The sequence below is a fragment of the Piliocolobus tephrosceles genome, chromosome 10 (assembly GCF_002776525.5).
Source record: "Piliocolobus tephrosceles isolate RC106 chromosome 10, ASM277652v3, whole genome shotgun sequence".
Classification (NCBI taxonomy): domain Eukaryota; kingdom Metazoa; phylum Chordata; class Mammalia; order Primates; family Cercopithecidae; genus Piliocolobus; species Piliocolobus tephrosceles.
This window is the reverse complement of record NC_045443.1, coordinates 74,698,406-74,770,494: the sequence shown is the minus strand read 5'-3', so window position 1 is coordinate 74,770,494 and position 72,089 is coordinate 74,698,406. Positions and strand designations below refer to the sequence as shown.

Below are 72,089 nucleotides of genomic sequence, written 5' to 3'. Positions count from 1 at the left end.
AGAAAAACCAAATACTTCCACATATGGACTGTCCCTACTTTTCATCTTAGAATACAACGATGAGCCGGGCGCGGTGGCTCGTGCATGTAATCCCAGCACTTTGGGAGGCCAAGGCGGGTGGATCACGAGGCAAAGAGATTGAGACCATCCTGACCAACATGGTGAAACCCCCGTCTCTACTAAAAATATAAAAATTAGCTGGGCGTGGTGGCACGTGCCTGCAGTCCCAACGACTTGGGAGGCTGAGGCAGGAGAATCACTTGAACCCGGGAGGCGGAGGTTGCAGTGAGCCGAGATCGCACCACTGCACTCTAGCCTGGTGACAGAGCGAGACTCTATCTAACAACAACAACAAAAAAGAATACAATGATCAAGAAGGCATTTGGTGTAATCAACCATTGCAACAGGGAAACTCCCCTAAAACAGAGCACAATCTTACATTTTTGCGATAGATGTCATTCTGCTGTGAATATACTGCCCACACCCAGAAGTACTGGTGTAGTCATCCTTTGGCATTTTGTAGACAAGTGCGAAAATATGAAACATATTGACATTTATTTTTATAATGGCAATGTTCCAAGACAGAATACACTGTCTTTCATTTTAATGAATAAGAATTGGACTGGAACAAATACACATGATATAGCTTCACTTTTTAATCTCATTTACATATGCTAAATACATTATTAAACAATCTTTCTAGTGTTGTCTTAGCTATACAATGACAGGTTTATGTCTTGTTTGTAAATGTTTATAATCGAGGGAGAAGCAATGATTATTGAGTCTTTATAAAGATCATAATATTAGGTACAGAGACCTAGTGATCATTTTCAAACACTATAAATTGAACAGAAGTGGTTGGCTTTATTTGTTAAGAAAAAAATTTTACTTCATAATGCATAAAACTTCACTTATTTTTTAAAAAAGCCTCTATAAGTACATCCAAGATTATAATCATATTCTTCTTAAAGTTTTAAAAATAGCATGTAACAAAAGAGATATAGCTAATCTAAAGATATCAGGATGGTAAGGCCATGGCATGTGAAAAGCCATTGAAGGTGATTATCTAGCCCAGGGAGGTCAGCTCAACTCAAGAAGAGATAGGTATGTGTGAGGGGAAATAGACATGCTCTTGATGGCACCAGATATCAAAGTAGTAACAATGGTTAGGAGGTTTAGGGAAATAGATATCAACTTGAAATGAAAATTTTTATTTTGAAAAATTACCATGACTTAAAGATAGGAAGAGCTTCATAAATTAGTGTATAAGGATTGTCTAGAAAGAATACCTAGAAGGATGGTTATAGTCTGACTTAAGCCTCCATAATACTTCAGGGTCTTTTGGACCAGATAGACTATGATATGAGATCACTGGAAATGTTAACCACATATAGAATAATGACATGCACTACTCGGAAACACTCTAAGGACTAATTAGCAACTGAGTTGCTTGCTGCCAATGCCAAATGGTCATCCAAAATGTAAGTTACTAACATTTGTTTCTTTTTTCTCAAAATATGGTTTTAATCAAAACAGGACTAAGCAAATGAACCGAGAAAATACTCAAAACCTTCAATATGGCACCAACACAGCTCAAATACTTTATTCCTCTTTCCTTCTAATCCCTAGGCCATTTTCCACTGGCAGAGAAGATAGAACAGACTGAATAAACACAATAGAAAAATTGGTTTTGATCTCTCAAATCAACAAGCCACTTCTGTGCCCTTTCAGCTGACATCACAAATCACTTTAATATAATTTTCTCTAGTTCCTTTATAAACAATGCCTTAAGTGGTGGGCTGAGTGGGGGGAAGTGCTTAAGGAATCAGCGTTTTTCCACTGGTGTTTCACAGCCATGTGACTGCTCGTTTCTACATACTGATGTGTATATGATACCTATTCATTAGCTGTTCTGTTGTAGGGAAGCTGGACTAGACAGCTTTAAGCTCTCTTTCAAACCTAAGAGCTGATAAACTTATGCAACTTGGAAATCAAAGCTGAATCAAACTGCAAACAATATACCAAATCTAAAGATTTTTGAAATACTGATATTTTTCCTCTCCCCAGGAAGACGGAGTGTGTTACAATTTCTAAGTCATTCAATACCTGAATACCTACTATGTGCTAGACACTGTTCTAGGAAATAGGCATACAGCAGTAAACTAAAGAAATCCATGGCAATAAACTAAAGAAATAGTGACACATTTGAACAGCTCTAAAATACTTGAACTATAAAAAACCCAAGCTATTATAAACATTCATTCATAAAAACTGTATAATGTATATATGTATATATACTTGATGTATAAGTCATATAGTAAAATATGATCTAAGAATTTGCAGAGACAGCACAATTCTATGAAAACTGAACAGATTAAGCCCTAGATGGATCCAGAAGGTATGTAATAACTATTCAAAAGCTGAAGAGTACTATTCCAATGCCTAGATGCATGGACTCATCATCAGGCACAGATGATGTGATCAAAAACTACTTCCTTTAAGTGATTTTCTATTTATTACGAGCCTGTAATCAACAAGCAAGCATTGGGTGTCTAATAGCTTAAATTCTACTATTCATTCTACCTTTAAGTGCTTACTATATGCAAGTTTCATGGTGGAATATAAAGATAAAAGACATAGTCCCATGTTTCAAGTAGTTCAGAGTATACTAGCCAAAATTAGACACATATAAATATAGAAATCATAATATAGTTTAAGAACTATCATAAGTCAGGAATTTTGAGTGTAAGGTACAGTACCGTATTAATTGACTATTCACTGCCACCAATTGTAAAATATACTATCATGTTATAACAAGAAAATAGGAAACAATAGACAAAAAATGATAAAGGAATAACATACTATACTAGGGAGGAAAAGAGAAGTGTGCCAATCAACCAAGATGCATTATTAATTGTAAAGATTTGAGAGATTTTAAAATGTGGAAAAATTTGTTTATTAGCATCAAAGAGAAATGATACTAACCAAAAGTAATTAAATTAACAGCTTTCTATAAATATAGGACTATACCAGAAGGAAAATTATCTATGCTTGCAGTGAAGATTAACTCAATCACCAGACAGAAATATACCATGATGCAATGTCAATTTTGGCAGCACATAAAGTACCACACTGACCTTGAAAGTGTTCTTGGAAAGAATCCTTACTCAGTCGCTTATTTTGTACCATCCCCAATTTTGCCATCCCCTAAGAGACAATTATTCCCACAAAAATCTGTACATGTGTTTGTTTTTTCTTTCAGTTTGGAAACCACAGTTGTGCTTTATACGCTTTTAAGGGCAAAAACTATCTTATTGATTTCTGAATCCTAGCTCAGTGCTTCTTTAATGAATCAGCAATGACTCTTCAACATATCTGAAACAACAGACATGACCAGCATAAGACAACTAAGACTGGTTTATAAATAGTAGAGCATAAGGCAGGGCATCAAATCAACAGACTCTCAAACTTCTCAGCCCCAGTTTTACTATCCTATCAAAGAACTGTTTGCTGGTGTTACTGGAGAGTTATGAATAGCTTCATTTCATAACTTACTAAATTAGAAGAAAACTGTGTCTGAAACAAGGATTAAAATACAGCTCTAAAGACACAAAGAGAAAGGAAATACTTGCAGAATAATACCCTAGGCAAATACTCAAATTTGAATTGGAGGCTGGGACTTTCTCTCTTAATGATAGCATAGAGATAAACAGATGTGGTCCACATCTGAATGCATTTTTAAAATGTAGCAGGTCACTGGGTAAGGGCATGTAAAAATTAAGATATTAGCACTATAAAGTATTTCAATATTATTGTCAGGCCATCATATAAAGAAAAGTCTCCACAGAAAGAAAAATGCAAGAGTATGAAATCTGTAAGGTAGCATGTGTATTTAGAGATGGGGTTGCACAGAGGTGAAGTCCTGAGTTGCATTTATTAGAAACAGGAATCTCCAAGATGTTTCTTATTGCCATTATGGGTAACAACAGAATTACATGTTCCATTTCTTTTGTGCTTACTATGTGCCAGGTGCCATATACTGTGTTAAGCACTTAAGATATAATGTCTCACTTAATTCTCATTACCCTTCTTCACTCCCCATTTCTAATGTTACCAACTCTTGGTCATTATAGCACCTAAATTTCTCTCCAGCCATCTTCACCTCTCCAAACCCACTACCACTACACTAAACTGGTTCCTCCTGCCCTTTAATATAAACCAATGAATGTATTTCCTTACTAAACTCCTGTTCTCAAGTCTCAGCCCTCTTCCACCTCTTCCCCCATATTGCTGGTGGGCTTATCTTTATAAATGTAAGCTATCACTCTTTCTAGTGCCACTGGTTCTAAACCCTTAGCAGAGCATGTGAGTTCTGCATAATATAGATTCTAGTTGCCCTTCAAGACTTTACTGCCCCTTCCAACCTTTAGTTCTAGGCTCCAGCCAGGTAGCACTTTCATCATATTTTTAGTACCCGACACATGCCATGCCACTTTACCTCTCCATGCCCCCTGCAAACTGTTATAGACCCTATAAGACTCAGCTCAAACATCACTTCTGTGAAGATTTCCATGACACAAACCCTCACCTCCCAGCAACCACCACCTGTCAAGAGATGGCAGCCTAAAAGCAGACATGTATTCTTCACACTTCCAAAGTACAAGGCTCATTCTGTGGAAGTCCATTGGTGAGAGTGTGGGGGACTGAACAGAAAAGGCTGGACACCCACCCCAAGGGCATGCTTTAAACTCAGTTAATTTCACCACAGTCTAGTGTAGCTCAGTTCCATCAGTGACAGAGTTGACCAGAATGGAGAAGCCAACTCATACTAACCAAATAGTAAATGACTTACACAGTCTTTAGTTCAGCAGCTAATCGGGGCAGTAAAAAGAAGCATGGGAAACGACAGTATCAACACATTTCTTTTTGTCTTTATTATATCTGGTTCTCATTAGGTTCTGATCCTACTTATGCCTGAGGCATGCTTCATTTTTAGTTTCAGTGAGGCAAGATAGTCATTTCTTTCTTTGTCTACCCTGCCTTGGGAGATGATTTTCAAAAAGTCAAATCCTTATATCTCTTTTCCTTTTCATTTTAATCTTCATAAAGACATGCTTTCACCACATCATGCCAGAAAATGAGTAACTGTGCTAACAGCACCTAAGAAAATATGCAAACTACTAACATTTCTGAAGCCAAGAAGGATTTAACACATTGTCTTTATCTGATTTCCTTCCTAAAAATAAAAATTGAGTGAGTGTGTACCAGGAAGTGTATTTGCAGTAGGTAAATATGTCTTATGTACGTTCCACTTTACTCCAACTCTTTCTAATTTCTTCCTAGAAATTATGTACTCACATGAAACTAGTTATTATGTTTACAGAAAATAAACATAAAGTTAGCATTTTAGCAGTAATATACATGAGCAGCTATTTCTTTTGCCTGCGGTGTGTATAAGACCAAAATATTTTTTTTTTTGCATGATCTTACTTACATGTGGAAAATGTAAGTATATATATTTTTTTAAAGACCATTTACACAGACAGAATGAAACAGTGGTTACCATGGAGTGGGAGGAGCATTTGGGAAGAAATGCAAAAATATTGGGTAAAGAATAACAAAAGGAAGATACGTAGAATGAACAAGTTTGCAAACCTAATGTACAACACAAGGACTAAAGTATTGTATTAGGGATTTTGTTAAATAAGTAGAATTTAGTTGCTCTTAATACAAAAAAAGATAACTATGTGAGATGACAGATGTTTATCTGCTTCACTATAATAACCGTTTGACTATTTATAAGTATCCCGTAACATCACATTTGTAAAACCCAAGACCAAAATATTTTAAAACATGTTATACCACTTTGAGGTATTATCTGTTGTTGATTGCCACTAACTAATTTTATATCAGCAGGAAAGAATATTGCTTGAAAATATTAAATGAACCTATACATTTGGGTCCTCTATTGTCAAGTTTTCCTAGCATACAATTCTTTTGGGTAATAATATAGACAGTGCTGGATGAATAAAACTCCTTTGCTTAGGACATACATTTTTCTAATCAAAACGTAAATGCAAAAATCAGTTATGTCAAAATTTCATACAACGTTCTTGTAGAATTTTGTTGTTGTTGTTGTTGTTGTTGTTGTTGTTGTTGTTGAGACAGAGTCTCACTCTGTTGCCAGGCTGGAGTGCAGTGGAGAGATCTCGGCTCAGTGCAAGCTCCGACTCCCTGGTTCAAGCAATTCTCCTGCCTCAGTCTCCCAAGTAGCTGGGATTACAGGCACGCGCCACCATGCCCAGCTAATTTTTGTATTTGTGGTAGAGATGGGGTTTCACCATGTTGGCCAGAATGGTCTCTATCTCCTGACCTCGTGATCCACCCGCCTCAGCCTCCCAAAGTGCTGGGATTACAGGAGTGAGCCCCTGTGTCCAGCCAAAATTTTTTAAAGAGAAGAGAAGGGGGAAAAGAGAAAGACATCAAATTCTAACAAATGGGACCTGAGGAAGCTTCAGACAGTAATTAACAATTGCCTTAAAATCATCAAGTGGCATTGTTATTTGAATAATATTAACCACGGACAGACACCACAGTACACAAAGGCTGTTCAGAATTAGAAAAGCTACTGACTCTGCTAAATCGCACACAATATGTTGGTGACTAGCACACAAAGGATTAAGTATCCAGCAAGCTAGCTGGGCCAGAAATGAATGTCAGAACATATATGTAGTGAACAGTAGTCAATGACCTGGTTCCTGCCCACCCCATTACTCAAATATGCTGTCTTCCAGCTCTTTTGGATTGGAAGAAAATAATTTAACACTGGATAACATCATGGATAGGGATATATGAAGAAAATAATCCTAAAAATTCCATCCTTAAAAAGAGTTCTGTATCTTAAACAACAGGCAAAGTATTAGAGAGCCATAACTCTTAAAGGAGGGATACTCTCAAGAGGAGTTTAATATTCCTTTTCTAAATATTTTTGCTTAATTCCGCTTCTTAAGATTACCAATAACAAAACAAGGAAATGCATTCTTGGGGAGTCAGAGATTCAGTTTCTACATCCAGTTTTCTCACTTGGTGACACTGGGTTTCTTACTTCTTTAGATGTGACTTTTTTCATTGTTAAAAAAACAAAGGTGTACCTAGCTTATCCTAAATTATATCGAGTGTACAAAAACAGCCTGGAGTTTGTTATTACGTACTGGACTTTTTAAATGAACAAATTATAATAAAAATAATACAGATTTCAGTGAACAGTTTTTATCCACTAGAAGGCTGAAGTCTAGCTATCCTATAAAAATGGTGGTCACTGTTTTCCTTTAGAATTCTCCAAAGGTGACTTTACAATGTCCCTTAGCAATATACTCTCATATTTAGATAAGGAGAAAAAGCAGAACAAAATGTTATACAAATTGCTCAAATCAGTGCATAGATGGAGTCTTGGCTAACACAAACCACAAGAAATGGCCTTTTTAACATTTGGGGAGGGAAGTAGAGAAAATGTATCAGTTCTTAATAAAGAATAAAAGTACTGAATCTGTTCCATAGCCAAATCACTAGAGAGAGGGTTAGGAATAGAAGGTGAAATCCTGACTTTGGTTTCCTCTTTATTATTACACCTCTAAAGCACGGTTTCCCAAACATTATTCTATGAGATGTTCACAGATGCCTATCTGAAAAAGGGGCTCTGTGACCAAATGCAGAAAGAAACAGTTAAATAGGTTTCTCCACTGCTGACCTTTTCATAGTCATGCAGTACAAATATAGATCTGCATCTCCCAAGGAGGAATACATAAGGCATCAACACCCTACCTTTGCCTCCCCACAACTGAAATACCTATTAACCCTTCCTGAAACAGAACAGGACACTCTTCTACCTACTAGAATATATTTAAAAAAAAACAAAGCTAATCTAGGTTTTCCCTCAAATTCCCACCAGCCCCCTCACTATTTTCCCATACACAAAATTTAAACTCTACTTCAAGTTACTTATCAAGGAAGTTACTACAATTAAATAGTTTAGTGAATAACAAAATGCTTGAATGAAAGAAAGAAATCCCCTCTTCAATTGTATTGCCCACAACTTTTTCAGAGTATGTCAAATTCACTGAACAAGATTAAATTACTATTATTTCAAAAGGTCTTTTTTCTCTTTTGCAGATGACAGAAATATACTACTATGACACTCCGCTCCACGAACATGAATTCATTCATCTACCTATTTCCCTCCTCACTACCCCTTTCTCTCAACACACACACAGGCAGGAACAGAAAAGCAGCACAATCACAGCATCACTCCTGCAGTTTCTCCTTATACAACCTGCAGTTTAAAGGAAGGTCAGTAGCATAAAAAAAGGTGATGACTTTGAAATGTGTGTCATGAAACTGAGCTATTTATCAACAAGCCTGACAAGAATAAGGTGAGAGCCCATTTCAGCTGGCCAGAATGACTGCTGTACATCACACTCAGAGGCAGTAAGCCAAGACAGAAAGAGGGTTACCAAGTTGTTACGGTAACTAAATTGTAGCTGGTTCCATAAAACATTAGCTTTTCTATCCCAGGGCCCGTGTTTAAAATTCAATGCAAGTCAAGGTCTTTAGTTCAAATGAGGCAGCTAGTGGTCCCCTCAACCTACAATAAACCACGCCAAGAACGAACTCCATTTGTGCAGAGCGCAGCAGCAGCCACAAACCAGCAAGTTCAGCTGCTCCAAGCCAAAGGGATTCTCCCATTAACCCTCAGCCCTATGACATCATGACCAAAGCTGCAACCTACTCCAGCTGACTTCACCGATAGACCAGCACTATCCACAAAGGGAAACAAAACAAAGATGCAAAACAAAGGTCACAGAAACCACAGCTGAAAGCAAAATCAGAGGTGGAACAATCCTCTGATATCCTCAGCACACGTGGATCAGTGTTTAAGGCAGAGGCTTCAGAGTCCAAAGGATTCAACTTGAATATCAATTCCCTTACTGAGCGCCTGTGTGACCTGGAGAAAGAGCCTTCTTTTCACTTAAGCCTATCTGTAGTATAGAAGTAATAATTGTAGGGTTGCATAGTGGTGACAAGTGTGAGCATTTGCATCAAACAGCTTGGATTTGAACCCTTTTTCTGCAGCTGACTAGCTGCATGACTTTAGGCAAGTTACTTAACCTCTCCCAAGTTGGTTGCCTCTCAGTGCCTTCAACTGTAAAATAAGGATACTGCCACCTATTCCTTACAGTTGTTGTGAAGATTACAATAAGATATTACAATAAGATTACAAAGCAATAATGTTTTGCCTGCATTATATGAACGTAATACATGTTGGCTATTGCTATCATTCTGGTGGTGACAATTATTACCATCAATGGTAGACAGAATGGCCCCCATCCCGAAAGAGGTCCATATCATAATCTCTGGAACCTATGACTGTTACCTTATGTGTCAAAAGAGACTTTGGAGATGTCATTAAGTATCTTGAGATAGGATTATTATCCTGGATTATTCCAGATGGACTCAATGTAATTGCAAGGATCTTCATAGGGTAAAGAAAGAGAGGAGGATGCAATGACAAATGTAGACGTCAGACAGAGAGATCTGAAGATGACACACTGCTGCTTTTAAAGATGGAAGAAGAAGACACATGCCAAAGAGTGCAAGGTAGTCTCTGGAACCTGAGGCCTTTGGAAAGAATGCATCCCTGCTTACACCTCACCTTGACTTTAGAACTTTTGACCTCCAGAACTGTAAGATAATAAATGTGTCTTGTTCTAAGCTACTACATTGGTAGGATTTGTTACAGCAGCAATAGGATACAAACATACTACTTTATTAATACATAAAATAGGCAAGTGTGGGGAAAACACATGGCAGATAGTAGGCACTGAATAAATGATGGCTGGTGAGCTATATTTGAGGGATGGCAGTAACTCAGGGAGACTCCATGCCTCTCCAAGCAACCATAGGTGACAAAGTTTGGAACTATGTCCCTGCCCAAACCTCAAGTCGAATTGTAATTTCTAGTTTTGAAGGTGAGGCCTGGTGGGAGGTGACTGGATCGTGGAGGTGGATCCTTCATGAATGATTTAGCACCGTCCCCTTGGTGCCGTTCTCATGATGGTGAGCAAGTTCTCACAAGATCTGGTTGTCTGAAAGTGTGTAGCATCTCTCCGCGCCCCCCCCCCCCCCCCCGCACACAGCCCCTTCCTTCTGCTCCAGCCATGTGAAGTGCTGGCTCTCCCTTTGCCTTCCACCATGATGTAAGTTTCCTGAGACCTCCCCAGAAGCCAAGCAGATGCCAGAATCACGCTTTCTGCACAGACTGTAGAATCGTGAGCCAAGTAAATCTCTTTCTTCTTAAATTACCCAGCCTCAGGTATTCTTTATAGCAGTGCCACAAAGAACTAATACAGCAGCCCTCTAGTATGCCATGGCAGCTAATGCTTGTTACCTGCTGCAACCTGTATGCTTCCTACTGCATATCAAACAGTTGGAGATAGACACTGTGTTCTGACCACTCATTCTTAGATAATTGTGCCTGAAATAGTCCAAGTAACTAAATAAACCAGAAGGGGAAGTACCATCAGCCAAGAAGCAGCTGAATTCTGAAGATGTGCAGAATGTCATTAGGCCCACGGCTGTCTTGTAACTAAACAGAAGAAAGCCACAGAACATAACTTCCATAGCCCTTGTTACAGTCTTTTGTTATAATGGTGGATGTGTTAAGCCTCAGAGGCAGCCTCAGGAAACAGAGCCGCTCTGACTTTCTCCTGCCTTCCTTTCACCCATCCCAAGGCAGGGCTCTAATCTTCCTTACCTCTCGGATTGTGGGTCATAAGACCCTCATTCCAGAGAGGGTCTGGCTCCATACCCTAGAGGAAGGAATGCTGGTCATGAAATTTCTGTAAAACCCAAGAGAATGGGGTTCAGGGAGCTTCCAGATAGCTGAGAACATGGTAGTTCCTGGAGGGTGACACACCCATGGAGGGCCTTGTCCTATGTATTTCTTCTATATCCTTCATAATATCCCTTATAATAAACCAGTAAATGTTATTTAAAAAGAAGAAGCATTTCTACTTGCCTTGGGTCAGGTCTAAAACCACCAACCCTACAAATTTGATAGCATCCATAATAAAGGGCCTCCAGATAATCCCCAGTGAGGTGTGAGACACAAAATTTCAAGAGCCTGCACCAGCCAACATTGAGGAAAAGCACTAACACAGGAGCGATCATAAAAGCTGTTTCCCCTTCCTCCTATCCCAGCTGATGTCCAGTGTGGATGGAATATTACAATCTCTCTTGGCAGCGTGTCTGCAAGTACATCAGTGGCACAGGAAGGGGCAGCAAGTTCATTCCACTCCTTCTGCAAGGGACTTGGCTTCCCGCTGCCTGTATGTTACACGTGTAGAGGAGAGGCAGCTTAATTGAGAGTACTATACAGACACAGTGGTTAGAGTGGTTTTAGGAACAACACTCCGAAATCAGGTGCAGGGAGATGGATGAGATATCTGCAATAAAGAGACTAGGAAGCGGGAAGAATACAGCAGAGAAACAAGTGGACAAAATAAATGGCAGAATGAACTGATTATTCACACTGGAAAAATGCCAGTTAGGGCTGCTTCTTGAGGACCTGCATATACCTTCTTTAATATAGCCTTATTTTTCCACTGCATTTGGCTTAAGGTTTCAGCCCTGGAATAGACACCTTGGTGATTATGGAGGGTAAGGTAACAACACAGTTGCTTTCTTGGGCACCCAGAAGAATGTCTGACGTGATATTTGTCTGGAAATGCTCTCTCTATATGGGCCCACCCTTAAAATTATATTCTTCAAGTTCAAGTCTTCCAAATAAAAGGCATTAAAAAGGATAGAAGAAATAAAGTGTGGCTCAAACTCATCCTCCAAATTGACAAAATATGTATTAAGAAAGGAAAGGCATAAACAAGCAAAGCTGAATAAGAAGATGCTGTTATCTTAGATGAGATTGCAACCTTCTTTCTTCTCTTAGGATTTGCATTTACCTAAACAGCATCTGTACACAAAGATGTGGCATGCGATTCCAATTGAAGGCTAATAATGGGTGGAATAAACCATGGAATGTCATAATTTTCAAACTGCGTGCCAAGGATCCCTCAGAGTCCTTGGGTGGGGTGTGCACGGAAGAGAGGGTGGGGAACTGGAATCCTGCCCCCATCCATGCTTCACATTGAACTTTGTTGTAATTTTGAGTTTGCTGACAAAAGAATGCTTAAAAGCATCTAACCTAATATAAACTTCTCATTCTCCAACAAATAAAAAGAACGGAAGACAGGGTGCCCAATTTGCCCAGGACACCAGGACACTGCAGGTTTATGCTGGATGACCCCTGGTAAGTTAGAATAGCACCTCCACAAAGAGACAATAAATTACACAGTCACCAAGCTAGAGACATTACAGGTCAACCTAGGGTCCCACATTCATATGAAGTTTAGCCAGTACCAGAACGTGCCTCCTAAGATTCTTCCTACTACACAGTATTTTTCTCTTGTCAACAGAAAATGTTTCAATTATTTGCTTTTTGTTTTTATTTGTTTCACCAGCAGGGGAAAAATTCCATTAGAACCTAATAGCAGGCTTGGAAAAAAATTTAAATTGTCACTGGATATGTTTCCTGTTTTATACCACGCTGATTCTTTGCCTTGGATATGAACCAAACACTGTAGAGTTTGTTTTGTATGATCCTTTTGAAAAGTTAGATTTAGGTTTTTTCTTCTTCAGTAGAGTTATGACTAAAATTGAGATGTGAAAACTCTCTGGAAGTGATCCAGAGAGGTATACCAGAGAACACAAGAATAATATCCCAGTATAAACAAGGTCCTGGTTTCTAGATGTTTTTGTTTTGTGTTATTTATGTTTGGATAATATAGTGAAAATTATGGAGTACAGAATCTACATTCATTTCTAATATGAAATCTGAGATTTCAGCGCAATTTCCTACTTGTGTCTGTAGACTGCCGCATGAACCTTAGGGCATATATTTATAGTCTTATTCCATTTTTAGGAGCACTGCAAGTTGATAAGCTTTACTGTGGTGTTCCATGTTAACACTTTAGGATTTGTGGCTGACATCCCTGACCTGCCATGGTAATCACTATCATTGCTTTTCAGAACAAGATCTTGTCTGTGCCTCCTTGAAACAAGCTCTGCGTTTTCCCCTAACTCTTAGGGCCAAGCCCCATTTGGGCTATCAACATCCAAATAGGCTTCTTGCTAGCTAGTGAAAAAAAGACTTCTGAAACTCCCTGAAGATGAGACTATGCATTGAAACTCACTGAAGATTGAGACTATCCCACAAATGCTGACCCAGCCACATTAACTTCAGCATAGCCATGTGGCCTCCACATCCAGAGGCCTGCCTACAAAATGCAGATACAGAGAGAAAATAACAAGCATTATACCAAGCCTCTTATCAATATATGATATGCCCCAATATTGTATGTTCCCAGGTTCCCAGCAATATGCTAGGTTGTTGACATGAGAAAATCTTATCAACCTCTGCTATTTTCCTAATGCTCAGATAAAAACTACTGGTGTTAGAAAAAAAAAAAAAAAAAAAAAAAACAACTAAATATTAGAAGTAGGCAATAAACAACGGAAAGTGATGGAAAAAAGCTGTAGCATATCTCCCAGTAGTACCTGGATTGGAACAGTATGTTATTTTCTCAACTCTTGAAGCTTAAAATATTTATTGTGTGTGCTCAGTGTAATAGATGCCTAACTGAGATACGACTTCCTATTGTAACTGAGACTGCACCGTAAGTAGGAAGATGAATAGATTATTTCACCTTGGCAACTGCATTACTTTCGAATTTCCTAGTTTAAATCCAAAGATCTGGCAGGAAAAAAGACCTGCATTCCTGTCTCTGCTCCAACACTAACCTGCTTGTGCAAATCTTTTGCCTCCCTGGGCCTCCATGAGATGAACATATGTATTATTAACTTTGTAGGATTACAAGTTAAAATCTTTTGGAAATATCTAAAGCCATATACAAGTACATGGCTTTAGAGAAAGACCACAGGAAAGTTGAACACTCTTGTCTAAGAAGGCCAGGAAATTATCCCTATGACAAACTGATGATGTCCAACAGGAGACTGTTCTTGGCTTCCTGAGCCTCAGTATATCTGGATGATGGAGAGAAAAGGTTAATGCAGAAAGAGAAACATGAAGATTCATGAATTCATTGACAGGGACAGGGGAAGTAATGAGGAACTAATTTTCTTTCCCAAACACACTCAAATGTTCCCATATTCTTCCTAAAATAATGATAAACTATTACAAAATTAAAACAAAACCAACAAGCCTGTACCCACAAGATGTAATTCCAACTGAAGTTTAAGAGCAAACCTAGAAATTGGCCAAGGTGTACATCACTCTAACCTTGTGAGCATGGCTTCCTGACAGGACTATTTTGTTGGGGAAAAAAATATTCAAGGATGTGCACTTAGAGAATTATTCCTCCCCAGTCATTTGTTTGGCAGGAAAACCTATTCTGCTTCATGTAATTGGCTGATTAAAAAGTGGTATTTGATTGAACCCTGGCTATACAAAATGATCTTGAGTTGATTGAAGGACACATTCAAACCCTTCGATTGGGAATGTTTGTGTTTGGAATAATAAATCTTTACTCAAGGAGAGGATGAACATTCCTATTTATACAATTTCAACATCTATAATAAGGTATTTATTTATTCCAGAGGTAGGTTTTATTAGTCCATTTTGAGAATGAAAAAACATGATGACACTTTAAATCATACACTCTTGAGAAAAATGGGCAAATTATTCACAATGATCATGGATAATAAGAATGGAAACAAAAATCATCATACTTGACCCATTTATGATATATAGAAAACACTGCATCACCCACTTATGATATACAGAAAACACTACTAATTCACCATCACTATTGACTTTGCTGAAGCTCATTTCAGAGATGAGACACAGTATCCCCGAAACAAGAGGGATAGATGTGTTTTCTGTAAAATAATCCCTTCCATTCATGCCTCCCTAAGAAAACAAGTAGATTATGTTTTTTCCCTTCAACTGCTGTTACTGCTTTTTAAGTATGTATCTCTCCTCCCAACATTGTAGAGGTATGACTAAAGTCCTATCATAGTTGAGAATGCCCCAGAAGTAATGAGTAACACAGTCCCTGTCCCATTGCCTAAGCAACTACATGCCTTTCTGAATCATAGATGTCAATTCAAAAGTATAGAAATTAGTGCTGGCTTCTAATTCCATTCTACCACAAATCATTTTTGGGAACTCAAACTTCTGAACTTTGCTACAAGCCTCAGTTTAGTTACATGTAAATTAGTGACACATACATGTACTATGTACCTTCCAAAATTGAAGCTATCATACGCTAAAGGCTTTCCAAAAAATATCAAAAGAATTATATAAATATAACAACACAATATATACCAAATAAGTATTTCCTATTAATATTACACTGCCATAGAAGCAGTAAAATATCCTTTTGTAGTCCTAGAGATTTTCTCTAAACCAATTTGCAGAAAGAGGAAATGATTTATTGCTTCTCATGTACTTTAAATGCTACCTTTTTAAAGATTGTTTTTAACTAGAGTACAAAATAGAATTTGAGCACTTTCATTCACCAGGCCTTAGGGATTCTTCTATTATCTCTCAGAGATGGTCTGACCCTGGCCATAGGCTATTTTAATTTACCCCCTATTGTCACAGCTGGCTGTCATGGCCTAGGTCTTTGGTCAAATGAATCAGGCCCTCGTAGGGAAGCGGGGGCGGGGTGGGGGTGGGTGCGGATATTTTGAACAGACAGGGAATTGATCTGGTTTAAAAGTCAGACAAACTTTAAAAAGAAAAAGAGTTGGCTGGAATAGCATATAATTGCACCTCCTTATACATAAAGCTAATCAATTGGCAGTAAACTGTTAGAACTTTACCATTTGGCTTGATCATTTTGAGGCTTCCAAAGCCTCCCTAGCATACAGCAGCAGTGGGCTGTGTTTCCACCAGAAACAGAAACTGACAGTTAAATTCTTTCATCCCCCCTCTATTTTATCTTCTCTCAGTCTAACAAAGCTTTAATACCTGCACAAAATACCAGACTTTACACTAGTTGGCTACATACAAGAAATAAAAATCCACATAACTAGGATTCTGACCATAAAGCTACATGCCCACGTGGTATTCCCATCATGCCCAAAGATGCAAGCGTGTTTTGGAGGCTGAAACGTAAACAGGATTATTTATTTGCTGAGCATGACAGGAGGGAAAATAAAATGTAGTGCTATAATCCTCACAATTATAACTCAGCCAATTTATTGTCTGCTGTCTGGATGCTACATTTCCATCTTTTTTTTAAATATAACTCATGCAAAAATAAAAAAGAAAGGTCTGAACATCAGGCATACAACACAAATTGTATTACACTGATAGCGGGGAAAACATATAATGAAATCTTTTCCTGTCTACAAGGTCATCCTTCTAGTTCATGGAATTCATTTAATCCTTAAGTCCAATTCAGTGTGTGCAACTCTGCAAATAAATCCACACAGGTTTCTAACAAGAACCCTAAAAGGGGGCTCACAATGCAAATGAAAAAAACAAGTACAACGTGGCCATTGATAAATTGATCCTTTGGGATAAGCAACGCAAAAATATTCTTTTGTAATTTAAGTATCTTTTAGAGGGCAATAAACTGCTTTATCAAAAAATTAAACTGTAACTCTAAGCAGAAAAAAAAAGAAAGAAAGAAACTAATAACATGCTGGAGGTTAATTTTCAAGGGCTTGGATACATAATTTACCACCCACTTCTTTTTTTATTAACAGCACCAACTCATTAAAAACTTCCACTGTTCCTTCCTTTGGTACTAGTGATTCACATGACTGAGGGAGTAGCAACTATTCATCTTTTATATTTAAGTAAATGCTCAGCAAAAAGGGCCAAGGTCTGACTGCTGCTTTGTGTAACATTTGAGAGACTGGATGAGAAGTTGCACACATTTAAAAGTCCTCCAAGGTGGGTGGATCACTTGAGGTCAGGAGTTTGAGACCAGCCTGGCCAACATGGCAAAACCCTATCTCTACTAAAAATACAAAAATTAACTGGGCATGGTGGCACGCACCCATAGTCCATCTACTCAGGAGGCTGAGGCAGGAGAATTGCTTGAACCAGGAGACGGAGGTTGCAGTGAGCCAAGATCTCGCCACTGCACTCCAGCCTGGGCAACAGAGCGAAACTCCGTCTCAAAAAAACAAAACATGAAAATAAAAGTCCTGACCTGCTGTTTAGATTTATCTATCCAATAAAATAGAATGTTTCAATATTAACCAGAAATCCAGTGAAATAAAATCACCCTCTTGCCAAAAATTATAATGGTTATTACCTTAAAATTTGCTAAAGTGTTAGGGAGATGAATCAAAACATCTTTTTAAATAGCAAAGAAAACATAATTAACAAAACCATAGATATGCTATGAAGTATCAGTCTATCTTTCCTTCTTAAAAATGAGATTTTTGCTTTTTAATAACAGAAAGACCTATGATATATAGATATATATGTGTTATATATAATACAAATATATGTATTTAACATGTAGGTATTGTCATATGGTTAGAATGTACATGGCAGTTTGTGAAATACTTTGCACACACTAATATGCTTTCACCAGCTGAAGCACTAAATCTGTGCCTCATTCTTTTCTGAAATTTTTTCATTAAATGTATGTTTAAGTTACTAAGTATAGTATATGAGAGATTTTTAAATGAATATTCAAACATACAATTTTATGGTTATCCACATTTTACTGATTATTATTCATCCCTAAAAAGCCAGCAGAAGTCATGGGAAACCTTTGCACAATTTTGGTGCCCCAGACTTCAGCCCACATTGACCCGGGCCAAATGAGTCAGGGTGGTAAAGCTCTTCCAACCTCAACATTCCCTAAGTTTTGTAAATTTCCTTGTGATGATTCTACTTTTGCCGGTATGGGGACACAGTAATATTAACTGTGCAGTGGAGTTTCGATAACCTCACCTGGATCAGGCTAATACCAGTCAGGGTCCCAGATGCTGTTTGTTTGCCACACTAGCAATACATTTTTAATTTCTACCATTTCTCATTTTCCGGTTGTCTTTGCTCAGTCCAGTAAATAAAACAACCTCAGATTAAGAAATATTTAAAATTCAGCTTATAGCTTCTGGCCTTCATTAGCAAGTTAAAATGCAGACTCCAATTGACTTTCAAGGACCCTTTCAGTTCTTACTTTGCCAACTTCTCATTGGACACTTAGTCACTATTCTTAATTAAATTAGAATGCATAATAAATGCACAAGATTATTGCACTTACTATAATAGTTGGATTCTTTGGCAACAATAGCTCATCTAATTCTCATACCAATTCAGAGACAGCTGCTATTATTAGCCCCACTTTGCAGACAAAGAAACTGAGATATGGAGAAGTTAATTTGACCCCATTCATACCGCCTATAAGAAATGTTATATTGTGAAGCCTTAGCTCTTAGCTGACACCTAGTATTACTTCTGCATTGAACAATTTTATATTAAGATGTTATCATCCTGACACCTGTTCTCAAAGGGAATATATATATAGCATCTCTGTTTAACATCCTTCAATGATCACTGCTACCTCCAGAATAAAGCATAAACCCCTTGATCTTGAATGTATACACTACATGGGCTGCCTACCCTTCCAGCTTCATCATGCTGTACATGTCCCATGCACACAGTTCTGTTCCTGAGGACTAACTGTCCCCAAACTTTTCATGTTCCCTTGCCTTTGTACACTTGCAGTCACATCCTGAAACATCCCCCTCCATTGTGTCCATCTGGCAGGTTCCCACTCACGTTTCGTGACTCAGCTCAAGCATCTCCTCTCTGGGCATTCTTCCCCGATGCCTAGCCACCAGGCAGAATTGTCACACCCACCTCTGTTTCCATGCACCTTCTTCATACATTTAGTACAACTATGATTGTTTTATATTTTCAAAATGTAAAAATAATTAATTAATTAAAAAAAATTTTTAAAAGTATCTCATCAGCAGTGAGCTCAAAAGCAACTGTTTTGTCTCTCATCCTTGTCTTTTGAGCACTGAACAGAATAGAACTGCTTTGAAAATAAGCAGAGGAACATTCGTACAAGTGGCATTAGTGGTGTCAGGCAATACACATCCCCTAAAGACAAGCTTGGAAAGCTAGGACTTTGTGGTTGGCCAGACTGAACAACTATGAAGAAGTCATTTACAAAGAGCTATTTCCACACCTTAATATGAGTTGTCTTAAAAACTCCACGTGAAAGTCTCATTGTACAGGAATTCTATCTGTTCACACAGTTTCGAAGTGGAAGGAGTTTGACACCTGCAGGACACTCCCTATAGTTCAACACGGCCAGGAGGTATGGTGAAGACAACTGGATGCAAGGCAGGGCAGGGTGAGGGTGACTCCTAAAGGCCCATTTGCCATGGAGTAAATGGAATTTTGCCTGAATATTTCACTACCCCATTTCCCAGTTAGAATATCTTTCCTTCTATCGCTGCACGTCCAAATGCCACCCTTCATAGTTAATATGCCACTTCTTTCATTAAGCGTTCAGCATTTGCTACCCAGATTGGAGTCTCCTCCTTTATCTGCTCCTCTCTACAGAAACTCATACTTTTCTACAGCACTACACCTTTGCACAAGTCTTACTTCACACACTAGAAATAAACTCATTAAGGTTTACATCCTTTTTCCCTCCAAACTCACCCCCAGCAGCTAGCCTGAGCCTAATACATTACAGTGTGAAGAATAAGGCACTCTCCAGGTTCTGCAACTATTTTAAATAAATACTTCAACTAGAATTCAGTGGAATCAATAAGCATTGAAACAAAATCATAATTATGTATTATAGCAATTCTAGGATAGATTTCAGGTGAGAAAATTTCTCTACAGCATTCCCAATATGCTAAATTTTTACTTGAGCCCATGATCTAGATAAAGTTATTTAAAACTTTGACATAAATAGCCATATTTGTTTTTTGTTTTTGTTTTAAAACAGGGTCTCACTTTGTCACCCAGGCTGGAGTACAAGGGTGCTATCACAGCTCACTGCAGCCTCGACCTCCTGGCCTCAAGCGATCCTCTCACCTCAGCCTCCCAAGTAGCAGGGACTACAGTTGTGCACCACCATACCCAGCAAATTTATTTTTATTTTTTGTAGAGGTGGAGTCTCACTATGTTTTCCAAGCTGGTCTCAAACTCCTGGGCTCAGGCAATACTTTTTCCTCCGCCTTCCAACATACAGGCATGATCCTCTGCACCTGGCCAACTATCTTGTTATTGATTACAAAGACATGACTTGTCTAGAGAAAGTTGTCAAGTTGTATTTGAACTGCAATCATTTTCATCAAAATCAAAGAAAAGATTTCAAATGTATCATACCAAAAATGTTGTAAAGACAAAGCATTGCGTTGGGGATAGGGACAATGAGAATATTAAGGTAAAGAGAAGATACATGTCTTTAACAAGGAAAAAAGTTTGGACTTATTTGATTATAAACTATAGCTCCAAACCTATCAGTTTTCTTAAAAAAAAATCAAATAACTTATTTTATTATAAACTATAGCTCCAAACCTATCAGTTTTTCTTAAAAAAAAAAATAATGCAACCACACACATAATTTTCAGGCACAGTAAGACATTCCTCCAGTGATTGGACATCAAAAGGATCAATAGGACAATTGATGTTCCTGAAGATTCAGCTACAGATTAAGGACAGTACAAGAGTTGGCAGTTTAATTTGAATCAAAGGTAATATCATCATTCTGAAATATATCACTGAAAACATAAACTTCAAACATGAATCAGACAGCCACAGTCATTTCATAATAATGGAGTATACTACAATGGCACAGCATTACAAGAAAAACAAATACTTCATTTGTAATGTGAACAGCTGCCCTGTATGGTAAAATATGCTTTATACTTTATGGGCTATTTTCTCAGCAAGTTTAAGTATGTGGACTTTGCCCTGGATTCTGCCAAGAGAAGAATCAGAACGTCGATAATCTCTCTTCCTCACTTAAAATGTTCATGCAATTAGGTTACTAACAATGAAGAACATGGGCGAGCCCAAGGGTATCCAGTCTTTCTGTGGTGAGGCATTCATTCCAGTCGCCACCTCCACTGGAGCCACACACACTGTAAAGACTGAGTACAGGAAGGGATTTCTGGCAGCCAGAGAAAGGGGCGGTACCACTGCCACACTCACAACATCACCCTGCAGTATTTCCTCCCCTCCAACCCCCAACCGTCCTAGAAGGAAGGAGGGACAGAAAGCAGGTACTCAATAGTAAAAATAATCAACAAGGACCATTGTACATTTGCACAGTACTTTAGAGTGTGAGGCCCTTCATATGCATTACTTAATCTGATTTACAGTGAACCAAGGCCTATGGTCAGCCAAGTTGGTCGGATCAATCATCATCCAGCATAAGATCCATAAAGGCAATGGAAGCTAATACAAATTTAAAAAAAAAAATCAGCAAAGGCTGAAGTATTGGGAAGGTAACAACCAAAATATGTTTTTGTAAGGAACTCTTTCTCCTACAATTAAAAATTCAAACCCAATAAGATCATTCAGCTAAAATACCAAGATTCCCGACTCCTGCTACAGGTCTACAATCCCTAAGTACAATTCATAACCCCAAAGCTCTAAAAATCCAAAGGTTTTTCATAACCTGACCTGAAATAAAATAAGATTACAGCTCTCTATCCCACTTTATTAGTTTTCTATTGCTTCAGTAATAAATTACCTCAAACTTAGTGACTTAAAACACGAATGTGTTATCTTACAGTCCTGGAGGTCAGAAGTTCAACAGGGTTCTCACTGGGCTAAAATTCCAGGTGCCAGAAAAACTGCTTTCTGTGCTGGAGTCTCTCAGTGAGAATATGTCTCCTTATCTTTCTCACCTGCTAGACACCACCTGCATTTGTTTTACCAGAGCTCCCTTCTTCCATTTGCAAAGTCAGGAAGGTAACATTTCTCTGACCATTTTACCACCATCATATCCTCTGACCACAGCTGGGAAAGATTCTCTGCTTTCAAGGACCCATGTAATCAGATTGGGTCCACTCAAATAATCCAGGAATGTCACCATCTTCAAGGCCTTAAACCTAAATCACATCTGCAAACTCCCTTGTACTATGTGATCTGGTTTGGCTGTGTCCCCACACAAATCTTATCTTGAATTCTAGCTCCCTTAATTCCCTTGTGTAGTGGAAGGGACCTGGTGGGAGGTAACTGAATCCTGGGGGCGGGGCTTTCCCATACTGTTCTCATGGTAATGAATAAGTCTCATGCGATCCAATGGTTTTATAAATGGGAGTTCCCCTGCACATGTTCTCTCTTACTTGCTGCTATGTAAGATGTATCTTGCTTCCCCTTCACTTTCCACTATAATTGTGAGGACTCCCCAGCCATGTGGAACTGTAAGTCCATTAAACCTCTTTCCTTTATAAATTACCCAGTATTGGATATGTCTTTATTAGCAGTGTGAAAACAGATGAATACACCATGAAAAGTGACATATTCACAGGTTCTGGGGATTGAGATGTGGACATGGGGTAGGGGGCAATATTCCACTACAGCCACTTATTGTGCATCTTCATGTATTTTCTTAAGGAAACAGTAATATTTTTAATCAAGGAGTGCTTCCTCAGCCCACACTGAGGTTGATATATTAAGTACAATGTGTATGTGTATGTATGTGTACATATAACTGTATACAGACATAAAAACATAAACATACAACTTATTGTTTTCCTAAAATATGAAGAAGTCCAAACTGTGAAACATTTCTTACTCCTAGGGTTTCAGGTTGACCTGTACCATGATTTATCCATCCTACCGGACCTGTCTCTCCTCTCCAGGTCAACCTCTGTCCGTCGTCTTCAAAGGAGCAGTTGCTCTTTTTATATGTCAGATCCAAAAACACTGACTGGACCTTAAATATTAGCAGACAATGTCACTATACATTGAAGAGCATAAAACTAAAGTCTACTCCCTCTTGCCTTCTTTTAACTTCTTAGTTGAAGATGCCTGATAAGTTGAAATTAGAACCCCTCTTGGGGCATGACCATTTCTTTCTCTTTTTGACTTCTTTCCTGAACTGCAGCTAGACTAGAGGGAATCCATACTGAAAATCTACAGATAGAGACACAAGTCAAAAATATGTGCTCCAGATGACCTTTTACCAAAGAGCCCTGCGTCATGGGTAACTGGCACCATCTCAAGCTATTAATAAAGTGGTATTCTGAGGATCATTTGGCTGCTATTGCCTGCATGCATCTTCCCTGGGGACTCTGGACAGGGACAGAGGTAATTGGCAGGGCAAGTTCAGGTAATTCTGAGACGTTAACCATACTACTATCAAAACCCCACCTCATTTCTTAATATACAATTAACAAGCACTAATATCAGGAAACTCACTCAAAAGTGCATGAAATGCTTCTTCCACGCTGACAAAAAAAAAACAATCTGAGGTATGATACAGACATTTACCCAATGGGAATATCCCAAATGAACATTTTTAGTTAGCTGGCAAAAAGGGGAAAAGCTATAGGTACTGACATAATTTCTCATGCAACTTCCTGTGACATTATTCAGAGTTTATCTGCTATATGCAGAAAAGTCTTTGTGGTTATAGAGGCCATAAATAGGAGACCTTCAAAAGAGCATTAGCATTCATTAACAGTGTAGAACTCAGGATAATGCTCAATTATGGTTACATGATCCAACCCAATCTGTGTTGAGCACACTCTGGCTATAATAAATTGTAAAGTCTAGCTATAAATAACAAACACTCTGAAAAATAAGTTTTAAATGTTGTGATTAAATATTAAGTATATTCCAACTTTCTGGAGGGCGAACATGTTTTATTCATTCTTATATACCTATTATCTTCATTTAAGTATATATGACCATTACTATATATCTACAAACTTCATTTTTGCTTAAACATCATGTTTACTTCACGGAGTAAATGAATGCAATCTCCCCTATGTGATGCACACAAAACAAGCACACAAGATGGACCCATTATCTAACTAACAAACAAAAGCATGCTTATCAAAGGACGCCTAAGAAAACACTCCCAGGCTCTATGTACATCTGCCATTATCCTTTTCCCCACCTAGAAGTGGTTTAATTTCTACATATTTCATGAGGATCAGAAAAATCAGATCTATGTTGTTTATTCTCAATTCTAAAGGCAGTTCTTATTGCACACCGTGTGCTCAAACATAAAAATACCAGGAAGAACTAGTGACTTCATTAGCTTTATCCTGAGGCTTGTGATGCAATTAATTTGTGATGTCCTGAAAACTAATTCCTAAATGACGACTTATTGGTTTTCCTGAGTCCTTTTACATCATTCTTGTTCAAAGGGTACATAAATATGTATGCCAAGGACCAAAAACATAAAACAAAAAAATCAATTTCAATTCCCAGACAGCGTGAGATTGGCAGAGATGAGTGAACACCATCACTGTTTTATACCAAGATAACCTTGGAACTGAAAAACTTCTTGGAGGCAAGGTTTCAATTAGTTACTCTACCTAACAAATTAAACAGCAAATGTACAAAAACTTTATGCTCTAAATCAAAAGACACGTGGTGACACATTTATGAAAATGACCTAGTAATCACACCAATCTAAAGGCTAAAAAACTTCAATTCTATTATCAAAGGTTCCTGGTGCTTACATATATTAAAGATTCAGCCACCATTTAAATTTTTATGGGATGGATAATTTATTTATATAAAATTTAAAAGATCCATGAAGTAAAAAGCCAGGCCATTGTCTTTTTTTGGTTCTCCAGTCCACATCATTTTACTTGCAAAGATGTACCAGAACTTTGTACGTATACAGAATCTGTCTCAGCCCACAGTAATATCCAGTTTTTAGGTTTATTAGCCTGGTAATAGAACAATGAGAGAAACAGGTTGATAAATACCATCTAGAACCAGGCTTAAGAAGGAAAACCTAGCAATACACACAAAAGAACAAACTATACATTGAAGAATGGATATAATATTATATCTCACCAAAGCCTTATTTGGGTCATATAATATTTGGGGCACTTTCATCTTACATAGTTCACTAGAAAACAGAAGAAAAGCTTCTACGACAATAAAAGCCCATGCTGTAAAGGCCTTTTTTGTGTGTATGTTGGGGACAGGGGTAATTTTGGGGATAACCTGAAGGTAAACTATAATACCATCTCAAAAGTTTACCCAGGTTTCTGCTAAAATATGTCCCAGTCCTCAACCCTCCAGGACTGCTTTCTTTCAAAGTCCAAAAGAGTTGAACTTTTAACAGATATATTGCCAAAAGGAAGAATCAAGATTGAGATCCAGTTTAGCAACTAATGAAAGAACAGATACTGTATCTTCTGCACTCATTATAGGTAATGTCTACAGAGGATTCATTCCCAGGAGTTAAAAATATAAAACAAGGTAGAATGTTAGCTATTCACTGTGGCAAATACAGATTTAAATAGCATTCTGTCAACTAGAACTCCATTAACTGGCACTTCTACATATCTATAAAACTGTGGTAACTAATACAAAAACCTTAAACTGCCTCAGGGTTGTAATTATAAATACTAGTTATCTATTGCTGCTGCATAACAAATTACTCCAAAATTTAGCAGTTTCCAACAACAAACATTTAATAATTCACACAGCTTCTGTGGGTAAGGATTTCAGAAATGGCCAGTTGGTTCTGGCTCAGGGGCTCTCAAGAGGATGTAAAATGTAACACAGGACTGCGGTCATCTGAAGAGTTCCAGGGCTGGAGGACCCTCTACCAAGGTGGCTCCTTCATACAACTGGTAAATTGGAGCTGTTAGCAGAGGGCCTCACTTACTTGCCACATAAATCTCCATGGACTGCTGAGTATTCCCAAGACATGGCAGTTGGCTCTCTCCAGAGTGTGTGATCCAACAGAGAAAGGTAGAAATGGTAGTATCTTTTATGACAGCCTTAGAAGTCATACTTCCTCAGAAGTCATACACTATCACTTCCGTCATCTTCTATTGATCACACAGAATATATAATGTGGGAGGGGACTTCACAGAGCATGAATAACAATAGGCAAAGATCACTGGGGACCATCTCCGAGGCTGGCTGTTACAATCTTGAGATGAGCTTCCTACTGAAAGATTAATGCTCAACATACTTTTAGAACTATGTATTGTCCAATTTCCTGGAAAGTATTCTTACATATGATAATATGGTATTAATCATGACATCTTATGAGCTCTTTCAAGGAGATGCTTAAATGTTGAATCAAATTAATCTTGTGTTTTCTAACCCTTCTTATATTTTCTCAGTTCTAACACATTTTTCACTTATCATTTTGTGTATATTAGTTTACTGACTTGCCATTAAATGTTTGGTGTTAATATCTATATCATTTTAGTAGCAATATTATCAATAGTAAATCAATATTATCTTAAAACCAGATATTCTAGATCCTCAAAATCAGAGTGAATTAAAATTTCTATAGTCAGAGAATCACAGGAAAGGATCTGAAGAGGTTACCTAACTTGTTGAAACTGAATGATGGATCCATTGAAATTCATCATGTCATCATTTCTACTTTCATGTCCATTCAAAACTTTCCATAATACAAATTTTTAATAGGTATAATAAGTCAATCTTTCATTTTTTCAGATAAGGCCATCTCAATATGAAAGAAAATTACTTACACAAAGAAGTCTAGAATATTGGAGCACACAAAGAAAAATAATCAAGAATGAAATATTACATCTTTTACCAAATGACATCTTCTCATAAATAAGACTTCAAATGACTTCACAAAAAATTACTCTACAACCTTCTTTAGCAAACCTGTAGTTTTAGGATTACATTCGGGTTTTAGTAGGCAGTCACAGCTTGTAAGTGAACAGCTCTGTAATACTAAAGCCAGAAATTTATGTTTGTCACATTTTTGTTGTTTTTATAACATATTATACTTTAGCTAATCCTGATTTCAACTTTTGAGAAAAATTCATGGATAACTTTCATTCTATGTATATTAAAAAAATAGGTTGAGATAAGCTTTTCTAGAAACTCAAAAATGGAGTCCCCTCTTACCTTTTACCTGGCCCCCTGCAAAAAAAAAAGAGTTTTCTTTTTTTAAATTTTTTTATATCCATAGGTTACTGGGGAACGGGTGGTGTTTGGTTACATGATTAAGTTCTTTGGTGGTGATTTGTGAGATTTTGTTGCACCCCTCACCCAAGCAGTCTACGCTGTACCCTATTTGTAGTCTTTTATCCCTCACCCCCTTCCCACCCTTTCCCCAAGTCCCCAAAGTCTGTTGTGTCATTCTTATGTCTTTGTATCCTCATAGCTTAGCTCCCACTTATGAGTAAGAACAAACAATGTTTGGTTTTCCATTCCTGAGCTACTTCACTTAGAATAATAGCCTCCAATCTCATCCAGGTCACTGCTAATGCCATGAGTTCAAAAAGAGAGTATTCTTATCTCTTAGGCACCTGGTCATTGTTCTCAACTTGAGACTATAAGGAAAAACTAAGGTAGAGAGGGGGAGATGGGAAAAGTAGGAGACCAGATCACAGTTCCTATATAAATAAGCACAGTATTACAGTTTATGTTCAGACTTTAAAAGAAAAATTAATCTAAACAGAAAATAACTGTGGCCTTCCTGTGCATTTCAACATCAGCAGTATGAACATCAATAATAATAGCAATTGATACACAATGAATATATGATACATGCTGATTGCTCTCCTAAATACTATATTAATATATTCTCTCATCTAATCATCACAAAAATTCTTCTCTACAACTATTTTACAGATAGGGATACTGAGACTCAAGAAGTTTACCCAAGATCACCTATATGGCAAGTGGAAGAGTAGGAATTCAAACTCAAAGACTCCTCCAGAAGCTACATCTTTAACTGCTGGGCAATACTGCCTTAAAGTGGACCGAGGTGTTTTTGATCTAGCAGGATATTTGATACATCTTAATAAGGTAGCATAAGACGGTGTTCAATAACAGATGCTTCTTTTGATTTGGGGAATAAATTCCCAAGAAATATGGTTTTATGGTCATATTGGCAGTATTAGCGTATAAAAGGTACCACTGAATCTTCAATGCTATGTCTACAAACCTACCAAAAACCACCAAGGAAGGATGGGGACTTAGATCTTTTCCAACAAAGAAAAATGAAAGCTGGCTATAAGACCCAAAATTCTATTAATATAAATAAATAGATCAAATATAAATATATACAAATGGAGATGAAAGAAATAATACTTAAGGTTTGAAACAAACCTTCCTGGCTATATCTGAACTGTTATAAATCACTTCTTGTCAAAACACTTACTTTCTATTCTCAAGAAAGTTTTTGCTCTATGTCACCAGCAATGCTTCCAGATCTTGAAGTCTCTAGGTCCTGATTATCTGAAGTAGTTAAAATGTGCACAATTGTTACAAAAATGTTGCACAGATTAGCAAAAGTGTCATCCTACAAGCATTGTACAATCTAATGATGTGAACAAGAAGTTTTTAAAGTCTTTGCAGGGATCAGGCTTATTTCTTGTGAACACTGTGAGATCATTCTAAAATAAGAGAATAGTAAATATATATAATTTTAAAAATCTGGAGTTTAACAAGGCCATTGGGTTACATAACCAACTTTAATGATGCATTAAATTCAGAATCTATGCTATTGCAATGTTCAACCTGAGACTTCATCTGGAACACCGAAGGATGATGACCTATGGAAACATCAGCACCAGAGCCTCATATCAGATATTATAGTTGACAGTCAGACTTGGGAGAAAAAAAGGAAGTCTGTGCAGAAAGATAGCTCTGGGGATTTTTCCCATCCTGAGGTCCATTTAACCTTTCAGAAACGTACTTTTGCTTACAAAATGGGAGAAGGGAAAGAAATCTTATATGGTTAAAGTGGGGGAAACGTATTCCTACTTGCAGTCACATAAGTAAAAGGGTAATGCCTGCTGGATTTATTATGCATATTATGTGATTCATCCTTGAGCATCTACTGTCTTTATCCATAGAACATAGAGAGCAATGTATTAGCCTTCTGAATGGAAGAAAAAAATACATCATTACTCATTCATCAATGGTCCAAGGAAATATCTCCAGTCTCTGTTGAGAAGTCTTTTCTGTTTCCTCCAAGTGTGTCATTTAGTATCCATTACTGCTACATATGGGCACCTCTGTGTCTGTGGTTATGTCATGTGTGTTTGAGAATTCATAACAGGAAAGATTATGCTCATTTTTCTTCTTGAGAAAACAAAGCTAGGTGACATCTGTGAATAAACAGGCCATCACTAGAATAACTGAGACAGTAAGAAGTAGGAACCTAACCCTGGCCTCCTGCCTTCTACTTCCATCCACAGCTTCCTGAATCTCAATGTTCCTCATGTTGGCACCACCTCACATGTCTGACTCTCATCCTAAAGATTCCTGCTACACACAAAGTCACATGTGCACACTTCTTTGTAAGTTATTTTCTATTAAAAAGATAGCACTAAACCTCTGTTTTCTGAGAATTTTATAACACCCCCCAAGTACAGCAGGTCATGAAACAACGTCATTTTTCATTCAACGTCATTTCATTATAACGTTGCCCAAATGTTGATTCCTGGCTGGGTCCACTGTCTGGGTGGAGTTTGCACTTTCTCCCATGTGTGTGTGGATTTTCTCCAGGTACTCTTGCTTCCTGCCACATCTCAAAGATGTGCATGGTAGGTGAATTGGCGCATGTAAATGGTGCCAGCCTGCATGTGGGCATGTGTGAATGTGCCCTGCAATAGGATGGTGTCCTGTCTAGGGCTGGTTCCCGCCTTGTGCCCTGAGCTACCGGGATAGGCTCCAGCCACTTATGACCCTGAACTGAAATAATTGGGTAAATATTGATCTGGCTTATAGTAATCTTTCTTACATGTATACATAGCTTACATTTATTTGAATGCTTAATATTAAAGTGTTTTGAGAAGTTTGGAGATGTTTTTGTGACCAGAAATATATCATGGGAACTTAAATCTTGTTTCTACCAATTAGCCTGTGATAAAAGTGTTTCATTATACTTCATTTTGCTTAAAGTTGCAGTTTCCAAGAACCTATCAAGTAAGTCAAGTGAGGACTTACTGTGAATGAAGAGCAAAAGGACAGACACTGCAAAACAAGGCTTGGGAGATGTAGTTCTGACTAAAGTCAAAAAGTTAACATTCATCTATACTGAAAAGCCAGTACACTAATTTCTTTTCCTATCGAGTCCCCGAGTGCTAACAAAGTATGGGTCCATGTCCACACTTCAACTTGCACCCTTCTAGAACAACCACTTCCTGTTGCCATGAGTTACAAGTTGAGTCGCTTGGAGTCCTCCAGACAACTTGAGAGATACAGCAATTTCAGGATTAAGAAAATATATTCTTGGTAATTAGCAGTGGTCAGCAATTCAGTCCATTACAATATTAGATCAGAAATATTTGCTAATCCCTCTGTATAAAAATATGACTTTGTAAGTAAACTTGAGGACATTTTTTCCTATTATAAAAAAATAGCTCATCATTGCCAACCTTTCGTTAAATGATCCATGCACAGAAGAAATCACAAGGGAAAAAATGGTTTCAGGATCAATGTACTATAAATAAGAGAAATTTATAGCTTGTCACTAATATACCTTTTAACTTCAAATCACATGACACTTCATTAGAACAGACTTCGTTAAATCCTTCACACACACACACACACACACACACACACACACACACACAGTCACACCAAAATATAAGTGACCAAAAGGGCATGACATCTCAAACCAAGAGCAAGAGAAAATGAATATTTTATTGCACCTACAATTAATTGTGCCTTCGAATTCCAGCCAACCTGCCAAAAGCATCTTGTAAATGTGCCAGGAAAACCCACCCACCCAGGGAACACCAAAATTGGAAGTCAGATAAAAACAATAATGCAGGATCGTTACTACTATCACTGTTCACTAGAAGAAAAAAAAATTAGAAAAAAACATGCTCTTTGGATTTTAGTGGCAAGGGAATTTTAAGTCTTTTGTAAATATTCACCTGAACTGGATAAATATGATCTTGAGTACGAACAGCATTAGGTGCAGAATTCAGAAAATAATGCATTTTCAATGTATAGCCTTTAAATTGGCTAAAAACAAAGACAACAACTCTGTGGAGTGGCATGCCAACAATTACTTCTCTTGGTTTACATATATATTTTCTATTATATCAGTAGTTTCCCTTCTGCCTGATCTATTCTCTGCCCTAAGATCCTTTATCCTATATTAATAGTTGAATTTAAAAGACAAATGTGCAGACAAAGGAAAAGCGGCAAATAGAGCTCTCTCAAACTGAGACTTTTTTTCTATATGAACTATATGCACGTCTAAAACAGAGTGGAGGAATATCATTGATTAGAATCATTTTTCCACGTGGAATATTTTGACCTCAGGAAAACTTAAGCAAAACAATTAGATTTTTTAAAATCAAATAACAAGAAATAAAATTTTTGTGGACAAATAAAAAGTCATTCTTTTTTTGCCTTTGTTTTCACATGACACAGACATCTTACATTTCAAAGAAAAAAAGATATAACCACAGTAAGGAAGTGCCTCAACATAAACAAGGCAGAATAGGTTCTAACCTAGAGTGGATCGTTTGTAAGAAGTACTAATTTATACCTACCTAGCTGTACCCATTCTAAGAACCAAAAATAAACTAAAAGCCTGGTTTCATTGCATTTTCATGTTTTCAGTACTAAAGTCTGAATCTCGATATTTCACAAAAGAGTTGCTATGCCTTTATTCTTTGGCAAGGTCTCCCCGGCTCTCCAGTTTTCTTAGCACGGTGTACCAGAGGTTGCCACTCCAGCCAGCTTGGACGTTGGAAGCTAGCATCTGAATCTTAATTATGACCCACTTGTTCCACTGATTGGGTAGTGCAAACGTGAGTGACGTTCAAAGAGGAGAAAATTAAGATAATAGAAGTTGCCTGTTCCTTAAAAACTGGAGGACAAGAATCTGTCTCCCAACTTTCCTAAAATTAAATGTCAAAGAGGGGAAAGAGTATATCAGTAATTTAAGACGGAAGTTTATCTAGAATAAGGCTAGTTTTTTTTTCAAAGCTACATTTATTTATACCCATGGCTTATGTGGGTTTAAAACACATGCAGCCCTTACAATACATGTCATACTTGGAGCACGGAAGCTAGCTGCAGAACTGATTCTGATATACAGGCGCCTAGCTTAGAATGCATTTCTGTATAATTCAGGGAGATCAACACACTCGGGAAACAAATATGTTGATGGATGAGGACGGTCTGAAAATGACCAGGTTGAGGTGGCCACGCTGCAGGTTTCACAGCTATTCCATGTTGGCAGAACGAAAGGGTTGCAATCGATCCCCCTTTCTTTAAAGGGGAAAGGAAAAAAAGGAAATGAGGGGAGAAAAAAAGAGGAAATGGAAGGAAGAGAATGAAGCGAGTGGTGAGTAAAGGAAGAAAGAAATGAGGACGGGGAAAGAGAAAGAGAGAATCCCGAAGAGGGGCGGGGGAGTGGGAAGGAGAGCTATGATGTATGGACGCTCACCAGCCACCAGCCGAGCGCTCCATCACCCCCAAGCCTGCATCCCTCCCTCACTCGTCTGGAGACCTCGGGTTCCGCCGCCCCGGCGCTGACAGCCCTCCCCGTGACCCCGGCGCAGGCCACGCCGAGATGCCCAAAGTGGCCCACTGCAGTCAGCCCATCCGAACCCGCCACTCCCAGGACCGCGCTGGCCACCCCCACCCCCGACGTTCCCCAGCACCCCCATCAGTAGTGTCAGGGGGAAAAGCCAAGAGCGAAGCGAAGAGAAAAAAAATAAAGAATGGGAGGGGGCGGGGGAAACGACCAAAAACAATTTTTTTTAAAATAATCTGATCATGGGTCCTGGAAAAGCAGCAGGGAGGAGACCCGTGACAGGCACCTGGAAAAGAACACGCTGTTGCAAATACCCCGGGCTCCGTTGGGTTGGGCGATTTTCCACAAAAGGAACTTTGCAAGGAGCGCAGCGGTTTGCAATAGAGGAGGAGGAGATCGCAGCGTTACCTGGCCGAGGTCTTGCCGGCGGGCCGCGGAAATCCTCAGGTTTGCGATATTGAGCCACTTGATCAGGTTACTATGGAAATCGTCTTAAGGAGATGGAGAAAAAACAGAAAAACCAACCGAGGCACATCCTTGTCACCCAGAAAGAAACTGCTCGGGCCGCTGAGAGCGGGCGCGGGACCAGGCGCGGCGCCTCTCCCGGCCCGGCTAGCTCTTTCTTCCCTCCTCGGCCGGGCCGCGCCTCCCCGCCCCGCGCCGCCGCCACCAAGCAGCCCGCGGGCAGAGCCGAGCTCTCCGCGGCGCGCAGCCGGGAGCGAAAGCGCGAGCTCGCTCGCAGCCTTCAGCCGGCCTGGGCGGCGAGTGGCGCTGTTTCCCAGTCGCGCAGCTGGAATTTAAAGAGACAGGCGCGTCGCGGGGTCTGGGCCCTTGCCCAGGAGAGGAGCCCACAGGAGGCCCACCATCTCGGAACCGCGCGGGATGGACGGAGCGGGCCCTGCGAGAAAAGTTTCCTGGGGGGACGGCGGGAGGAGCGCCTGAGGACCAGGCTCAGCTTCCTCTCCCGAATGCAGAACACAGTCTGCAAGGAGAGAGTAAGAGGGATTTCTTTTTTCCTCCCTTAGAGACTAAGGGGAAAACGATTTGTATGCTCAACAAGTTTTGCACCTATTTTCAGCTGCTCTAGTTTCCGTCCTTGTGCACCGACTTCTTTTCATTGAAAGCACACCTACAAACGGGAGATGGACTGGGGGTGGAGGTCACTCTTCATTTTATGCCCCACTAAGCAGAGAGGAAGGTGGTGATGGGAAGATATAGCTGTCAAATATCTGGGATTTTTTTTTTCTCTTCTTCTGTCAGCCAAAGAAGCGTCTCCTTTTCTCTACCCCCACTCCGAATGCTGGAGGATAGACTTGAAGGTCTATTCTAACCTTTACTCCAGGGTTATCCAGAGGCTCACCTGCCCGCCTACCGGCACCTTTTCTCTACAGCTAGGAAGGCAGGTCTACTTCTGTTGCTAAGAAGAAGCAAGATCTAGCAGAAAGAAGAGTCTAGCCTGGCTCTTTTCTATTCCTAGCTGAAAAACAGCTTTCAGTGGGCAGGTCTCTCACTGTTTCACTGTTACAAATAAGGTTCAGATCTCAACTGCTGACACGCAACCCAAACAGGATGTGCTGACCAACTCACATGGTTTGAGACCACCACATATTTGGAGAACCTGAGAAATTATAATGCAATCCATTTATTTTTCTGTCCTAACCATCACGTTTCATGCATCATATTACTAAACAGACTCTGAGGTACTAGTTCAACTCGAATCCCTCCCCTGGAGGAGAGGAAGTAAGGGGACTCTCCTTATGGTCTTGTCTAGATCAACCAAACTGATTCCAGAGTTACTCTGGCATATGATAGTAGAGGCTCCATAGATATGGATGGCATTATCAGAAAAAAAGTGAATCTAGATTACCAACACCTTGTGGGCAGGATTCGTAGAGTATTCTGTGTTCTATCTTAGACTATACATTTTTATGAGCCCTACACATAGGAAGGATGCTACATTCTAACTCAAATGTCTTAAGCTTCTTTCCTGTATCTCTCTACCAACTTAACCTCCAGTCCTCTCATCTCCACCACGCTTCCTTCACATTGCTCTTCCACCTTGCTTGCAGAGTAAGCCTTCCAAATAAATATTATGAGTCTTATCTAAAATCTTTCTATACATCCCCACTTCCTTCAGGAAAATGACCATATTTCTTGTTATGGCATAGAACAGTTTCTTAGCCCTTTGTGCTGCCATTACACAATACCTGAGACTGGTTAACTTATAAACAACAAGAACTTATTTCTCACAATTCTGGAGGCTGAGAAGTCCAAGACCAAGATGCTGGCGGGTTCTGTTTCTGGTGAGAACCCAGTCCCTGTTTCCAACACTGTGTCCTCACATGGACAAAGGGCAAAAGGATCAAATGCTGTGTGAAGCCTCTTTGGTAAGGCTCTTAATCCCGTTTATAGGAAAGGAGACTTCATGATCTGATCGGCTCCCAAGGGTCCCTCCTCTTAATACTATTGCATTGGAGATCGTTTCTACATGAATTTTGGAAGGACACGAATATTCAAACCATAGCAAAGAGTGTTTCTCAAACTGTAGCATGCATTGCAATCATCCGTACGACTTTGTTAAAAATTTGTAGGCGTCACGCCCAACTTTTCTTATTTAGGTGGTCTAGTCCAGGGCGATATATAAGAATTTGTATTTCTAACAAGATCCAAAGTGATATCATGCTACTGCACTGGGAATCACACCGTGAGAAACACTGGCATAGATCTTTTGTGATCTAGCCCCTACCTACTCCAGCTTCATCCCTCACACCTGCCCCACAGTTCCCAAGCAGGTCAAACTTATTCCATGCTTTCTCATACAGCACCAGCTCACCCCTACCTGTACGTATGCTGTTCTCACCCCATCTGTACATATGCTTTTCTCCACCAGGAATTCTCTCACGCTCCCAACCCAACTCTTCTCCACATCCCGCACCACCACATCTGGGTAACACTTGCTCAATCCCTGAAACTAAACTCCTTTGGAATGCCTCCCCAAACACTCCCAGATTCTACAACAAAGTTTAGATGCCACTTCTCTGTGCTGCCTCTATACCCACTATTCACACATTAGGTATAATAATTGTACATTTATTTGTCTGCTTCCTCACTAGACTGTATGTACTAGGGGAAAGGATGGCAACTTCTTTATCCCTGTATTCCCAAGGGTCTGGCACGTTGGCTGAGACTTTGTAGCAGCTCAATAAATGTTGAGGTAGGTAGGAGAGAGAAAGAGAATGAGAGAGGGAGAAGAGAAACAACGTTTTTGGTTGGTGATGATTGTGATGATGATCAAAGACAACGTTCATGATAGTATTAGAAAGGACAGAGATAGAAAGGAGAATTAATATTTTTGAAACTCCTTGTACTGTATGTATCAGGTACTGGGTTAAATGCTTTGCATGTCACCTCGTCTATTCCTCAAAACACCATTGCAAGACAACTGTTATATTACATATGAGAAGTCTAAGGCTTGGAAAAGTGAAGTAGCTTGCTCAACATCACAGAGCTGTTTGGCGGCTGTTGCAGAACGGAGGGAGGGATGATTTGTTTGCTTTACTATAAGCAGCACAAAGGCAGTTTTGCACAGGTATAAATAAGTTTCATGTGTACTGTAAATATTCATGAGTATTTTGTTATTTGGTTAATATTACTTGAGCTCTCACCACCCCTCTCCCAGAAGGGGTCTGTCTCACAGCCTCGGGTAGGAACCTCTAAAGCTTTACTGTGGCTTCCCTGACTCAGTAGTCCACTGAAGTGTAGTCTCCTCGGCTGATGTAAGGGGATCCTCTGACCTCTGTCATTTCTGTGCAGTCTTGCTCTACCCGTGTACCATATCCTTAGTGCTGTGTGAACTAAAAAAAAAAAAAAAGTCAACCAAAGCAGACAAGTATAGTAATCCATTATGGTGATGAGGCCAGAGTCCTTTGCTTGTCTATATTTCTGCTCTAGTACATCTTACTATAACAGAGATAACCATTAACTGGCAAGAAAATGTGTGACTACATTAAACTATGATTGATGAAATCATTTAGATATCTTTCCAAACAAAAAATATATTGTGAAAAAAAAATGAGTGTGTTGGAAAGTAAATGGATTTTATGGCCATTTAAGATAAGACTTTAATTCAAAACTTAGCTAATTTGCTATAAATATACCAAATTTTATAGCTAATGAAATCAGCTCAAGACAAACTTAGAACCTATATAATGTCTATAGATTAAATCAATATAGGAATGTTTGTTTTCTTTGAATGTTGTGTCCTTTACATAGGATTAAACTAAAACATGGAATTCTTATAGCTGGCAGGTATATTTAGGGCAAGGGTTCTTAACTTTAGCTGCATATTATAATCACCTGGGGAGTTCTCAAAAATCTCAATGTCCAAGTTGCACCTCAAACCAATTATATCAGAATCTCTAGGATTTGAGATCTCGGCAACAAGGTTTTTAAAGCCTTCCTAGTGGTTCTAATGAGAAACCAGGATTGAGGACCACGTCTTTTGAGATGAATATCAGTGGAATTCAGACCTGGCTGCTGATTAGAATCATCTGAACAAATTTGAAAGGTTCTCGTGCCTACACCCACCTACAGGGAATCTGATTTATTTGGTCTGGGGTGGGGCCAAGTCCTCACTACATTTAAAATCAACCCCAGGTGATTCTAATTTGAGGTAAGGTTGAAAATCACTGTTATCGAACAATGGCCCTCAAAGTGGAGGCCCCAGAACTGTAACATTAACATAACCTGGGAACCCATTAGAAATGCACTCCAGAGGCCCTGCAGTGGCTCAGGCCTATAATCCCAGCACTGTAAGAGGCCAAGGCAGGCAGATCCCTTGAGCCCAGGAATTTGACACCAGCCTAGGCAACATGGCGAAACCTTGTCTCTACTAAAAATACAAAAAAAAATTCGCTGGGCATGGTGGCACACACCTTAGTCCCAACTACTTGGGAGGGAGGATGGCTTGAGTCCAGGAGGCGGAGGTTACAGTGAGCCGAGATCATGCCTGGACAGTAGCTTGAGATCCTGTCTCAAAAATAAAAGAAAGAAATGCACTCCAGATCTACTGAATGAGAAACACTGTGCCACCATGCCTGGCTAATTTTTTTGTATTTTTAGTAGAGACAGGGTTTCACGAGGCTGGCCAGGCTGGTCTCGAACTCCTGACCTCATGATCCGCCCATCTCGGCCTCCCAAAGTGCTGGAATTACATGTGTGAGCCACCATGCCCAGGCCCTTTCAAAGACAGGTAGAAATCTAGTCTTCAGGTTTTTCTGATTGGAAAATTTACCTTTTCATTATTTTTTTCCAAGGAGATCAACTCCATAATGAAACAGCCTCAGATGTTGGTCTATAATAGACACAGTTCAGCAAAAAGTCTTTTTGATGATTCTGATGCACAGGAAACTTCAGGAGTCACTGCCTTGCCACCTGGTATTAGTGATATTATTCTCCTTTCAATTGAGAACCACACATTATCTTCAGCAAACATCTGTCAGGCTCCTACTATGGAAGTTTTAACAATTATTTCTAACAAGTTTCCAGATGGTGATGCTGCAGGCCCAGAGATCACAGTTTGAGGACCACTGTCCTGTTATGTGCCAGGCCCCTGCAATGAAATATTAAGAATCTTGAGAGTTACTTTGTTTTCAAAAGGAACCTATTCCAACATACCAATGTGGTGTGGCTCCATCAAGAAAACAACTTGGAAAATTCTTGAATTTTTAGAAAATACTTTTCCCTAAAAAATTATGGAAAAATCGCATGCAGTTTTTATTTTTTTAATTTTTATTTATTTATTTTACCTATTCCTACTTACTTGATCAGAAAAAAGAAAAGTACCATTCAGAACTAAAAGCTAAGGGCACCTTGGTTATGAATATGGTTGTGAAGAGTTCCTTTACTACATTAGACTGCAGGAAAATCTCAGGGTGGGAGAGAAAGATGTTTGCCTGTTTTCTCAAACCAAACCACCAGATCCACGGCCTAAGAAAAGACTAATCAAAACTTTGTTCTTTCTGGCTACACAAATGAGCCCAATTTGCCTCCCAAAGAGGCCGTTCTTCCTGTTGCTGCTTTAAGAAGAAAGAAGAGCCTGGTTATTCTTAAAAAGCCAAGTGCTCTTCCTGATGACTTGGTGTGAATGTAACTATGAAAGTCCTGCCCATCCTAACCTAGACATTAACAGGACCCCTAGTTTCCACAGCCTCAGCTCCGTTCCACAGGCATAGAAGCCTAGATGACTGAAAGCCAGCATTGTGTCACTAATCTTTGCCTCTAGTCAATCGGCCAAAGAAAACCCCAACCAGAGCACTCAAAAGAAGACACCCTAGACCATGAAATCTCCTTTCATCCTTTCAGCTGCTTGAATTGATTTCAGGCTACTAACTTGGACCCTTGAGGGAGGATCTTTCAGGGATAAGCTCTTTTTATAGTATGAGACCCTGCCTCTACTTGGCAATTGCTTTTGAAAAGTTCTGCAATAGACTACTAAATTGCATTTTATTTTCCCTGAGACTTCCTTGGGATCAATGGAATTTCTCTACTTAATAGAAGAGGGCTTCAGGGAGAAGATCCTAAAAGAGTTCAGAGTTGCCAGCGAAAGCATCAGGTGCTAAGTTAGTGCCAAGAGAAAAGGCTTTCTAAGAGTAAATTATCAGTATTTGTTTTGCCTGTGCTTTTCCAGATAATCGCAATGTTAATAACTACATCAGCTACTGAACTACTAACTCTAGAAAGATCTTAAAGTTTGAAATCTCCTACCAAGGCTGGAGGAAATAATAGTCATCACCAAACTACAAAATGTCACCTAGATTGCTTTTTTTCAGGCATGTATACTTAAAAATGCCAAGCAACTCCCAGAAATGTAATTAAGTTGTTTAGGTGAACAGAGAACAGCAGTAAGTGGCCTTTAAAAATATCAGTTGTGAAGGGAAAATGTAAGGAGAACAAAAAGTAAAGAAATATGATGAAAAGAAAGGGCATGTAAGAGTAATTGGAAAGGAGGTTGCTGTGAGTGACAAGGAGGCCTTTACTTGGAGAGTGTCCATTATAGACCAACATCTGTGGCTGTTTCATTATGGAGTTGATCTCCTTGGAAAAAAATAATGAAAAGGTAAATTTTCCAATCAGAAAAACCTGAAGACTAGATTTCTACCTGTCTTTGAAAGGGCCCGGGCATGGTGGCTCACACATGTAATTCCAGCACTTTGGGAGGCCGAGGTGGGCGGATCACGAGGTCAGGAGTTCGAGACCAGCCTGGCCAACCTTGTGAAACCCTGTCTCTACTAAAAATGCAAAAAATTAGCCAGGCATGGTGGCACATGCCTGTGGTCCCAGCTGCTCGGGAGGCTGAGGCAGAAGAATTGCTTGAACCCAGCAGGCAGAGGTTGCAGTGAGCCAAGATCGTGCCACTGAAAAAAAGTAGCAGTGAAGTTACATAAGAGAATATACCTGTTGTTAGGAGGTTTCAGCTAAACTTACACTGACATGGGTAAAAAAATTTTGTATAAGAATAAGAGGCCAGGCCCAGTGGGTCACACCTGTCATGCCAGTGCTTTAAAAGACTGATTGCTTGAGGCCAGGAGTTTGAGAGGAGCCTGGGCAACATAATGAGATTCCACCTGTACAAGAAGATTTTTAGCCATTTCGTGGACGCCGGGTGAACGAGAGTATTGCTGGGTGTTGGGCCGGAGAAAAACAGGAAGACCCATTGAAGCGTGTGGATTTGAGCCGCCGCATTTCTTAACTCTAGATCTCGAAATGCATCGTGATTCCTGTCCATTGGACTGTAAGGTTTATGTAGGCAATCTTGGAAACAATGGTAACAAGACCGAATTGGAACGGGCTTTTGGCTACTATGGACCACTCCGAAGTGTGTGGGTTGCTAGAAACCCACCCGGCTTTGCTTTTGTTGAATTTGAAGATCCCCGAGATGCAGCTGATGCGGTCCGAGAGCTAGATGGAAGAACACTATGTGGCTGCTGTGTAAGAGTGGAACTGTCAAATGCTGAAAAAATAAGTAGAAATCGTGGCCCACCTCCCTCTTGGGGTCGTCGCCCTCGAGATGATTATCGTAGGAGGAGTCCTCCACCTCGTCGCAGATCTCCAAGAAGGAGAAGCTTCTCTCGCAGCCGAAGCAGGTCCCTTTCTAGAGATAGGAGAAGAGAGAGATCTCTGTCTCGGGAGAGAAATCACAAGCCGTCCCGATCCTTCTCTAGGTCTCGTAGCCGATCTAGGTCAAATGAAAGGAAATAGAAGACAGTTTGCAAGAGAAGTGGTGTACAGGAAATTACTTCATTTGACGAGAGTATGTACAGGAAATTCAAGTTTTGTTTGAGACAGATAAGCAAATGCTTAGAGATTTTGTCACCACCAGGCCTGCCTTACAAGAGACCCTGAAGGAAGCCCTAAACATGGAAAGGAACAACCAGTACCAGCCATTGCAAAAACATGCCAAAATGTAAAGACCATCAAGGCTAGGAAGAAACTGCATCAACTAATGAGCAAAATAACCAGTTAATATCATAATGGCAGGATCAAGTTCACACATAATAATATTAACCTTAAATGTAAATGGACTAAATGCTCCAATTAAAAGACACAGACTGGCAAACTGGATAAAGAGTCAAGACCCATCAGTCTGTTGTATTCAGGAGACCCATCTCACATGCAGAGACATACATAGGCACATACATAGGCTCAAAATAAAGGGATGGAGGAAGATCTACCAAGCAAATGGAGAACAAAAAAAAGCAGGGGTTGCAATCCTAGTCTCTGATAAAACAGACTTTAAACCATCAAAGATCAAAAGAGACAAAGAAGGCTATTACATAATGATAAAGGGATCAATTCAACAGGAAGAGCTAACTATCCTAAATATATATGCACCCTATACAGGAGCACCCAGATTCATAAAGCAAGTCCTTAGAGACTTACAAAGAGACTTAGACTCCCATACAATAATAATGGGAGACTTCAACACTCCACTGTCAACATTAGACAGATCAACGAGACAGAAAGTTAACAAGGATATCCAGGAATTGAACTCATCTCTGCACCAAGCGGACCTAATAGACATCTATAGAACTCTCCACCCCAAGTCAACAGGATATACATTCTTCTCAGCACCACATCGCACTTATTCCAAAATTGACCACATAAATGGAAGTAAAGCACTCCTCAGCAAATGTAAAAGAACAGAAATTGTATCAAACTGTCTCTCAGACCACAGTGCAATCAAACTAGAACTCAGGACTAAGAAACTCAATCAAAACCGCTCAACTACATGGAAACTGAACAACCTGCTCCTGAATGACTACTGGGTACATAACGAAATGAAAGCAGAAATAAAGATGTTCTTTGAAACCAATGAGAACAAAGATATAACATACCAGAATCTCTGGGACACATTTAAAGCAGTGTGTAGAGGGAAATTTATAGCACTAAATGCCCACAAGAGAAAGCAGGAAAGATCTAAAATTGACACTCTAACATCACAATTAAAAGAACTAGAGAGGCAAGAGCAAACACATTCAAAAGCTAGCAGAAGGCAAGAAATAACTCAGATCAGAGCAGAACTGAAGGAGATAGAGACACAAAAAACCCTCCAAAAAATCAATGAATCCAGGAGTTGGTTTTTTGAAAAGATCAACAAAATTGACAGACCGCTAGCAAGACTAATAAAGAAGAAAAGAGAGAGGAATCAAATAGACGCATTAAAAAATGATAAAGGGAATATCACCACCGACCCCACAGAAATACAAACTACCATCAGAGAATACTATAAACACCTCTACGCAAATCAACTAGAAAATCTAGAAGAAATGGATAATTTCCTGGACACTTACACTCTTCCAAGACTAAACCAGGAAGAAGTTGAATCCCTGAATAGACCAATAGCAGCCTCTGAAATTGAGGCAACAATTAATAGCCTACACACCAAAAAAAGCCCAGGACCAGATGGATTCACAGCTGAATTCTACCAGAGGTACAAGGAGAAGCTGGTACCATTCCTTCTGAAACTATTCCAATCAATAGAAAAAGAGGGAATCCTCCCTAACTCATTTTATGAGGCCAACATCATCCTGATACCAAAGCCTGGCAGAGACACAACAAAAAAAGAGAGTTTTAGACCAATCTCCCTGATGAACATCGATGCAAAAATCCTCAATAAAATACTGGCAAACCGGATTCAGCAGCACATCAAAAAGCTTATCCACCATGATCAAGTGGGCTTCATCCCTGGGATGCAAGGCTGGTTCAACATTCACAAATCAATAAACGTAATCCAGCATATAAACAGAACCAAAGACAAGAACCACATGATTATCTCAATAGATGCAGAAAAGGCTTTTGACAAAATTCAACAGCCCTTCATGCTAAAAACGCTCAATAAATTCGGTATTGATGGAACGTACCTCAAAATAATAAGAGCTATTTATGACAAACCCACAGCTAATATCATACTGAATGGGCAAAAACTGGAAAAATTCCCTTTGAAAACTGGCACAAGACAGGGATGCCCTCTGTCACCACTCCTATTCAACATAGTGTTGGAAGTTCTGGCTAGGGCAATCAGGCAAGAGAAAGAAATCAAGGGTATTCAGTTAGGAAAAGAAGAAGTCAAATTGTCCCTGTTTGCAGATGACATGATTGTATACTTAGAAAACCCCATCGTCTCAGCCCAAAACCTTCTTAAGCTGATAAGCAACTTCAGCAAAGTCTCAGGATACAAAATTAATGTGCAAAAATCACAAGCATTCTTATATAACAGTAACAGACAAGCAGAGAGCCAAATCAGGAATGAACTTCCATTCACAATTGCTTCAAAGAGAATAAAATACCTAGGAATCCAACTTACAAGGGATGTAAAGGACCTCTTCAAGGAGAACTACAAATCACTGCTCAGTGAAATCAAAGAGGACACAAACAAATGGAAGAACATACCATGCTCATGGATAGGAAGAATCAATATCGTGAAAATGGCCATACTGCCCAAGGTTATTTATAGATTCAATGCCATCCCCATCAAACTACCAATGAGTTTCTTCACAGAATTGGAAAAAACTGCTTTAAAGTTCATATGGAACAAAAAAAGAGCCCGCATTGCCAAGACAATCCTAAGTCAAAAGGACAAAGCTGGAGGCGTCACGCTACCTGACTTCAAACTATACTACAAGGCTACAGTAACCAAAACAGCATGGTACTGGTACCAAGACAGAGATACAGACCAATGGAACAGAACAGAGTCCTCAGAAATAATACCACACATCTACAGCCATCTGATCTTTGACAAACCTGAGAGAAACAAGAAATGGGGAAAGGATTCCCTATTTAATAAATGGTGCTGGGAAAATTGGCTAGCCATAAGTAGAAAGCTGAAACTGGATCCTTTCCTTACTCCTTATATGAAGATTAATTCAAGATGGATTAGAGACTTAAATGTTAGACCTATTACCATAAAAACCCTAGAAGAAAATCTAGGTAATACCATTCAGGACATAGGCATGGGCAAGGACTTCATGTCTAAAACACCAAAAGCAACGGCAGCAAAAGCCAAAATTGACAAATGGGATCTCATTAAACTAAAGAGCCTCTGCACAGCAAAAGAAACTACCATCAGAGTGAACAGGTAACCTACAGAATGGGAGAAAATTTTTGCAATCTACTCATCTGACAAAGGGCTGATTTCCAGAATCTACAAAGAACTCAAACAAATATACAAGAAACAAACAAACAACCCCATCAATAAGTGGGCAAAGGATATGAACAGACATTTCTCAAAAGAAGACATTCATACAGCCAACAGACACATGAAAAAATGCTCATCATCACTCGCCATCAGAGAAATGCAAATCAAAACCACAATGAGATATCATCTCACACCAGTTAGAATGGCAATCATTAAAAAATCAGGAAACAACAGGTGTTGGAGAGCATGTGGAGAAATAGGAACACTTTTACACTGTTGGTGGGATTGTAAACTAGTTCAACCATTATGGAAAACAGTATGGCAATTCCTCAAGGATCTAGAACTAGATGTACCATATGACCCAGCCATCCCACTACTGGGTATATACCCAAAGGATTATAAATTATTCTACTACAAAGACACATGCACACGTATGTTTATTGCGGCACTATTCACAATAGCAAAGACTTGGAATCAACCCAAATGTCCATCAGTGACAGACTGGATTAAGAAAATGTGGCACATATACACCATGGAATACTATGCAGCCATAAAAAAGGATGGGTTTGAGTCCTTTGTAGGGACATGGACGCAGCTGGAAACCATCATTCTTAGCAAACCATCACAAGAAGAGAAAACCAAACACCGCAGGTTCTCACTCATAGGTGGGAACTGAACAATGAGATCACCTGGACTCGGGAAGGGGAACATCACACACTGGGGCCTATCATGGGGAGGGGGGAGGGGGGAGGGATTGCATTGGGGAATTATACCTGATATGAATGATGAATTGATGGGTGCTGACGAGTTGATGGGTGCAGCACACCAACATGGCACAGATATACATATGTAACAAACCTGCATGTTAAGCACATGTACCCTAGAACTTAGAGTATAATAAAAAAAAAAAAAAAAGAAGAAGAAGATTTTTAAAAGTTTTACATCTATTTATTTATTTATTTATTTATTTATTATTTTTTTTCTGAGACAGAGTCTTGCTCTGTTAGCCAAGCTAGAGTGCAGTGGCATGATCTCTGCTCACTGCAACCTCCGCCTCCTGGTTTCAAGCGATTCTTGTGCATCAGCCTCCCAAGTAGCTAAGATTACAGGCATGTGCCACCACGCCCAGCTAATTTTTGTATTTTTAGTAGAGATGGGGTTTTGCCATGTTGGCCAGGCTGGTCTCGAACTCCTAGCCTCATGTGATCTGCCTGCCTTGACGTCCCAAAATTCTGGAATTACAAGCGTGAGCTACCGCACCTGGTTAAATTAAAAATATTTTTAAAAACGAATGAGTGTGTCTACATAGGTATGTCTGTGAACATGTATACATTTATAAATATATATGAGGAGAGAGGATACAAATGTAACTAAATGTTAGTGAGAGGTGTATATAGGTAAATATAGGTGAATTGTAATAGACTTGTAACTTTCCCACGGGTTTAAAATTTTTACAAAATAAAAGTTAAAAGAATAAGTAAAATTGCTACAAAATAAGTTACCCAAAAACATGTTATAAGATGAGCTTAAATTAGGGTCCTGAAAATATGTTTCGGTCTGTTCTAAAACCATTAGCAGGAGATTGGCACCGTGTTCCTCTCTTGTATCACAATTGTTGTCATTAGAGATATGGCATACACATTTGTGCACATCATACATTCCAAGTAATGCAGTACACTACTCTGTATCACGGTGACCTTTTAAATATTCTGCAAATTGATTTCCAGGCCATTCCCACTCTCCCTTGTTTATAGCCTTGGTAACCCAGAAGAAAATGAGACTGGCCAGCTGTGATTAGTGCATTTCTGTTCTCATCAGTGCTCAGAATTACATTTCTTTCTTTCCCAAAGGCTTCATGACAACGCTTATTGTTGATCTAGAGAGCAGCAGCACCAAGAACCTTCAATAAGGACAGGTTTAAGAGCTATAAGCAGCTGTGTGGACTCCTTAGAGGTCCTCGATTGAATGAACACCAGCAGCAGCAGATTTTATCCTTTTCTGTATTGTAAACTATGACAGTAGAATTACAGACCTCTACAAAATATAGAGTGCACACAATACAGACACAATGTATCTAGTGTTTGAAACCACAGTATATCCAGATTATTATCTTTTTTAGTTTTACCTATTGTCATGATTTTTTTAATCTATCAAAAGCCCTTTCTTATACTAAATTTATATGGATGCTGATCACAGTAATCCATGCTATGGTCTAGAAATTCTACAACAATCCCTACCTCTGACATCAAACTGAGGGAACGAAATAAGAGGAGGTTGGCACCTGCCTTAAGCTTTATGATTTAGAATTCCCTGGCAGACATATACTCCCATAAATAACCAATAAATATAGAATCAAAACAAACTGAGTATATTCAATTTCTTCAAACTAACTGCCTTGTTTATGTTAGGACAATCCTGATTTTCTAGTTGTAGGGACAAAAAAAAGTTGGCTGTTGGTCAACCCTTACACAGATTTCTTATCTTTTGGGAAAAACCAGCAAAAATAGGAGAATTAGCATAAAAATAAAATGGAACTGAGAATAATTTTTTTCACAGGCTTGATGATACAGAGAAAAGATAAAGTTAGAAAAAGGGAAGCATTTCTTGCCACACAGAGACAGTACAAATAAAAATTCAAGAGGGACCTGCTGGGTAGAGACACCAAGAAAAGAATGTTGTTCCACTTTCTTTCAGGAATCCAGAATTAGGTAGGGGAACTTCTACTTGAGTAGCTCAGTATATAGGAAGAGGAATTATCCGTTGAATTGTCCTCATCAGTGAATACAGAGCCGCTCAATAAGTATAAAATATTATAAACGGAAAGCTGGTATCACCCCTCATTCAGCCCTGTAGGGAGTCTAATTGAGTATGTGAAAAGTTCATAAACATGAGAATTTTGTGGCTCAAATCAACAGTTCTTCATAAAATTTCTCCTCTGAATAAAATCCTGTTTATTTCCATGCATTCAATGTTCCTGGTTTTAAACTGGAAGTTATATGGAATAAAAAGAGAGAAGGAACAGTCCTGAACTCTTGTAGTAACTAGTGGTGGATAGAGAGTAGAATTTCACTTTTCATTCCACCAAGTATAGTAACAAGAGTATACCTTTTTCTCATACTAAGGGATTGGCAAGGGCCAGCTGGGGAGAGATTTCATTAGCTTCCAACTATTGGTTATAGTCATCCATTAATGCTTTTGGCAAGGTACCTTTAGGAACTAAAAACCTAGCACAGAGCAGTTTATTGATTTGTTTACTCCACTCTTAGAATGCCCCCTTTCTGTAGATGTTGGAAGTTCAAACAGAGCAAAGTCAACATATTACAAATAATGTGGATAATGGGCAAATAGGTACTAAGCGCTAAAAGTAACTCTTTATAAACTCGTTAAAAATAGCATGAAGACAGCTTCTCTCTATAACCTCATCTAACCCAAAGCTGCTTGTCAATTAATATAATCCGCAAATACTCAAAACATATTATGTTTTATGTAATATATATGTGTGTGTTATATATATCAAATTATATACACACATACATATATAAAGGTATTTTAATCTATATTCTAAGTCTGAGTTACTGAGTAAAAACTTAAACCACTGAGCTCCTAATATATTAAAATGTACATGTAAGGGTTCACTCTACATGTTTGATAAGAATGAGCTATCATCTTTCTGATCTGTGTATATTTCATTAAAATCCATTATTTAAATGCTTCCTTATTGGCACCTAAATAGTACCAAAAGTATGTATATGTGTGTATGAGAGACAGTATGTGTGTGCAGCGGTTTAGTTTGATTTTCTACCCTCAAAAATTATTTTGTTTATTAAAAAGAGTCTATAATTTAGCTCAACTAGGACCCCAACTCTGTTTGTGACAAATTGTGGCACTTCATTTTGGACCCGCTGACATTTTGTTCACTATATAACTCTTCTGCATAAACATTGACTCAAGCCACAATCCACAATCCAAGACACTGCAAGAATGGATGGAAACAGAATCATGTGATGTGAAATGCAGAGTCATATCTCAGCTCCTGTAATAACTGTCACAGAAGAGCAGATGTGAAATGCTAATGTCTGTCTCCTTGATGTTTTGCAGACTAGGAAGTTTTCCTGGTAATTGATAAGCTTGTTGAAGTTGTAAGCACTAACAAAGCCAGTTTCATTATCAGCTTTATCAAGATTCTTACGTAAAAAGGAGGTACTCACTACTTCTGTCAAACAACTGTTTGTCCTATGTTAATACTAATTATCATTAATCAACCTAAGAATCAAAGCTTATTTAAGTCCCCACCCTTAATTGTACCCACTATCCAGTTACAATGTCAGCTACTAGGGCTAGTAAAGATAAATAATTATATCCTTTATAAGAAAATTGCACTAATATCTTGCTATGGTTTAAGTATGTCTCCCAAAGTGCTTCTGTTGGAAACTTAATCTCTAATGCAACATTGTTGAAAGGCAAGACCTTTAAGAGGTGATTCAGTCATGAAGGCAAAGCTATTATTGTGGGAGTGGGTTAGTTATTACAGGAGTGGGATCTTGATAAGAGAATCAATTTAGATCCTTTTCTCTCTCTCACATTTGTGCTCGCTTGCACTTCTGCCTTCTGCCATGAGATGATACAGCAAGAAGGCCCTCACACGATGCTGATACCTTGATAGTGGGCTTCTCAACCTCCAATAACTGACATAAATTTCTGTTTTTTATAAATTACCCAGTCTGTGGTATTTAGTTATAGCAACACAACATGAACTAAGACAGAAAATTGGTACTTGAGAAGTGAGGCTGTTGCTATAATAAATATTTGAATATGTGGAACTGGGTAATGGGTACAGACTGAAAGAATTTGGAGGAGCAGGCTAGAAAAAGGCCCAGGTTGCTGGAAATGGAGTGTTAATGGCAATTCAGAATAGGAGAGATCAGAATAGGAGAGCTGTAGGGAAATTCTGAAATTTATTAGAGATTAATTAAGTGGTCATGACTAGAATGCCAGTAGAAACATAGGGAGCAAAAGCCATTCAGATGAGATCTTAGAAATAAATGAGGAATGACATATTGGAAACTGGAGGAAAGGCCATTCTTGTAATATAGTTGTAAAGAATCTGGCAGAATTGTGTCTGTGTCCTAGGACTTTGTAGAAGGCAGAGCTTAAGAGCAATGAACTAGGATATTTGGCCAAAGAAATGTCTAAACAGCAGAGTGTTCTACGTGCTGCGTGTCTTCTTGTAGCCATGCACGGTAAAATAAGGAAAGAGAGAAACTATTGAATTATGGAATTTATAATTAAAATGGAAGCAGAACAGAAAGATTTGGAAAACTGTCAGGCTGGCCAAGTAAACAATGAAAAAGAATGTTTGGGAGGGAATGCTAAGACCATGACCAAGCCACCTTTTGTTAAAGAGATTAATATGAATAGAAGAAACCTAGGTTCTATTCATCAAGACAATGGGAGAATGACCCTGAAGCCATTTCAGAGATCTTCGAGACAAGTTAGGAGGTCAAGGTTTCCAGAGAGGTGTCTTGGGACCTCAGCATCTGCTACCCTATGCTGCTTCCAGCCTCTGCTCCCTGAATTCTGGCACAACTCCCTTTGGCTACCCCAGCTGTGGTCCAAGCAGGCCAGGTGTGGCTCATGCTGCAGCTCCGGAGGGCACAAGCAATAAGCCTTGGCAGTGTCCACGTGGTGCTAACTCTGCAGACATGCCAACTATGCAGGCTGTGGCACCAAAGTGACCTCCACCTAGGTTTCAAAGGATGTATTAGACAGGCTGAGGGTCTTGGCAGAAACTTGCCACAGAGGTAAAGCCACTGCAGAAAGCCCCCACTACGTTAAGGCCTTGTGGAGCTGTGGGAGAAAGGCCACTTCAGAGATCCCAGAACTGTAGAGCTACCAATCTGCAACTCCAGACTGGGAGAGCTGCATGCATGAAACTCCAGCCCATGAGAGTTGCTGCCTGAACTGAGCCCAGCTAAGCCACAGGGGCAGGACTGCCTGAGGTCTTGGGGTACAAACCCTGCCCTAGTGTGCCAGGATGCAGGACATGGGATCAAAGGAGACTGTTATCCATCTTTGAGACAATGATATTTTCCCCATTAGGTTTTGGGTATACTTGGGACCAGTTACCCCTTTCTTTGTGCCTATTTTTCCCTTTTGGAATGTAAATGTCTATCCTGTGTCTGCTTCACCATTGTATTTCGGAAGCACATGTAATGTTAGTTTCACAGGTTCACAGCTGGAGAGAAATTTGCCTCAGGATGAATCTTGCATTTAGTCTCACGCATATCTGACTCAGATGAGACTCTGGACTATGGGCTTTTGAGATAGTGCTGGAATGAGTTAAGGTTTTGGGGATGCTGAAGTGGAATAAGTGTATTATGCATGTGAGAAGGAAATGAATTTTGGGGACCAGGGATGGAATGCTATTATTTGAATGCATCCCACAATGTTTATGTGTTGGAAATTTAATCCCCAGTGCAACAGTGTGAACAGGTGGGACCTTTAAGAGGTGATTAGATCAAGAGGGCTCTGCCCTTATGAATGAACTAATACCATTATTGAGGCAGTATGTTAGTTATCATCGGAGTGGATTTCTGATAAAAGGATGAGCTTGGTCCCTTTCCTCTCTCATGCATGTGTTCTCTTGCCCCTCAGCCTTCTGCCTGAGATGATGCAGCCAGAGGACCCTTGCCAGATATTGCCACCTTGATATTAGACTTCCCAGTCTCCAAAATTGTGAGAATTTAATTTCTATTTTTTATAAATGGCCCAGTTTGTGGTATTCTGTTATAACAACACAAAACAGAGTAAGACGCATCTTAGAACATCTATACAAGAACCATTTCTTTCTTAACAATGCTACCAAAAAGAATATAAGTGGGGAATGCCCAAATAATGATTCATTCATTTGAAAATGAAGCAAAATTGAATAAAAATCCCATAGAAAATAAGGTAGAGGTAAGAAAATATTTGGTTCTTTCCATTTCTTTCCTGGACCATGAGATCCTAAAGAAGTGATGAGATTTTCATGAGGAAAAGGTTAAAGTTATTGCAGATATATATTTGTTCTACTGAAGGCAAGTGCAAACCCTTGGCAAAGCACATATTTTGAAACATCTATATCCATAAAATTTACTCAGGAACGTATGACTTCCTCTGAGAATCTTAAGAGATGACTCAATCAATATATTCATTTGAAAACTGAGATTCAAAGTCTTTAGTCAAGATTTATGACCATTTTATTCCTTTATTTTCCTAAAATTTCCACCAGCCTTTCTACAGGCTGTTATATCCTGATGTCTGTGGGAGGTTTCCAACTCTGTTTTAAAGTTCTGAAGAGTGTTTACAGCATGTTATTTCTGTAGACTGTCTATCTTTTGAAATGCTTCAAAACTCTTTAATAGGAACTCACTGTGAGGATATACTCTACCCATAACAGTTTATTATACTTGTGGCCAATAAATCAATTTTACATAAATGAGTTTAGAAATAATTTTCAGGATGATAACCAATAATTTTGTGATTTGTGTGTTTTCCAGAATAAGTATAATCAAACCAAAAATACATATTCTCCCCTAACCTAGTTCTTGAAATCTGTTGAGATTTATAACACCTTTAATATGCAAAGACCTTTACTTCTTGCTTTGTCATTGTAACTTCATAATTTAAGTAAGTATTTTCTTCAGATGGGTCAGATTTTCTAACTTCAATATATTTTATAATTTGCTTAAAATATTTGCTTGTTGCCAAACTATACACTTAAGTGTATCTCGGGGTCTCATGTAATAGAACAGTTAGAAGTCATCACTCAAGAATAATCAGAATATTTACTGTTGACCTACCATGTGAAAGGCAGTATAATCCCACTACAGGAGACTGCAAAAGTTCCAGAAAACAATGCCTGCACTAAAAGAGTTTCTGCGTACATGGGAGGATAGCATATGATAATGAAACACTTAAATAGGACTCCTAGAGAATATATGCTTGAAAATGAGTAGTCTGTCATTAAGAGCAACCAAAGACAATTTTGCAACTCTTAATTTGGACATCCTGAAAAAAAAGATTTAAACTGAGCTTGAGACTTTTAACTAGACTTACAGAGTGTTGATACTAAAAATGTGACCCAGAGGAGCAGCAATACATGCATCACCCTGAAGCTGGTTAGAAATGCAGAATCTTGGGCCCCACCTAGACCCATGAATCAGAATCTTCATTTTCAGTGGATCCCAGGATCATTCATATTGCCCATTACATTTGAGATTGCTCTGTAATGAAAGAAGTTAATACTTGACCTGGTCATGAAAGAACAAAAAAAGATGAGGTTAAATTCAGGGTCAGAGTCCAGATAGTAATGGGCCTTGAGAGTTCAATCTGAATTCATGTTTGCGTTTTGCAGTGATCAAGTGTAAAATGTACTAAAGAAGAGATACGTGGGGAACAAAGACACCAATTAGAAAACCATAGCTTGAAGAGTCACACCATTCATTTTGGGAGCTGTCCATGTAAGAGTTTTCTCTCCTATAAAAAAGGAAAAAAAAAGAGTTAAAACCAACATTCTTGCATGCACCCAAAAGAGAGAAGCGAATCCAATTGATCAGTGTCTGAGATTCACTGAGCTTTGTCTTGCAAGTGAGCATGAATTCTATTCCTTCACTAAAGAACTATCCTGTCCCTCTTGTTTCTGTGTAACATGCACAGCAGAGCAGACGTTGCACATCCTACCCACTGAGGGGAAGGGGAAGGAGTAGAGGAAGCCTACAACCCTCTTCTCGCATTTGTATAAAAATGGACATACTAGGCAGCCTTGTAGTCTTTGTGGGAAAGCTGATTGGTCAAGTATTTCAAAAAATGCATAGTTTTTGTGTGTGTCTGAGGACCAAAGTCCCAATATTAATTCATATGGGAGGTAAGAGACCCCTCCTCAACCCAATACTCCAGAATTTTGGATTTACAGGAAGGGAGACCACATAATACGTTATCCAAACTAGGACACCATTGAAGATAAAGAGAAAACTACTCAAAATTACACCAGGATAACAGGTTTAAACTGAGATTATCCTGAGTAAACCTGTGATATCCTATAAATTATAGTATGCTTGCATATGAAAATTAGTATAAAATGCCTTGGCCAGGCATGGTGACTCATGACTGTAACCTCAGCACTTTGGGAGGCCGAGGCGGGTGGATCACCTGAGGTCATGAGTTCAAGACCAGCCTGGGCAACATGGTGAAACCCCATCTGTACTAAAAATACAAAAATTTGCTGGGTGTGGTGGCACATGCTTCTAGTCCCAGCTACTCAGGAGGCTGAGGCACAAAAATCGCTTGAACCCAGGAGGTGGAGGTTGCAGTGAGCCGAGATCACGCCACTGCACTCCAGCCTGGGCAACAGAGTGAGACTCGGTCTCAAAATAGTAATAAAAATAAATAAATAAATAAATAAATAAATTCACCTTCCCCGTAATATCTTGAGTCCCTAGTATATTTATTAGTAGATCGTCGCATATTTTCTTCTTGAGAACCCACCTTTCATCAACTAAAACCTTCAGCATCCATGAGGCCCAATTTGCACATCCAATAAGGGTGAATGCTGGACTCTAGTGCACTCTGGTTCTTGTTACTGTGTGGTTGGAACTACAGAAGTTGGGTTCTATAAAGCTCAAAAGTCAATGCCAATCCATTTCTGGAATAATGACCTGATAACCCAGCTCCAGGCTATGGTGGTTCAACATGGAAGCAGGAGCCTTTTCCCTCAGTGCTAACACAAGGGCAAGCGTACCCCTTACTTGAGTTTCCAGTGCTGTAGCTCTTGGCTCTCAGTTCTTTGGGGTCTGGATTGGTTCAGTGTCAGCCACTCAGAGACCACTTTCCCTTTCCCTCCCCAGGGTGTTGGGGAGCTTTTCATTTTAAATTCTCCAAACACAAGGTTGTTACTCTTCTGAGGAATGTAGGCCTCTGTCAACCAAAGGTGGTTTTACCCTACAATGAAAGAACCCCTATATCTTTGGGGGATGATGAAGGTTGAGGATACCTTTTTTGATTCCAAAGCAAGTTTTTGGCATGTCTCTTAAGAGAAACTTTTTTTAAAAAAGGTAAACTCTAATGGGATACTCTTCTATGCACAGATTAATAACATTGAAATGTGTCTCCTATTTGCCAAGTGACTATCATTGTGATCCATAAAGATATGGGAAAAGATTATAGTATTTGTGTTGGCTATAGAAATTATGAAACTGATGGAATAGCAACTAGAGACATTTTCTAAGAAAAACCTTACTGAATCTAGAGACTGATTGTTTCTTAATAAACCAAAAAAGAAAAAAAAAAATCAAGTGCGAAACAAGAGTTTTGACTTTAAGTGATGAGAATAATACTGATGCCAAGAGGAAGTGGAAGTTAATGCTGCTGGTTTAGCATCAAATATAATTAATCGAATTTGAAAAATACTGGTATTGCGCTAACAGTAGGATATCCGAGTGAGAAATATCTAACAAACAATTGACTTTTTTTTGTTTAAATGGAGTGTGGTAAGGAGATTAGAAGTTACAATACAGAGTTGGAAGTCTTTCGCCTCTTAGAACATGAGTTGTAGACTTGTGGATGAGCTCATCAAGGGGAAAGAGTGGGAAGAAAAAGATAAGTCATCAAAGAAGTCAAGGCAAGTGTGGTCAAAGAGAGAACAGTGTGGTGTGTCTTACAAATGGAGACAAATGCCAGTGTAACCCAGAAATCTGAACAGAGAGAAAACACGGAAAACCTGAAGCAGGAAATTCAACTGGAAGTAAAGACTATTAACTATTATGGAGAGATCAAAGGAACCAAGGACTCTGAAAATAAACCCTTGGAATTTATACAAAGGAAAAAAGGTACAAATATTTGAGTACCAGCTATATGCTAGGTGCTTTTCCTTACATTAAATATTTTAAGGACGAAGAGTGTGGCAATGACTTTGGAAAGAGAGTTTTGGCAGGAAAGGAATGAACAATAAATTCAAAGTGGTGCCTCGGAATAGTGAGGCCTAGCTAGAAATTTTTTTGTTTTGTTCTCTTGTGTCAAGATAGAGCAAACTGCTTGTTTGAAGGCAGGGAGAAAGAAACCTCTTGAGAGAGAGATTAGAGGGAGTATGATAGAAGCTAAGTTATTGCAATGGCAAATGTTGAAAAGTTGAAGTTTTAGTATTAATTAGCAATATTGAATCTTCATGAAAGACTTAATTTTGTTTAATTATGCATGGAATGAGTCTATTTTTCTACACCACCTCTTCTTGTGTCTTTGCCCTTTACTTTTATGGCTTTGAATTCTTAGAAACAAAGTCTTTTTCATTATATTATATTCTTGTGAACAGTTAATTAGTTTTAGAAAGAAATATGTATTTTGACTAACCAGCCTAATTGTTTACCCAATCTTACATTTATGAATTATTTTTTTAAAACCCAAACAGGGAATTTCAAATCTTAAAAAACAACTGGATGTTGTTCACATAATATAGTAAAAACAATTTTAAGTTTGATCTCATAGAAGTGATACTTCTATACCCTCAAATTATCTTTCCTCCTAACACATTGTCTAAAAATTCTATCAATGTGTCCATGAGTGGAATAATTACCAGAAAGCAATTTTCTCATTTCTCACATTACTGTCTTTCAAATACACCAAGTTATTATAATGCAATATTCTAAACTGGAAGTTTATTTCCTGTATTCAGAGTAAAATATTGTCTTATTTAAACCAAAAGACAAGTGCCCTATAGTCCTCTTTACTCCTCTAAGTACCAGCAGCCCAATTCTCCAGGACTGAGATCCAGTCTCAGTTGCGTCAGCTGCTCTCTTGATATCTCTTGGCTAACCTCCCATGCCTAAATGTCCCTTGGGCATTGGGCAAGATAAAATTTCAGTGTGATAGTATATCATTTTCTCTCACAATTAAATCCTGCTCTAGACATACAGATACAATAGCAACTTCATCTCTGCCCAACAGCAAGACACTTTTGTGTGATGATAACTAAGTAGAGTTACTTCCTCAGAAACAAAAAGCAGAGACTGTCAAATGAATTACACATGGCCATTTCCCTGTTGCACTCAGAAAGGAGGCAAGTGGGCTGCCAAGGAAAGAAGCAACAGTGCTTGATTTCTTTGCCACAAAAAATATAAATAAGAGGCAAACTCAGTCAACAACAACAAAATCTAGTCTTGCTTGAGCAATAGGAGTGGTACTAATAACCATTGAAAATAATAAAATTGAGCCAGTATCAAAAAATATTTATTAAATTTAAATTTAAACTGACTTTTCTGACTTAAAAAGGTAAATATACAAGAAAAGTAATAATTATAAAACTATTTCAGAAGAAATGTCCTATAGCTATCTCAGAAGCTTATTGAAAGAATCTTGTAGGCTACTGATGTATGTGAACTTTATTTGAAAATTCTAAAGTGCTATATTAATGTTATTCTTTGCATGAGAAAATTCAAGATATTACTGTTAAACAGTGGTTACTATTAGCCCCAGTGTATCACAGACCAGTTGTGCAATCCACTCTTGATAAACGTTAAAATGTTTGAAGATGTTCACAGTGGTATCTACAAAGTTTATTTGTAATGTGAATTATAGAAAGCTGCTTGTTATTGCTACAGAATAACCAGATGTCAATTGTAGTATATTATTATTTAGAAATTGATAAACCTTAAAATTTTCCAGGAATATAAATTTCAAAGGTAATTTTTTTCCTCTCGTCATTCCAAAATTATTCCTCAAATGTTATGCAAAATTCTAAAAAAAAAAAAAAAAAAAAACTTTGTTACAATCTCCCTATTGTGCCTCCCTTGAAGTATTAATGCCAAATAATTATAAGGTTCTTTTGTACTCTAGTAACACAAATTATAGGCAAAGACTTCAAAATAGTCTAAAGAAGTACTTCTCAAATGTAATGTGCATACAAGTCACCTGGGGATCTTGTCAAAATGCAGATTCTGATTCAGTAGGTCTTGGGTGGGGCCTGAGATTCTGCATTTCTAATAGCTCTCAGGTGAGGTCAATGCTGCTGGTCCAGGGTCACGCTTTGAGTAGTGAGAGGCTAAAAAGAATGATCAAGGTTGGCCTGTAATCCTATCACTTTAGAAGGCTGAGGCAGAAGGATCACTTGAGCCCAGGAGTTTGAGACCAGCCTGGGCAACATAGTGAGACTCCATCTCTACAAACAATACTTTTAAAAATTAGCCAGGCATGGTGGTGCCCACTTGTAGTCCCAGCTATTTGGGAGGCTGAGGTGGGAGGATCACTGGAGCCCAGAAGGTTGAGACTGCAGTCAGCTGAACACACCACTGCACTGCAGCCTGGGTGACAGAACGAGCCCCTGTCTCCAAAATAAAAGAGAAAAGAAAAGAATTATCAAGGTTGGGTGTAGAGTTCTCCAGAGAACCATAGGTTGTATATTTATATATACATGGCTCCCATGATTATGGAAGCTGAGCAGTTCCAAGATTTGCAGTCAGCAAACTGGAAACCTTGCAGAGCTGATGGTCTAAAAGCTGGCAGCCTGGAGCCCCAAGCAGAGTATGTTTCAGTTCAAGGTCAAGGAAGGAAAAGGCCAATGTTCCATCTCAAGCAGCCAGGGAGGAGGAGTTCCCTCCACCTTTTTGTTGGATTCAGGCCTTCAACTGATTAGATGAGGGCCACGCACATGAGGGGTTACAACCTGCTTTACTCAGTCTACCAACTCAAATGCTAACCTAAATCAGTAACATCCTCACAAACACACCCGGACTAATGTTTGACCAAATATCTGGGTACCCTATGACCCAGTCAAGTTGACCATAAAACTAACCATCCTAAGTGCTATTGCTACTCTAACACATATGTTGTTTATTTCAGCCAAGCGGTGATCTAATTAAAATAATTTCAAATAATTTCTTTCAAATACCCAATTTATTACGAACTGACCCATAGTAAGTTACAGATGCAAATAATGTTGGTTGATTAGAGTACCTGCCTTTGAAAATAATTCAAATAATCATTCTTATTTAAAGAAGTAAATATTTATCTCAAAAACACAGTTTTAGAAGTTAACATAGGTCTAATGTAAGCCTATATTGCATGTCTTTATCAAAGGTGTATTATGAATTGATAATCGAAATATAAAATTAAGTCACACAAGACATAAATGTTATAGAAGGATTATCATAAAGTGTATGTAAAAATTAATCTACTTCTCTACTGTAAAACTTCTTAGAGCCTCTAATATCATAATTATTAGCATTTCTATATGCTGATATGCTTCCATGTATTATAAGAGGTAAATATATGCATTGAATTTAAATTGCCATATGATATTATTAAGATATATCATTTTGAGTATTGTTAAGTAAGAAATAATAATGCCAAATATGACATGATATTTTATTAGTCACTTATAATTTTGTAAATAGTGACAGTGCCTGCAAACTTACAGGTAGAGTTTAATTGTATATCAGCCACATGCATATATAAAAAGGAAAAGGTAATTTACTACAGTATTAACAAAATTTCACATTTAGAATCTGACTCTGAATAACTTTTCAAAGTAAGATTCACTGTCATTTTTTTATACAGTAGTTTTTGGTATCATCAAGATCACTGCTGACACAATATTTAAGAGTGTTTTACTATGGTCCCTAGGATATCATCTCAAGCTACTTGTATCTATTATGGGAGTTTTAATATTGACACTTCCTTGACTAGAAGATGTCAAAGAAGTTTCCAGAGATCAGGCAAGGACTCAAATGGTCTGTAAAGTGACTGAAGCATCCAGAAGTTTTCATTATTCCAAGAATAATAACTATGTTCATTGATATATAGGCAACTACAGCTATGTCACACCTGCTACTTACACATACACATACACACAACATTTTAGAATCAATGGATACATAGTCTTCTCCATACTTGTTTAACCAAAAAAGAACCCCTCACTTTTTAAAGAACTATCTCAATGGACTAGTATTGAATGAATCTTATTTTTGGTAAATAGTCTCTTTAATGCAGCAGTCTCCAACCTTTTTGTCACCAGGGACCAGTTTCATGGAAGACTATTTTCCCATGGACATGTGGAGCATGGTGGCAGAGGGGCTGTTTTGGGGTAAAACTGCTTCGGATCATCAGGCACTAGTTTTGTTCTCATAAGCGGCATGCAAACTAAATCCCTCATATGCACAGTTCACATCAGGATTCGTGCTCCTGCGAGGATCTGATCCCACCACTGATCTGACAGGAGCCAGAGCTCAAGTGGTAAAGTGAGTGATGGGGAGCGACTGCAAAGACAGATGAAGCTTCACTCTCTCTCACTTGCTGCTCACCTCCTGCTGAGCAGCCCAGTTCCTAACAGGCCACAAACCAGTACCGGTCTGCTGCCTAAGAGTTGGGGACCCCTGCTTTAATGTATTCCTTCTTTGCCACTAATCAACAATCAATGTATGCCATTACTTTTTTGGCATAAATCGATTTAAAAGATTTGGTTTTTTTCTTAGTATACGACCCTTCTGAATTAGACATCATGTTTACTTCTTCTCCCCTCTGCCCTTGCTACAGCATTTAGAGTACCACTTGCTATACTTTAGGTGTTCAATAAAAATTCTTAGATGAAGGCCTTTGATTGAGCATCACAGGAATTTTCCCAGCCTGCTTCTGAAACAAGTTTTATTCTCACGTTCTGTATTATAACTAAAATTTTCTTCCTAGAAATGCCTATCAAAGAATTTTGCCTTTGAGTTTCAAATAAATATTCACTTTTCCTGACATACTCCAGTGATGATTACTAAAACCCTATTCCAATGTGCTGGTGTTTGCAGACGCTTCATAGTAGAATAAGGAGAACATCTGAGTTCTAATCATAGCCCTGCCATTTGCTGTCTAAGCACATTTGCTGCTCTGAGCTTCAGTTTGCCCCTAAGTCAAATGAAGACAGCACTTGTCACCTAGCTTCATGGGGTTGTTATAATAACCATTAGGAAAAAAAATACCAAAATCACTGTAAAAGCTGCATAGTGCTAGCCCTGCTTTTACCATGCATATTACTTTAAAATTCCAACTCTCTGTTTTGCTTGGATTTTGTTATTTATCTGACATAAATTATAAGCTCCCCAGAGAAACTTTAAGGGCACCTCCAGAGTATCCTTGCCACTGAAAAAATCACTAAACAATAATATGAAATTTCTGAGAACTATTCTATCGGAGATAATAACCATAAAAGTATGAAAGTGGTTCCCCTGTGGCTGTGTGAATTTCGCTATTGTGGACTTCCTACGATGTTAATTAAAAATCAAAGATTTGCTTTTGTTTGCATTAAAGACATATAGGAATAGTCGTAATGAAAGCATCATTGTTACTATTAAAGAATTCTTAAAGTATAAAATTCCTTGACTGACATTATCTTTTTGAAACTTTAAAGAGGCCTGGCAGTATCAACGTGTTTTACAGATGAGAAAACTACAGCTTCAAAGGTTTACTTCCCAGGATAAATTGTCTTGCTCACAAATTCATGGCAGAGCTAAGGTTTTAATTGCACAGTGCTATAGGCTTTCTCGTGCACAAGGATTTCTCAGCCTCAGCACTATTGACATTATAGACTGGATAATTCTTTGTTTTAGGGGAACTTCCCTATGCAATGTAGGATGTTTAGAGCATCCCTGGCTTTAGCCGCCAAATGCCAGTAGCACATCTCCTACATTGTGACATCAAAAAATGCCTCTAGATATTGCCAAATGTCTCTTGGGGGACAAAATTGCTGAATCTGTCATAAATCACAGCACTTTTTTTTTTTTTTTTTTTTTTTTTTTTGAGATAGGGTCTCATTCCTGTTATCCAGACTGGAGTATGGTGGTGCAATGATGGCTCACTGCAGCCTCAACTTCCTGGGTTCAAGTGATCCTCCCACCTCAGCCTCCTGACTAGCTGGGACTACAGGTACATGTCACCATGCCCAGCCGATTTTTGTATTTTTCATGGAGACAGGGTTTTGCCATGTTATCAGACTGGTCATGAACTCTTGGTCTCAAGCATTCCTCCCGCCTCAGCCTCCCAAAGTGGTGGGATTACAGGCGTAAGCCACCGCTCCCGGCTCACCCCACCTTTATATACTATATATACTAGTTCCTATATAACTTTTCAAATAACTTTCCTGTGCTTAATCATATGATTTAAGGTCAGATAACGATGAGTACTTCGAATCAAAGTGTATTAGTTTTCTGTGGTTGCTGTAACAAATTACCAGAAACTTGGTGGCTTAAAACAGAGATTTTTTCTTCACAGTTTTGGAGGACAGAGTGAAATCAAGGTGTCAGCAGGGCCACATTCCCTCCAAAAGCCCTAGAGGAGAATCCTTCCTTGCCTCTCCCAGCTTCCGGTGATTCCCAGGGTTCCTTGGCTTGCAGCTGTATAACTCTAATCTCTGCCTCCATTTTTACATGGCCTTCTCTTCTGTGTCCCTGCCTCTTCTGTCTCTTATAAGGATACTTGTCATTGACTGTAGGGCCCACCAAATAATTCAGCATGATCTCATCTTACAAAGAAAGTCTCATCACAGTTTCTAGGTGGTGGTCCAGTTAGAGGTGTTTTTTGGGGAGCCACCATTCAACTCACTACATAGATCATACTGTTTTTCCTAAGAAGTCAAAACACTTTCTGGATAATCTGTCATCTCATTAAGTTCATAAATGTTCTAGAAAATAGGAAGACACAAGTAAGAATATGAGACACAGAGATTAAGGGCAAAATTGCTAAAGTCAGTGAGTTACAGATTATTAAAATAACCTTTGAGTCTATGTCCAGGACCTTCCTCCATTGGGTCTGTCGCAGAAATGGTGAAAAGAACCACCTGACTTGCCCCCTGCTGTATGAACCATAAAATTTACAGTGAGTTCTGGTGGGAAATTGTAAAGCAAAAGAGAACATAGCTGGATTTTCAAATCCTTGTGTTGATTTTTTAAAAACTCAGCTGTAGGCTTCTAATATCAACAAGATTTTCTGGAACCTGGTGAAAGAAAACAAACATAGAACTCCATAAAGCCATATAATAAAGTTGCTTCTCAATGGTGTAAGTGTCCTTTAAAATTCCTCCCTGTATGTGTTGCATGTTAATTTAAAAAAGAATCTGTGGTTATAGAGTCATGAACAGAAATATAGAGCATTAGCTTTCATAGTGCACAATATTAATCACACTCTCATATACTGAGACTGATTCTGCAAAAACACCATGAGATAATGCTCACTTAACAGAGCTTGGTCACAGAGTAATGGTCTGCTGATTTCCCCCAAAATATTACATTTGATTTTTTTGATACCTCTGCATTTTCATTCTAAGCGATGTTGACATTTTAACCAGAATATCCAGTAAGTTATGAATCACCAGCAGACACCAAATGACTCAGTTATAGAATTACAACCATGATGTGTATAAAAAGCCTTCTTAAATATATCATAACTGAACAATCTCCTTCTTGATTTCTCTTGCAGTAGTCATACTCTGCCTTCCAAAGGCTCACATCAAGATGGCCAGTCATTTGCTTATTTTTCTTATATTCATTTACAACTGTAAGCTGTATTCTCCAAATTATATCCTTATTATATCTTTTGTCACATGTCCTAGATATTATCTGAACATTTTTTATTTATTAAAAGGTAACATAGTCACATGGTTTAAAGTTTGCTTAAACAGCATGTAGGGGCATAGGATGCAAACAATAAGTTTCCTACGAAGCCCAAGTCTCTGTCCCAGTCCTGGGAAGCGATCTGTGTTAATAACTTTAAGTGGATCTTTTTGGAAATATTTTATGTATACTGAAGTCTCCTTTTAAAGAAAACCCTTTACACCAAAGCACAAATCATTCTTACTTAATCACAGAGTTCTCACATTTTTGTATTAGACCACGGTCTCTGACAAGATTAACCCTAACCTATGCCAAATCTTCTGAGTAGATTTTACCCTTTTTTAGACCCAGTAGGCAACACCTCACTACTTGGTAAAATAAGCCTATTTTTAAAAATATATTGCTAATGAATAATATTCAGCAAATCTTGCTCTTAATGTCCTGTGTTTCATAGTCAGCTCAATCAAACTTTGTAAATGCCTTTTTAATTTTATTCTCAGAGCAAAATAATGTATCTTCTTAAAATCAGATTCCAAACGACAAATCTGTTCCTTCAAAGACAAAATATTCCCAGCATTCTCTATGATATATTTTGAGAGATCACTTAACTCTTACCATTACTTCGATTTTTAAGGGAAAGGTTGTTAATGATGTTATCTATTAAAGAAAAAAACTAAAGATATTCATAGGTCAGATTCAGATTTATACTAGATCATAATAAAGCTGCACATTATAACTTTAGGAACTAACGCAGGGCCTGAAAGAAATTAGGCAAGCTGTAAAGCAGTGAAGGTTTAGTTCTAATAGTATCATGATATGTAATAGTATCGTAAGTATTAATATTATGAATATTAGAACTGTTCCTGGGCTACAGCTGCTTTGTGCTTTTTGCTACAGATTTATTATAAAAAGGAGCATGAGAAGGCCTAGCAAATGTTTTGTAATCTTGCCAAGGTGCCTGAATGCTACGGCTGCTGCACACCCATGAGTGTCCAGCAGAGATGGACAAGAGGGTTGGGTGTGGTTAGAAAATGTGGCCTGATTCTGATTCCCTCCCTCCACCCACACACGCACATTGCACACACATGTTTTCAGTCGATCCTTCGAGAAGCAAATACCAAAACAGAATGATATATGTAACACAGGCACTAGGGATCTACCTGCAAGAGAAAAGGGGCAGAAGCTGCGAGGACAGTCAGATCTTGATGCAGGTGTGATCACAAGTGAAGGAGAGAGAGAGGAAGATTGAAAGGATGTATCTTAGTGTGTAGCACATTCTAAGAACGTTTGGTGAGGCAGTGGGGATAGAGATAGTGGAAGGGGAGGAGTCCTCAAACCAAAGTTGCCTCCCAAAGGAAGCCCTCATCTCTGATTGGACAGGCCTGCCTCAGTAACCCAGCTGTGCCCAGTCAATGGCAGGAGCATGCTGTGGGAAACATGGCCTCAGCACAAACTGGATGATGAATTTCAGAGTCCAGCATTTGGGGTCCTTAGTCAATGATGCTCCCTGCAGTTGGCAATACGAGAAGCTCATTCTCCTGGTGAACACACACACTTCTCAGATGAGACCCACTACTCCAAATATGTCTTAGGCTGATCTCTAGATCCATATATGTATATGTGGAAAATATTTGTTTTTAAAGTTTCAGCATGATTCTCCAACTCTCAGGTTGCTGTAAACAGATTTCTGTTTGTCAAAACAGCAATTGGTTAAGCTAATCCATGCAAAAGACGAGAATGATTTCTGTGCTTCCTGCTTATTCTTCCAGAAGCTTTAAATTGCTAAGTTGGGTTTTTCATTGGTGGATGTATTTTTATTGAAGTGAACTTGACATATAAGAAAATGCACAAATCTTAAGTATAAAATTTGATGATGTGATATCCATTCATACAACCACCCCAAAAAGCTCCCTCACGCCCTCTTCCAGTCAATTCTAAACTTCCCAGAAACAACTACTGTTCCAATTTCCATCAGCAGAAATCAGTTTTTCCTGTTCTAGAAGTTTATATAGATGGCATCATACAGTGCTTTTTCTCGTCCATTTTTCTTACCTAATACCATATTTCTGAGAGTCATCCATGTTGTTGCAAATGCAGTCAGTATTTTACTTTTTATTTTCTAATAGTATACCATTGTATGGATATACCATTTGTTTATCCGTTCTATCCTGTTGACAGGCAGGTGAATTTGGGTTGTTTCCAGTTTAAGGATATTGTGAATAAAGCTCCTCTGAACATTCATGTGAAGTTTCTGTGTGAACATACTTTTATTTTGGGGGGTCAATCTGGGTCATAAGGGAGTGTGTATTTATTTCATAAGAGAATAATTTCCCAATGTTTGTGTCATTTTATACTCCATAGCTGGTGGAACTTTAAGAAGCATTAGATGATATTTTAGGCCTTCTCTCAAATCGACCCCAGCTAAACAAAAGAGAGTTACTGGAAGGGCTAAGAGAAATAATTCATATATCTCTCTCTTCTAGCCAAAGCATGCAGATGCTCCAATACCCCCATTCTACTGACAGCAAACAGATTTCAGGAAATACTAAATATTGCCCAAAGTCAAACAGCTGATAAATACAACCAGAATTAAAACCCAGCTCCATTCCCTCTTCAGCAAAACCAATGGTCTTCCTCCAACAGAAACTTCCAAAGCACTGAAGTAACCCCAGCTCTAACTATTGGCAAGAGACAAAAAACGGGAGAGATTCACAAGACAGTGGCAATCTCTTCTCTATTCACTCTAGAAGGGGAGGGTGAAAGACCACCAGCTTTTCCCTAGACACCTTTCCCAAGTATATTTTTCAGCTCCACCCCTTGTTTTGGGGGGGGGAAAAAAAAGGAAAAACGACTGTGTTAAGCACATGCTTCTTAGTTACCTATCTGGGATACCCAAAAGGAGCTTTCTGTCAACCTCATTTTTTTCTCCCACCACCTCAGTTTGACCCCAGGAGATTGTTATTGTTACTATTACTGTTACTGCCAATTAAAAGACAAGGAAACAGAATCTCTCTGTTTCCCTTATTTGTCTAGAATCACCCAGATTAGTGTGTCTTTCTCATCTCTTAGTTTTTGGCTTCTAGAAAAGAGAGACTATTACTGTCTTGCTTTAATGCCCTCACTGCCAAGCATCCTGCAAAGTAAAACCCAGGCAGACGGTGGATGGTGAGTGAATGAATGAATGAATGGGTGAGTGGATCCAAGCCAAGTCTTTTGGCTTCAAGATCAGAGGTCTTTTCATTAGGTAGTGTATACTAAAACCTTATTTTCCTCATTTTTAAAACCAGGAGACTAGACAAGATAACCTCTACGATTTTGTTCAATTCAGAAAGGCTGATTCCATAGGTCTATGTACAACACAAACCTTTAAAGGAAAAGAATAGAAATTTTCTGGGACAATACCTTATATTACCAAAGAGAGAGTTCTGAGTCCTTGAATGCAGGAGAGAAGCTACTGTGACTAATGAGTAAAAGGTCCCTTGGGATAAAGTCTGTCAAGAAACTAAAAGCTAATCCAAAGGTGACTTTGAACACATTCCCCTTCTCAAATAGCACAGGCCTGAAAACCAGATTTTCACTCTTTGTGGGGTAATGGATCGAAGTTCTGAAAAATCATTTACATGAAAAATATAAGCACCTTATTTGCATATATGGTAACAACAATAGGCAACTGACAAATTAAAAGTGCGTTTTCTTGTGTGTGAAATATCAACAATTCATGATTCGATCCCTTTTCTCTACTGCACATGTATAGATTTTAAAAATTTAATCGTGGGTATAGATCACTCTGAACAGTAGGCTTCTCTGATATGTCATTTTACATAACTTAATGGAAACTGCAGCTTGCAGTCCACTGGGAATATAATATTCCCATCTTCAAAGTGTTTTTTAGATACAATACTCACTCTCTCATCAAGCTGAATGATCTTATGCAAAATAATAATAAAAAGACCTCAAAGGTCCTTCACGTAAGCAATTAATACCTTTAGGCTAATTTATCTGTTTGGGAGAAGGTTTCATTATGTGCAAATTGTGCATTCATTCTTCAATTTAGAATCCTATTGTTTCTGAAAAGAGAATACTCTTGTTCCTGTGGAGAGTAAAATTGACCCTATTTTTGATGTCTTGCACAGCTCCTATTTGGATGCTTTAATATGTTTAATAGTATGTAATGACAGGAAATACCATAATTAATTTTCTGATAAGTATTAACTTGAACTGAAAAAAAAAAATAAGCCAAAGACAAATTATATCATTTTAAATGGACCTTCCAACTTCGAATCCCTTCTTAATTATGCCAATGGCTTTTCATTATTACTAGGGGAAAAAGCAAACCTGTGCCTCTACACCTTGATACCACATGCTCTCACAATCTCCTTCCCTTCCAGGACATCCTGCTCTTCCCTCCCCAGTTCTCTGTGATACACCATATCCCATACCTGCCTTCCTCTGATTTCTCCCACAGTCTTTGCTTCCACCTACCATAGGTATTTCTAATATGCTGAAAATCTATCCCCACTTCTTACCCTGAGTGGCACACTACTCTTTAATTGGTTAAGGATACTCTTCCATTAAATTCCAGCTCCATGATCATGTTCCCCAGGAAAGCTCTTACCAGGTGATATGGTTTGGCTGTGTCCCCACTCACATCTTACCTTCAGTTTTAATAATCCCCATGTGTCAAGGGCAGGGCCAGGTGGAGATAATTAAATCATGAATGCTGTTTTCCCCATACTGTTCCCCTGGTAGTGAATAAGTACCATGAGATCTGATGGTTTTATAAATGGGAGTTCCCCTGTACAAGCTCTCTGACCTGCCACTATGTAAGATGTGACTTTGCTCGCCCTTTGTCCTCCGCCATGATTGTGAGGCCTCCCCAGCCATATGGAACTGTGAGTCTATTAAACCTCCTTCCTTTATAAATTACCCAGTCTCAGGTATGTCTTTATTAGCCACATGAGAACGGACTAATACAGCAGGTGTTACCAGGTCTCATCTTGTCATTTGTTTCTCCTTAACTACACTGATCAAAGTAGTAATTTTACTATATTTGTGTGATTCTTTGATGAATATCATCTTCCCCATTCCATAAGGCAAAAACCATAACTTTTTTGTGGTCATTAGCACATCTTCTGTCACATAGTCTTCAATACATATATTTATTCAAGAAACTAAAAGTTTTAAAGTTTTTATGTTCTTTAACCTACATAAAGAACAAACTTCAGTGTGGAAAATCCTGTGCAGGAAAATTACAAGATACAGAAAAATATTTCTTTCCAGTAAAGACATTGGAGGAGGACACTAATAGAAGTCAAAGGGAAATCTAATTAATATTGGATTTAAAGAAGAAAAATTACGCAATTTGGTTGGAGAGCAAAGTAGTCATGTACAAGTTGATTTGATGATTCTATATCAAGATCCCTGGTGTTTTGCTAGGTCATTTGTTTAAAATGACTCATTCTTCCTTTCAAGCAACAAAAGCTCAGTCTCACATTCAAAAACGCCTGTAGCACAAAGGTTGCTTCAACATTTGGACTTGAAGGAAAATATTTATAAACCTGTGTATGAAAACATATTTTCCTCTGACTCGCCTTTGTGCTCAGGACCAATAAATATCCTGTTTGTACACCCTGAAGACTCTCTTGAGATAGGTATGGGCCAAGGCCTGAAAGTGGCCTGTGTCTCTTTTCCCACATTCCATTGGCCAGCACTGAGTCACATGCAAGGGGGGTTAGGAAGTTTAGAAAAGCAAAATACCAAAAAAAAAAAAAAAAAAAAAAAAGGAAAAAAAAAATTGAAACATAGTGTCCATATCTCTTGACCCCGCATTCCTCTGTTCTGAGATGTTATTTCTTTGCATCAAAGATATTATTTTCCATCTCTATTTGTGGACTTGCTGAAAGTTGATTCAACTTATAATTAATGTATTTGTTTTTTATTCCTAAGAATATTTTCTCTAACCAATGTGCTTTATAAAATACCTGCCATGAATTAGTTATTAACCAGGAATGGCTTTTCTCTAAGTCTGACATCCTCTGCTGTGAGTCAGCCTCATGTGCTTTCCTGCCCTGTAGTAAGTAGAGGGTGCTTCAAACATTCTCTTAGGCTGCAGAAAGGGAGCTAAATATGAACTTTATCTCCCATTGAATAGAAAAATCCATTAAACTATCCCCCAGTTGCAACAACCACAAAGTATTTCTTTCTAATGATCTTATCCCCGCATCCTACAAAATATGACAAATATTTACATGTTTGTTTGCTTGTTTTTATCTGGGACCTCTAAGAAACCTTAGTCCTAAAGTATGACTCTTCCTTCCCCAATATACTGCTTCCTTAGGTTCAAAAAGTACTAATACAGAATGGCCTCAGATGAGTATGCGTCTTGGATAAATTGCTCTAGCATCTTCAACAGCTTCACTTGTATTTGTGTGTTTTCAGCTTGGTAGATCAGTTAACTCACTTTTTTTCCAACCAGAGAAATGAGAAAAGAATTGCACTTTAATTTTATTTCAATAAGAAAATTAAAGTTATTTCTATTAAAAACCTTATTATGGTCTGAAAAATCTCAACAATTTTTTTATCATCTGAAATGACTTTAATGGATTTTCTCTAGTATGCCATTAATACAAATCCATTTTGTTTTATCGAGGTCAAAATACATTCCCTTGTCTTGTTCCCCAGGAGAAGGAAATTAGGTAAAAATTAGCTCACTGTGGTTGTATTCTCTTTATATTGCTGCATAAAGGAGACAGCCAACTAAAGGGCAAGCTGGTAACTTGCAAGGATCAAGCACTTTATATTAGGCCAGAGTTTCTATGATGTAAGGGGAAAAATAAGAAAGTGCAAAAGACAACCTATAAATAAAGGAATCTAAGAATCATAGAAGATAGAGGTTATTGACTTTTGAAAAATTTTCTTAAAATTGTGTATATTTTATGTATAACTACATTAATTATTAAGCTACACAGAAAGTCAACTTAAGTAAGTAATAACACAGAAGTCAATACATGTAAATAAACACCACACATATACAGTGGATGTTGGATATTAGCATTTTTTTTTTGGAAAGAAAGAAGTAAAACCTTTTTCTTATACTTTAAGTTCTGGGAAATACATGTGTAGACCATGCAGGTTTATGACATAGGTATACATGTGCCATGGTGGTTTGCTGCACCGATCAACCCATCATCTTCATTAGGTATTTCTCCTAATGCTATCCCTCCCCTTCCCCCCTACCCCCTGACAGGCTCCGGTATGTGATGTTTCCCTCCCTGTGCCCATGTGTTCTCATTGTTCAACTCTCACTTACAAGTGAGAACATGCAGTGTTTGGTTTTCTGTTCCTGTGTTATTTTGTTGAGAATGATGGTTTCCAGCTTCATTCATGTCCCTGTAAAGGACATGAACTCATTCATTTTTATGATTGCATAGTATTCCATGGTGTATATGTGTCACATTTTCTTTATCCAGTCTAACATTGACGGGCATCTGGGTTGGTTCCAAGTCTTTGCTATTATGGATAGTGCTGCAATAAACATACGTGTGCATGTGTAGAATGATTTATAATCTGTTGGGCATATACCCAGTAATGGGATCGCTGGGTCAAATGGTATTTTGGGTTCTAGATCCCTGAGGAATTGCCACACTGTCTTGCACAATGGTTGAACTGATTTACACTCCCACCAACAGTGTAAAAGCGTTCCTATTTTTCCACATCCTCTCCAGCATCTGTTTTTTCCTGACTTTTTAATGATCACCATTCTAACTGGTGTGAGATGGTATCGATTTGCATTCCTCTAAAGACCAGAGATGATGAGCTTTTTTTTTCACGTGTCTGTTGACTGCATAAATGTCTTCTTTTGAGAAGTGTCTGTTCATACCCTTTGCCCACTTTTTGATGGGGTTGTTTTTTTTCTTGTAAATTTGTTTAAGTTCCTTGTAGGTTCTGGATATTAGCCCCTTGATAGATGGATAGATTGCAAAAGATTTCTCCAATTCTGTAGGTTGCCTGTTCACTCTGATAGTAGTTTATTGTACTCTACAGAAGTGCTTGAGTTTAATCAGATCCCAATTTCTCAATTTTGGCTTGTGTTGCAATTGATTTTGGTGTTTTAGTCATAAAGTCTTTGCCCATACCTATGTCCTGAATGGTAATGCCTAGGTTTTCTTCTAGGGTTTTTATGGTTTTAGGTCTTATGTTTAAATCTTTAATCCATCTTGAGTTAATTTCTGTATGAGGTGTAAGGAAGAGGTCCAGTGTCAGTTTTTTGCATATGGCTAGCCAGTTTTCACAACACCATTTATTAAATAGGGAATCCTTTCCCCATATCTTGTTTTTGTCAGGTTTGTCAAAGATCAGATGGTTGTAGATGTGTGGTGTTTTTTCTGAGGCCCTGTTCTGTTCCATTGGTCTATATATCTATTTTGGTACCAGTACTATGCTGTTTTGGTTACTGTAGCCTTGTAGTATAGTTTGAAGTCAGGTAGCATGATGCCTCCAGCTTTGTTCTTTCTGCTTAGGATTGTCTTGGCTATATAGGCTCCTTTTTGGTTGCATATGAAATTTAAAGTAGTTTTTTCTAATTCTGTGAAGAAAGTCAATGCTAGTTTGAGGGGTATCGCATTGAATCTATAAATTACTTTGGGCAGTATGGCCATTTTCACGATATTGATTCTTCCTATCCATGAGCATGGAATGTTGTTCCATTTGTTTGTGTCCTCTCTTATTGCCTTTAGCAGTGGTTTGTAGTTCTCCTTCAAGAGGTCCTTCGTATCCCTTGTAAGTTGTATTCTATGGTATTTTATTCTCTTTGTAGCAATTGTGAAAGGGAGTTTGCTCAAGATTTGGCTCTCTGTCTATTTTTGGTGTACAGGAATGCTTGTGATTTTTGCACATTGATTTTATATCCTGAGACTTTGCTGAAGTTGCTTATCAGCTTAAGGAGTTTTGGGGCTGAGACGATAGTGTTTTCTAAATACACAATCATGTCATCTG

General features: G+C 38.5%; 1 pseudogene across 1 annotated transcript; it reads left to right on the top strand.

Moving 5' to 3' along the window:
- The first annotated feature begins 40,436 nt into the window (after positions 1-40,436).
- On the top strand, positions 40,437-41,149 carry LOC111546832 (annotated as a pseudogene). Its single transcript, XR_002732950.2, has one exon. The product of XR_002732950.2 is annotated as a serine/arginine-rich splicing factor 3 pseudogene (transcript).
- Positions 41,150-72,089: the final 30,940 nt, after the last annotated feature.